Below are 64,025 nucleotides of genomic sequence, written 5' to 3' on the forward strand. Positions count from 1 at the left end.
TGGAAACTGCCCAGAAGTGTATAAAGTGCATGGTTCAGCCCATTTCCTCCTCCTCCTACTTAGTGAGCTATTAACCCCTAGGTGACCCTGGGCTGCCTACGTGTGTTCAGAGCGGGTCCGCACTCTGAACTGCCACGGTCCCGGGTGCCGCATGTAGCCCGGGGCCGCGGCTATTAGCGGGCACGGTCTGATCGATGTGCCCGCTAATAAGGTAATTGGATGCAGCTTTCCCGGAAGAGCGATCCACACGTCTGGCTCGGGCCAGGGTCTGCGTGGTAATGGCGCTGATTCCGGCTCGGCACTCTATTGCTTCCGGCTGCACAGCAGCCCCAGGGGGCTTCTGGTATAAGTGTAAAAGTAAAAAAAAAAAGTGTTAAAAAAAATTTATAAAAAAACCCTCCCCTAATAAAAGTTTTAATCAAAATTTTGAAAAGTTTGAATAAAAATAAATAAACATATATGTTTGGTATCGGCCCCCCCACTATATGTTACTTGTCGGTTAGGGGACAGGTTAGTTTTGCCTGGACAACCTGTTGAAGCTTCTGAAGCCGTCTCTGCAGTGACAGGTTGCTCATCTAATCACTGATCAAGATGGGACAGCACCATTGCCAGTGATTGGCTAAGTGGCCTGTCACTTCAGAGATGTATCGGGGAGGAGGATATCAGGGGAGCCTGGAGAGGTAAGTATATACTTTATTATCCGTTGGACATGCTGCCTAGTATATGTAGCTATGTGCGGCCATTGATTTTAGAACAAACTAAAAGACTGATCAGCCGATCGAGTAAGGCAAAACTGTATGGTTCTTTGTCATTCATATACAATCCCCTCTGGATGCTAGAATTATGCTAGATTACTCCCATAGGTTCCCCGCACCCCAATATCTCACACAACTATTCGCTGTCACCACTGATACTTATCATTCAATAGGGGCCTATTATAGATATCTCACTTTATCCTAACACCTAAACTAATCCCAATATAACACATTCTCTCCCTTCCGAAGTATAAGTTCTATAAGACGACAAGGAAGGACTTTTTAATTTTTTTATTTAATACCAAAGATTACAAAAATACATACATACATGTAATGCAAACTGATAAAAATAAAATGGGGAAAAATTTACGTCCTGGTTCGTTAAACCCTTAAACGCCAAAATCGCGGCATTTAAGTGTAAGTGACAGGAGCCGCTCCTGTCACTTACCGATCGGGACCCCCGCAGTCGCTTTCATGGACCGCCAGAGGTCTCTTACCTCCCTCCGTGCGGTCCGATCGGCACTCTGCTGATTGAGTCTGCCACAGGCAGGCTCAATCAGCAAAACACCTATAACACTGATCAATGCTATGCCTATGGCACAGCAATGATCTGTGTATGTATTCCAATAATTGTATGTAAAAGTAAAAAGTTTTTTTTACAATACCCCAAAGCCCCTCCCCCAATAAAAGCTATCCCATTTGATAAATAAAACATATAAAAATAATTAAATAAATAAACAAACATATTATTTATTGTAGCATGCGTAATTGTCCGATCTAATAAAATATAACAATCGTCAAAATTTAATAGAAAGTGATCAAAACATCTGATCTACACCAATAGAGTATTAATAAAAAGAAGAGATCATGGCACAAAAAACGACGCCCCATACAGCCCTGTAGGTCAAAAACTAAAACAGTTATCGGAGTCACAAAAGGACCATTTTCTTATAACTAATTGCAAAAAAAAAGATTTCAATAAAAAAAAAATAATCAGAAACTCTGAGTAAACCCGCAGATGGTTGTGTTCAGATTGACCTATAAAATAGAGAGAACACCCACCACTGACAAATGGTCACCTTGTCAAGGGCAGGAAAACAACAGCATCTCCTGAGTAGTATAGGAGAAAGGAGACACTGTTGTTTCATCTCTCTCTTTCTATAATCTATATCTATGTAGATGAAAAGATAGAAAGATAGTGGGCAGATAAGACAGGCAGTTGACTCTGAGGTGCAATGCATGCTGGGAGATGTAGTCCTAGCCGGGTGCCATGATGTAAAACTAGAGTCATTAAATCTTAAATCTGCAAAGGCTGTTACACAGCAAATCAACACAATTTGGAGTGGCGAATCCAATGCATCTGTGAAATAACCCTAAGGCTATGTTCACACAGCGTGAGAGACCGACCGTTACGTGACCCCGGCCGGGTCACGGAACAGCCGATCTCTGCCCGGATCATCGCGGCCGGAGCCGCTCGCTTCATAGTGTGAACTGACAGGGTTTCCTACGGCCGCAATTCATTGAATTGCGGCCGCAGAAAACTGACACGTCAGTTATTTGCGGGGCCGCACGGGATCCCGGCTGGAGCGTATACAATGTGTATAAGCTCCGGCTGGGATCCCATTGAAACTAGGGCATTGTTCCACCCCGCAAAAACTACGGCCGTTGTTGCCATGGTAGTGTGAACGTATTGTGAACATAGCCTAATAGTGTGGACCTGCACCAAATATCTGTGACTTTCCATTCATCCATGCACCTGCTACAGAAACAGCTCCACTCACATGTCTGCAACAAATTTGAAAATGTGTGGTCACCTGTAAAGTGTCGCTGTCGTTTAAATCTTTTTTGCAGAAATCAATAGTACAGGCAATTTTATTAAACTTTGTAATTGGGTTTATTAGCTGAAAAATGTATTTTTATAATGAAAAGGCAGTTTGAAGCTCTCCCCCCCTGTCTTCAGGATTGTCTATGGAGAGTGGAGGGGTTGAGGGAGATGAGGCAACAAAACAGGACAACAAAGAGTTAATTTACAGCGACATCACAGGGCTATCTCCTCTGAGTCAGCCCTGACCTCTCTGACCTCTGAATACCAGCTTCACACAACTCCCTGCTGTGTAATCCTTTGTTCTCTGCTGAGGACTAATCTCCCTCCTCCCCCTCCCCTCTCCATAGAACAGACAGGGCCCCACTGATGTAAAAGAATTGAGATTTCCTAGTAATAAGCAGTAGATGAGAGAAGAGGGGGCTAAGGAAAGTCTTTTTAAATGTAGATAATGGCATATTTGCCTAATAAACCCAATTACAATGTTTCTTAAAATCGTCTTGTACTATTGATTTCTGCAAAAGAAAAAACGAAACAGTGACACTTTAAGGCTTTGAGTGTTCCCAGCTTGGTATGCTCACAGTTTGCTCTCCCGGACACGCTCTTGGTTAAGATGTTTGTGGAAGAAGGCCTGAATTCTTTTCCAGGAGTCCACTTGTGCATGTGCATGAGCCTTTGGTTCCCCTCCCCAAATCACAGGATGGCCAATAACCTTGTGCATAGAAGCTTTACACAAGGGGAAATATGGTGGCTCAAAGCAATGTCCAGCGTTTGGATAATACACCACCTCTGGCTTCTCTTTCCCTTCTTCCGTCAGTAGCTGGCAAGCTATTTGGGCATGGAAGTCGCTCTTCCAGTTCTTGTCATCTTCTCCCACAATAAACAGAAACTTGCAATCCGCTTTTCCCACAGGGATGAGGCTCCTCCGGTTCGCTTCCTCTAGTGGGTTACATAATACGTCAATGATATCTCCCACTCCTGGCTGCGGGTATCTCATCTTTGTACGATCTAAGCTAATGGGGGGCAGAGTGATGTCCTTATAGTGAAGGGCGGCTGCCACATTAGCCACTGAGCCATTCACAACAGCTGAGGCAGCTATGCCTTTAAGGAAGGAGGACATAGAAAGAACCAGCTCTCCACCTTTAGAATGTCCGAGGAGACCGATTCCCGGACCCTTCACCTGAAAAAGAGAAAACTGTAAACTGCTCTGCCCGTATCCTGTACATATGAACATACCATATAATACTTTTACCTTAATTTTCCCTCCTCACCTTCTAAAACCCATAAGTCTTCTATCTTTCTACATACACAGCCATATGAGGTCTTGTTATTTATTTATTTATTTGCGTGACTAATAATACTTTCTCATAATGTCTAGAGTTAAAGAGGGGTTGTGACCGCATTCAGTTTGATAGTGTGATACTACATGTACTGCTGTGTGTGTCTGGTATCTCCTCTCTACAGTATAGTTTGATATTACATGTCCTGTACTACTGTGTGTGCCTAGTATCTCCTCTCTACAGTACAGTGTGATACTACATGTCCTGTACTGCTGTGTGTCTAGTATCTCCTCTTACAGTATAGTGTGATAGTACATGTCCTGTACTGCTGTGTGTGTCTAGTATCTCCTCTCTACAGTACAGTGTGATACTACATGTCCTGTACTGCTGTATGTGTCTAGTATCTCCTCTCTACAGTATAGTGTGATACTTCATGTCCTGTACTGCTGTGTGTGTCTAGTATTTCCACTCTATAGTACAGTGTGATACTACATGTCCTGTACTGCTGTGTGTCTAGTATCTCCTCTCTACAGTATAGTGTGATACTACATGTCCTGTACTGCTGTATGTGTCTAGTATTTCCACTCTATAGTACAGTGTGATACTACATGTCCTGTACTGCTGTGTGTCTAGTATCTCCTGTCTACAGTATAGATTGATATTACATGTCCTGTACTGCTGTTTGTGTTTAGTATCCTCTCCCTACAGTATAGTGTGATACTTCATGTCCTGTACTGCTGTATGTGTCTAGTATATCCCCTACAGTACAGTGTGATACTACATGTCCTGTACTGCTGTGTGTCTAGTATCTCCTCTCTACAGTATAGATTGATATTACATGTCCTGTACTGCTGTTTGTGTCTAGTATCCTCTCCCTACAGTACAGTGTGATACTTCATGTCCTGTACTGCTGTATGTGTCTAGGATCTCCTCTTTACAGTACAGTGTGATACTACATGACCTGTACCTGGGCCAGGATGAGTCGCTCCTTTGGGCACCAGATGAGGGCGGCTTTACTTTATTTTTCTGGGACCCTATGTGATCTGTACAGGACCCTGAAACGCTCCAGTCCTCTACATAGAAAGAAATTTAAAGTCTCTTCTAGCTCTTTCTGACTGTTGTATGTAAGGACTTGCTGTATCCATATTAGTTAGTGGCTTATTTTGCTTTAAATTTTCCTTTTTTTCTCATTTTGGTTGATTTACAGCCAATTTCCATAGAGTTTTGGTCTCAACATACAATGGTTTCAACATACAATGGTCGTCCTGGAACCAAATAATATCGCATGTTGAGGGACCACTGTACTGTAGTTAACCTAAGTTAATTGCCCTCAGGTAATTTACAACCTGCATGATAGACAGGTATTTTTCCTTATGTGAGCGTGCAAAGGACAGGGATTTCTTGTGTTTGGTCTTTATTTTGAACAGAGAAAAGACCAAATATCGGCACAGAGGGAGCATGGAGCACAGTTTGGCAGGAAGGGAGACACCTAGTGGCCATATGTATAACGTTGCGTTAAACTGACATAAGACCCCACCTGAGGATGCCGCAGCATGAAGTTTACCGCTTCTTCAAAATATTCCAGCCGCAAGTCCTTCATCTCTTTAGGTAGATCCTCATAGTTATAATAAGCTAATGCCAGGGTGGCAAATCCTTTATCAGCCAGCAGGCACGCCTTGTAATCCAGGAGTCCTCCGCCCGTACCTTGTACCTCTATAACTCCTGGAAATGGACCGGGGCCTGTACAGATAATAAATAGTTATAACAACTGAAGACACTGAAGAGGCAGTACAGTCTATGTATGTGGCAGTATAAGTCACTATCTTTTCTGACCACCCTATAGCAAAACTGTGATGTGAAAAAAGGGTCCCTGATACTCTGGGTGACAGCTACAATGGCTGCCAGTTTGTATTGAGGTTGTTGCCCACCTTCAGCCGAGTGCCAGTCCGACACTGCAGGGGAAGAGAGGAGAAGAGAGCTGCGACTGGGGAGCGAGTTATTAGGTGACTTGTGTTTTTTTTTTTTTTATCGGTTTTGCAAAGAGGGGCTATCTACAAGGGGGACTACTCGTGGCTGGGAGAAGTTCTCATAATGGTCCAGGGCAGATGAAGAAGAAAATAAAAACGGAACAACTCTGATAAGAGAAGACATCCCCTGTGAGTCACTTGATGTAACTGCACTGTAATTTATATGGTGTGTAGAACCTGTGTAGAGCTGAGTCTACTTCTATATAACTGTATGAGTTAATATTGATCTTTGTACAGTGGATGTTATTCAGTAGCAGCGGTGGTGTTAGTCAGTGTGTGGTGGTATTATTTGTTACTTGTAAAGTGGTACTGTGTTTTATTGGAATTAGTAAACTGGATTTGGTCATTAACAATATGGTGGTGATGGTAGTGGTTGTGATGTGACGGTAATATTTACCCCTTGTATATTGGTAACATTGGTCTCAGTACACAGGATTTGGTCAGTAACAATATGGTGGTGTTGGTAGTGGTTGTGGTGGGTAATAGTTCCCCCTTGTATATTGGTCTTAGTATACAGGATTTGGTCAGTAACGGTATGGTGGTAATATGTATGGTGATGATGTGGTGACCTGGTAAGGGCCCCTAAGTCTTTATTGCACCTGAGTAAGGTAGCTCCCTTGGGTTCACACAAGTGGAATGAAGTGTCCACTGCAGTTAGTGTTTTTACCATTAGGTGTCACTAAAGTGTCTGTTATCGTCTATGCACGGCTGAAGGAGGCTAAGGGTTAACTGTTATGTGTCGTTCTTTGTCCACTCACAGGTTCAGGTGGTTTCCCTCCTTTTTTTATCCTATCCTTTGCTCTCTCTCCCTCCTCACACACAGCCCCCCACCAGGCCCGGACTGGTAATCTGGCAGGGCGGGCAAATGCCCGCTGGGCTGGCCAGATTACCAGTCCGTGGGCCGCCCGGGCTGGATAATGAAAAAAAAAAAAAAAAAAGATCACCGCTGCGGCCCGCTCACCTCGGCCCGGCTTGCCCGCCCCTGCCCGCTACTGACGTGCTCCTCCAATCTAATCAACGTGGGGCCGATGCGGCCGGCCGCAGCGGCCCCTCGTTAGTTGAAGGAGCACGTCAGGAGCGGGCAGGGGCGGGCAAGCCGGGCCGAGGTGAGAGGACTGTGATGGCGGGAGGGGGCTGCGGTGGTGTGTCTCCGCCCCTCCTGATCCCCCCCCGATGCCTAGGCCGCAGACGTGCCGCGCGCGCAGGCACGTCTGCAGGCACCTACATCACCAGGCCCCCAGCGGCTGACGTCACTTCCCTGACGCGCCGCTGAGGACCTGGAGGACAGAGAGGAGAGGGGTCGCTGCCGCCGCCACCGCAAGATGAAACAGCAGCAGTGGACGTGGACCAAAGATCCAAGCTGAGGAAGAAGCTGCTGGGGAGCGAGGTGAGGTGAGAATGTTTTTTTTTTTCTTTAACCCCTTCACATGTGGCCACACAGCGGGAGGGGGGAGGCACGCAGGGGGGGCTATTCTATGGGGGTGTGTGTGCAGGGGGGCTATTCTATTGAGGGGGGAGGGGGCTATTCTATTTAGGGGGGTGCAGGGGGGCTATTCTATTTAGGGGGGAGGGGGGCTATTCTATTTAGGGGGTGTGCAGGGGGTCTATTCTATTTAGGGTGTGTGTGCAGGGGGTCTATTCTATTTAGGGGGGGAAGGGGGCTATTCTATTTAGGGGGGTGCAGGGGGGCTATTCTATTTAGGGGGGTGCAGGGGGGCTATTCTATTTAGGGGGGTGCAGGGGGGGTATTCTATTTAGGGGGGTGCAGGGGGGCTATTCTATTTAGGGGGTGTGCAGGGGGGCTATTCTATTTAGGGGGTGTGCAGGGGGGCTATTCTATTTAGGGGGTGTGTGCAGGGGGGCTATTCTATTTAGGGGGTGTGCAGGGGGTCTATTCTATTTAGGGTGTGTGTGCAGGGGGCTATTCTATTTAGGGGGTGTGCAGGGGGTCTATTCTATTTAGGGGGTGTGCAGGGGGTCTATTCTATTTAGGGGGTGTGCAGGGGGTCTATTCTATTTAGGGGGTGTGCAGGGGGTCTATTCTATTTAGGGGGTGTGCAGGGGGTCTATTCTATTTAGGGGGTGTGCAGGGGGTCTATTCTATTTAGGGGGGTGCTTGGGGGCTATTCTATTGAGGGGTGCGTGTGCAGGGGGCTATTCTATTGAGGGGGGTGCTTGGGGGCTATTCTATTGAGGGGTGTGTGTGCAGGGGGGCTATTCTATTTAGGGGGGTGCAGGGGGGCTATTCTATTGAGGGGTGTGTGCGCAGGGGGCTATTCTATTGAGGGGGATGTGCAGGGGGGCTATTCTATTGAGGGGTGTGTGTGCAGGGGGGCTATTCTATTGAGGGGGGGTGCAGGGGGGCTATTCTATATGGGGGGGATGTGGGGGCTATTCTATATGGGGGGATGTACAGCGGGGGGGGCTATTCTATATGGGGGGATGTACAGCGGGGGGGGGGGGCTATTCTATATGGGGGGATGTACAGCGGGGGGGGGGGGCTATTCTATATGGGGTTATGCAGGGGGAGCTATTCTATATGGAGGGATGTATAGATGAGGATGTTGCTGGAGCATGAAGCCTAAAATGTCTGTCTGACAGATCCCGTGGAGAGGCGTCATGGCCAGAGAAGCCTTCATGATGGCCGGAGCCAGATGGAGAAGAAAAGGAAAAGTGGACGTCTGGTCATGCAGAGAAGACGCCTACTGTGAGTGACAGGATGTAACTGCACTATAATCACTTATAATGTCTGCAAAACCTTTACACAGCTGGGATCTACCTCAGTATCAGGGGTGTCACACTTCGGCCCTCCAGGTGTTGCAAAACTACAATTCCCGTCATGCTTTAGCTGTCCAGGCATGATGGGGATTGTAGTTTTGTAACAGCTGGAGGGACGAAGTGTGACACCTGTGTTCTATGGTCACTGCTTTGGGAGAATATTGGTGTTTATATGATGGCTGTTATTTGGTGACAGTATAGTGGTATTATCCAGTCACTGTATGGTAAGAGTAGTGGGCATGTTGTGATGGTATAGTGGTATTATCCAGTCACCGTGGGCATGGTTTGATGGTATTACTCGTCCTGTGTATTCTGGTATTATTGGTAATATTAGTGTTGTATATAGTGGATTGTATTCAGTCACAGTGTAGCGGTATTAGTCACTATGTGGTGATAATGGCCGTGCTCATGGTGTGGTGATATTATTTGTTACTTATATACTGGTAGTATAGGAAATATTGGTGGGTTTGCTTAGTAACAGTATGGCAGTAATGTGTACAGTATGGGGATAATATTTGCTTACTTATGTTAATACCTATGACAGTATTATCATGCACAGAAAATTCTTACCTATGTTACCCTTATATATCCTAAAATTTGTCCTGGGACCCTACTTATAGATAGATAGATAGATAGGAGATAGATAGATAGGAGATAGATAGATAGATAGATAGGAGATAGAGATAGATAGATAGATAGATAGATAGGAGATAGATAGATAGGAGATAGATAGATAGATAGGAGATAGATAGATAGATAGATAGATATCCAGTAGGAAATATCTATCTAGCACCTCATTACGTATCTTTGATTACACATGAGATCACAACCAGCAGACACATTTTAATAATTAAAACCTTACTACTTATACCGCCATTATATGGAGTGCAGATATAGTCAGGATAAAAGGGATTTAAAAAATATAGTAACTTTTGTCCAAAATCAGCACCACCCTGTCCTCAGACTGTGTATGGTTATTACAACTTGGCTCCATTCACTTCAATGGAACTGAGCTGCAATACCTCACACAAACTGAAGAAGAGTGTGGCGCTGTTTCTGGAAGAAGGTGGCCATGTTTTTCCCCTTTAATGGAAAACTGTGAGGTCCGTACCAGGTCTAGGGCTGTAGATCTCAGCAGACAGGTGTGAGGGAGATATCACTGACAGGATCTTTAGTCCAGTGTAAACTTATATAATTGTCCTTTTCATTTCCAACTAAAGTCCATCAGTCAGAGCAGGAAGGGACGGGGGCAGAAGGTGCTGCTGTGGCTTCACCTCTGTGACACTTCAGGGGTAATGAAAAGAATGGTTACAGAGGTTTACACTAGACTAAAGATCCAATCCCTGACCTGTACGCTGGGTTCTACAGCCGTGTACCTGGTATAGATACCACAGGTTCCCTTTAAGGGCACGTTCATACCTAATCAAATGCGGATTTGATGCTTCTGATTTAATCAGTTGAAATAAATGCATAAATATGCCGCATCAAATCCGCAGCAGATTATGTTATAGGATTATTTTTAGGTGCTGATGGTGGGGTTCACATGCTTAAGGGAGTAGTGGGGACACAGCTAAATGAAGCAGAATTTGCTACAGCGCGTATTTTACACCGCTATCCATGATATATAGGGAAGGATATGGTATGTGGGCTGCTGGGGTTTGATTGCCAGGGCTGACTTAAAGTCCCAGTCCGGCCCTGCCCCCCACCAATCACTGGCAGGTTTAGACAGACCCCTGTAGGAAGGAGTAATGGTGCATTTACAGAGACAGATTTATCTGGCAGATTTTTGAAGCCAAATCCAGAAATGGATCCGAAAAGAGGAGAAATCTCTGTTTTTCCTTTATGACCTGTTCCCTGTTTATAGTCTGTTCCTGGCTTTGGCTTCATAGATTTGTCATATAAATCTGTCTGTGTAAACACACCATTAGTTCCTGGTGGGAGGAATGTCTGTTAGCTGTCTGGCGTTAGTGTGAGACAAAGCAACACAGACAAGTCTCTGCTGAAGCCAGCGCCGGGACAAAGGGTAGGCAGGGGTAGGCGATGGCCTAGGGCGCCATCTGGTGGTGAATGATAGGGGGCGCAGTAAGTGTCCACACAGTGAGTGGCCTTGCATTATATTAAAGGAGGGGGACTACAGGGGGACACAGCAGAAGAACTACAGTGATATTATGAGGACACAGCAGGGGGACTACAGGGGGATTATGAGGACAGAGGAGGGGGGGCACAGCAGGGGAACAATAGGGGGATTATGAGGACAGAGGAGGGGGACACAGCAGGGGAACTACAGGGGGATTATAAGGACAGAAGAGGGGACACAGCAGGGGAACTACAGGGGGATTATAAGGACAGAAGAGGGTACACAGCAGGGGAACTACAGGAGGATTATGAGGGCACAGGAGGGGAACTACAGGAGGGATTATGACTACACGAGGACCCTGGATGAGGCATTATGACAACCACTTGGCACAGGAGGCCAGGAGACTACATGGGGGCACAGGATGGGGGGATTATGACTACATGAGACAAGATGGGGATAATGACTACATGGGGGCACAGGATGGGGGGATTATGACTACATGAGACAAAATGGGGATTATGACTACATGGGGGCACAGGATGGGGGGATTATGACTACATGGGGGCACAGGATGGGGGATTATGACTACATGGGGGCACAGGATGGGGGGATTATGTCTACATGGGGGCACAGGATGGGGGATTATGAATACATGGGGGCACAGGATGGGGGGACTATGACTACACGAGACAAGATGGGGATTATGACTTCATGGGGGCACAGGATGGGGGATTATGACTACATGGGGGCACAGGATGGGGGGATTATGACTACATGGGGGCACAGGATGGGGGGATTATGACTACATGGGGGCACAGGATGGGGGGATTATGACTACATGGGGGCACAGGATGGGGGGATTATGACTACATGAGTAGACAAAAAACGGGGGGATTATAATAGTGTGGAGGTGCAGAGGGGATATCATTAAGTGTCAGGGCAAAATGGAAGTATTTACAGCATGGAGGAAGACAAGGGGCTAGTTGGATCCGGATCCAAATGGAGAAGAAAAGAGAAAGTCAACGACTCTGATGAGAGAAGACGTCACCTGTGAGTCACTGCACCCTGATCACTATATGGTCACTGTGTGGGGGGTAATGCTGGACTCTATACAGTTGTTTTTATTTAGTAGCAGTACTGGTATTGCTTAGTCATTAGGCAGCGCTAGTGTGTTCAAGATGTGGTGGTATTACTGTGGGCTATACACTATGTGTGTGTGTGTGGGGGGGGGGGGGGGGGGGATGCCATTTGCTATCTATGCCTAGGGCACCAAAAATCCTTGTCCCGGCCCTGGCTGAAGCTAAGCCAGGGCCTTGCTTAGACCAGGTCCTCTGACAGGGACACAAGCAAACATGCCATGGATTCTTCCTTATGATCAACACAACCATTATGCATGAAGGATCACCTTGTCCACACCAGGAACCTATCTAGAAGTGCAGGGTATGTTACCTCAGCAGTCACAGGAACTGACCCCAGTGTAACAAAGTTACAGAAAGTCTAGGTATTCCACTGCGCAGTGCAGGACGACTGGAAAGTCTTGGGAGTTTGCTTAGCCCAGACAACTAGGCCTGGGGCTCGTACTTTCCTGGCAGGACAAGCAGCTCACAACTGTAGGGCAGTAGGTGGTTAGACTGAAGTCTATACATGAGTACCAGTGTTCTCTATATCTCTACTACTCACCTCTAACTGTTCGAGACAGAGTACACTACTACATTGGACAAGGCCCTCCAGGCACCCCCTCTCCTCTGCTCTTCCTCTTCTGCAACACTCTATTCAATAGCACCTGATCTCTATCTTAACTGCAAGATTGTTTCTCTGTATTGCACTGAACTGTATTCCTGCAAAGTTCTATTGTATTTCAGGAACTATTTTTATTCTAAGCATTGGGATGTGGCCTATTCTTGCGCACTCGTACCCACTCACGTTCACAATTGGGTTAATTTTTCGTGTAGACGGAGCACCAAGCTGTCCGGGTGGGTCCTATACCACTCCAGGCTACTGTGACAAGTGCCCAAGTGACCCTAGACCCACTCAGCTACCACACCATTGTACTTGGCAGTATACCAACACCACCGGTGCCCTCACCCCAATGATATTTCCATCCTATGTACTGGTTTTATTGATAAAATCAGACTTGGTATATAATATATGCAGTATAGGAGGAGGATATGATACTGGATCTTGTGCACTCACCGAGCGGCAGGAAGAGGCTCCCCCGCACCCGTCCATCCCGCACCGGCTCCCGGGTCACCCCTTCCCCCATGAAGCTCCTCTCCTGGGCGGCCTCAGCCAGCAGAGCCCTGGGCGGCCGGTGGGCCTGGTGCAGGGAGAAGCGCAGCTGGAAGGGGCTCTGCACATCCTTCTTGATCAGCCTCCTGAGGGGAGTCCGGGGCTCCAGGGACCACAGGGGCCCCTCCGGCTCCACTCCGGTGTAGCTGCCGCCTTCCAGGGCCGGGCTCCGGGACAGCTCCAGCTCCCCGCCGCCGTCCGCCTGGTACAGGGCCACGGAGGTGAACAGCTCCCCGGCCTCATCGTTCAGAGCGGTGCGGAGAGTGACCGGCTGCCCGGGGCTCAGCCCGCGGACCTGGAGCTGCAGAGGCCGGTCATAGAGGCAGCGGCCCGGGGACACCTGCATACACACCCCGGACATAGCGCGACCGCATCGGGGAACTCCGGGGAAACTTCTGCGGAGCAGGGAGAGCATAGTGCGAATGAGGCAGCCGCCCGGGTTATGTGCTCACAGTTGGTGGAAAGTCATCTCCGGAGTAGTGTGGGCACAGTGCCCATATGCCAGCAGCAGCCAGAGTGCTTACTTAAGAAGAACATACATAAGAAGTACTTACATAAGAAGTGTCTATATACCAGGGGCAGCCTGAGTGTCTATATGCCAGGGGCACCCAGAGTGTCTATATACCAGGGGCAGCCAGAGTGTCTATATACCAGGGGCAGCCAGAGTGTCTATATATCAGGGGCAGCCAGAGAGTCTATATACCAGGGGCAGCCAGAGTGTCTATATACCGGGGGCAGCCAGAATGTGTCTATATACCAGGGGCAGCCAGAGTGTCTATATACCAGGGGCAGCCAGAGTGTCTATATACCAGGGGCAGCCAGAGTGCCTATATACCAGGGGCAGCCAGAGTGTCTATATACCAGGGGCGGCCAAAGTGTCTATATACCAGGGGTGGCCAGAGGGTCTATATACCAGGGGCGGCCAGAGGGTCTATATACCAGGAATATAAAAATGAACAGTGCTCCATAGTGTAGAAATCAGGCAAAAGGGCATCAGGAAAAAGAGAAAAAGGAGATTCTCACCTGATGGTGTTGTGCAAATACAAGGCACAACACTCGACCACAGCAGGTATATGAACCGCAGCCACTCCCAGGCAACCACAATGGGATAGTAACAGCAACAAAATCCTCCACTCCACAACTGGGTCCAACGGGCGCAGGTCCAGGTAAAAAAGCAAGGCAAAATTAAAGCCTAAAAATTTATTAAGAAGCGACTCTATATACCAGGGGCAGCCAGAGTGTATATATAAACCAGGGGCAGCCAGAGTATCTATATTCCAGGGGCAGGCAGAGTGTCTATATGCCAGGGGCAGCCAGAGTGTCTATATACCAGGGGCAGCCAGAGTGCCTATATACCAGGGGCAGCCAAAGTGTTTATTTACCAGGGGCAGCCAGAGTGTATATATAAACCAGGGGCAGCCAAAGTGTTTATTTACCAGGGGCAGCCAGAGTGTATATATAAACCAGGGGCAGCCAAAGTGTCTATATCCCAGGGGCAGGCAGAGTGTCTATATCCCAGGGGCAGCCAGAGTGCCTATATACCAGGGGCAGCCAGAGTGCCTATATACCAGGGGCAGCCAGAGTGCCTATATACCAGGGGAAGCCAGAGTGCCTATATACCAGGGGAAGCCAGAGTGCCTATATACCAGGGGCGGCCAGAGTGTCTATATACCAGGGGCATCCAGAGTGTCTATATACCAGGGGCAGCCAGAGTGTCTATATACTGGGAGTGGCCAGATTTCCTATATACCAGGGGCGGCCAGAGTGTCTATATACCGGGAGTGGCCAGATTTCCTATATACCAGGGACAGGGTGCTCAGGGTCATCCAGAACACCCAGATAAGGCCTCACCCACATCATGAATATCAAACACTCTCATAGACCACACATTTGCATTATACAAACTATAGCACCGGCCGCCATCATACATGTAAAAAGAAAAAGCTTAAAGTGACTGTACCACCAGGCCCAGGCTGAAGCACTGGAGGTGGCCGACTTCACCCACAGTGAAACCAATGGTAGGTTGGGATAAATGGGTGAAACTGATTTCTGTTTTCAGAGGCAAAAAAAAAAAAGATGCATTTTTTCACCTCAAAAACAACGTCCCTGGTTTATAGAAGGACAATGCAGAATGAGAGACATTCCCGAACAGGTTGCCTAGCACCGCTGTACACACCACCGCTCTGGCCGTCACCTCGCAGGAGCTGAGTGACTACAGTCTCACCACTGGGGAGTGAGTTGTCTTTTACTTTATATTATTTATTTGCTCTTTTTGCTTCTTTGGAGAACGTTTCTCGTGCAGTGTTACCGATGGAGATGTTAGCTGTAGGCGCAATATAAAACCTGACAAAATCATTCAGTGTTTGACCTTTTAGCTCCACTATCTTAGTTCTTCACGCAGGAAGCTGAGATATGAGGCACTGTATTTAGCAAGTCAAACAGGTTGTAGCATGGACACTGTCATTTCATAGAAACACTATGAGAGTTACAGAGTCAGCCAAGCAGCAGTGCTTTATAGTACATCAGTGGTGCCACTGGTACAGGGCCACGGAGGTGAACAGTTGCCCGGCCTCATCGGTCAGAGCGATATGAGTCCCCCCTAGAACACATACGCTGAGACAGATGAACCCCAGATGAGCAAAACATGGTTGCTACCTTACAAATACAGGGGGAGATTTCTCAAACATGGTGTAAAGTGAAACTGGCTCAGTTGCCCCTAGCAACCAATCAGATTCCACCTTTCATTTTCCAAAGAGTCTGTGAGGAATGAAAGGTGGAATCTGATTGGTTGCTAGGGGCAACTGAGCCTGTTTCACTTTACACTATGTTTAATAAATCTCCCCCTGTACAGTGTCACACCTGGTCATAGGTTGCATAAAGTATTGCAGCCTAACTTCAGTCACTTCAGTGTCTCTGAGCTGCAATACCAGACACAACCCATGTACAGATATGGCGCTGTTACTGGAAGTAGTCAGAGGCTGTAACCCCCTGTTAGTAGGTGGACGCAGGGTGCGACCTATAGTATTCTAGGCACTAGGAAGTGATTTATACTATTGAGCCTATCAATTACCACATCAATTCATATATAATCCCCTCTGGATGATAGAATTATTCTAAATTACTCCCATAGGTTCCCCGCACCCCGCATTTGTCCTGTTCAGCAGGTGATGCAGTTATTGTCGTGAAAAACAACTTTTAAAATTGCAGCCCTGTCTCAAAGCGGCATGGCCTAGAGTGTGTGTGTCCTAGGCCTGCACCGCCTGTCCGACCCTCCTCCTCGCTGGAGACAAGAGTGGTGCTGTCTCTGGAACAAAGTGGCCATGTTTTTGTAGCACTGGATAACCCCTTTAAGTGTAAGTGATAGGGGGAGTCCCCTGTCACTTACCGATCGGGACCCCTGCAGTGTGACTGTGGGGGTCCCGATCGTTGTAATGGACCGCCGGAGGTCTTTCACCTGCCTCCATGCAATCCAATCGGCGATCTGCTCACTGAGCAGATCGCCTATCACACTGATCAATACTATGCCTATGGCATAGCATTGTACAGTAAATGCAATCAAAGTATTGTATGCAAAAGCCCCCCAGGGGGACTTAAAATGTGTTGAAAAAAAAAGTTTAAATCATTATTACACTACCCCAAAGCCCCTCCCCCAATACAAGTTTAAATCACCCCCCTTTCCCATTATATGAATAAAACAAATAAATAAACCTATAATATACCATAGCGTGCGTAATTGTCCGATCTATTAAAATATAACAAGCGTCATTGTGAACGGCGTAAACGAAAAGAGGGATTTTATTTTACATTATATATAGAAAAAAGTTAATAAAAAGTGATCAAAACGTCCGATCTTCACAAATAGGGTATTAATGAAAAAACTAAAGATCATGGCGGAAAAAATTATGCCCCGTAGGTGAAAAAATAAAACTGTTATAAGCGTCACAATATTCCCATTTTAGTAATAATTAATTGCCAAAAAAAAAAAGGATTTCATAAAATAAAAATATACTGTATATATATATACAGGGCTCCAGACTAAAAAATTTACCTGGGAGCCATTGGCTCCTAACCTGAAAAATTTAGGCGCCAAATAGAATATTTGGTCGCCAACATTTTAAACCATGTAAAATTAATGTTATGTTAAATGGGACTTACTGTGTGCAGAGGCCACGGCAGCATCCTCCTCCTTTAGATTCTTTCTTTTCTTAGTTTGAAAACGTTCAACATGGAAACTTGCAACTTGACAACCATATACAGTCTGACTCAGTACTTCAGCTTCACTTGGCTAGCCTTTTAATGAGGCTTACTCTTCTGAACTTGAACTTAAAGGGAACCTGTCGACCCCCGTGCCAGGGTAACAGGCTCCCAACCCCCCTATACTCACCTCATCGCGCCGAGTCCCGCTTCTGAAGATGGTCGGGTCACGGAGAGCTCAGCCGCTGCAGCCCGGCGTGCACACTGAGAGATGAGTCCAACGCTCATAGAGAATGACGGGAGAGTCCAGCGCTCCGTCATTCTCTATGAGCGTTGGACTCATCTCTCAGTGTGCGCGCCGGGCTGCAGCGGCTGAGATCTCCGTGACCCGACCATCTTCAGAAGCGGGACCCGGCGCGATGAGGTGAGTATAGGGGGTTCTAACGGGGGGTTGGGAGCCTGTCACCTCGTCACCGGGGGTGACAGGTTCCCTTTAAAAGCTTGCAACAGTCTATACATACTGAGCTAGACTTATGACTGCAGCCATAGTGACCCCCCACAAGATGTGTATATAGATAGATATATCTCTCACCTAGTGACTAATGCAAGTGACCCCCTACAATACAGACACCTGAGGGGCCCTGATAATAATAATTGTGCATATATCTATCTCCCAGTGTCTGCAGCCAGTTTGCCCTACACTTATAGATGGCCCCCTCCCCTTATAGATGACCCCCTCTACCCCCATTATAGATGCCCCCTCCTCCCCCCATTATAGATGCCCCCTCCTCCCCCCCATTATAGATGCCCCCTCCTCCCCCCCATTATAGATGCCCCCTCTCCCCCCCATTATAGATGGCCCCTCTTCTCCCCCCCCCTTATAGATACCCCCTCCCCTTATAGATGACCCCCTCTACCCCGATTATAGATGCCCCCTCTCCCCCCCCCATTATAGATGCCCCCCCCTTTCCTCTATGCTAAGCAGTATTTAGAAAAAACAAACACACAAACTCACCTGACAACCCGCTCCCCCGGCGATCCTCTTCTTCTTCAGGCGCTGTCCCCGGCTGATGCGCGGCTGTCGGGGGTGTCTCGTCCTATCCCCGGCAGCGCGGCGCGTCAGTGAGCTCCCTGTACGCCGGGGCTGTGACTTCTGACACAGGAAGCGTCTCTGACGTGCGCTTCCTGTGCCGGAAGTCAGGGCCCCAGGCAACTCACTGATGCGCCGCGCTGCCGGGGATAGGACGGGGCCAGTCGCAAATGGCCATTGCAAAATGTCAGTCGCATTGGCGACCATTTTGGTCGCCATCTGGAGCTCTGATATATATATATAACTTTAGAGAATCTGTGTAAACCTGCATATGGTTGTGTTTGGACTGACCTATAGAATAATGGTATTGCAGTGTCCCAGAACATGCAGACTACTACTCCTATTATGGCCATTTCTCTTGCTGTGTCAATGCCTGTTCTGGTAAGTGTTTGCACTGCAACTGCTGCTGGTTTTCCCCTAGTATTCTCTAGTAATGTGCATTCTCATGTGTATTCTCATGTGTTCCTGTGTATTATTGCATTGTACAGTGGTATGCAAGGCTGTTGATCACGTGACCTGTAACCATGGTTCCTCCAATGGCCGACTAGCTCTGGCCAGGAGCAACCATGTGACCTCCCACTTCCTGCTGACAAGTCAGTTCAGCCCCTGTTTTCAAGCAAGGAGGTTGTGTTGTTCTGTCCTCTCCCTCAGAAGAGTGACTGAGTCTGCTGCTGTATTCAAGTCTTCGGCTGTATCTGCCTGCTCAAGTGACCGGATTCTTCTCTCTCATCTGGGTGTCATTCCGTTATCTCTCCTCATCGCTGCAAGGATTCACAGCAAGTATTATTCTCAAGCTAATCCACCCAGCAATGCTATTTCTCTCATACTCCTACTCCCATCATCCGGCACGTATTCTCACAGCCTATGCAGCACCACTCCTGCTTTATTTGTCAAAGCCTGCTATATACCCGGTTGCATCCGGACAGAACTGTTGCTACTAGTTACCTCATCTATAATAAAACCGCTGTTACTGAACCCTGGCATTGGTGTCCACTAACTAATGCCCTGACTAGGTGCAGCGAAGAATCGCATGCCCGTCATCACCTGCAGATTCCACAGACCGGCCCTACAGCTGTGCTGCCCTCAGGCCTATACCGTGACAAGTATAACCCCTGCAGCTACCCCGGTCATTGCCCGCTCATAACACCAGCACTGCGGAAGTGGCCCCCAGGGGCCAGGGCATTGCAGTATCACGTCGCTTTTACCATATAGTGCATTACATAGACACAGGAACCCCCCAAATGTTACCATATTGCATTCTTTTTTACGATTTCACCTATTTATATCTTCATAAATGATATTTTTGGGGTTCCATCATACATGTTATGGTAGAATGAAAGACGCCATTACAAAGGACATCTATTCCTGTAAAAAATAACAAGCCCTTACACGGCCCTGTAGATAGAAAACTGAGAGTGCTAGAGCTCATAGAAGGGGAGGAGGGAAAAACGAAAACACAAAAATCTAAATTTGCGCAATCCACTGGGTCATTTTGGCCTTGGTCCTCAAAGGGTTAAAAGTTGCTTTTTAGGACAATAACTGCATCACCTGCTGAATGACATGATTTTGATATACTGTATTTATGGCGGTGACTTTCCCCAATTATAAGTACTGAGTTTGGTCGTTCCAAATATGAATTATGATGGGTTTCCTTTGATATAATATTTTCCTTTGAACTCTCTGTGTTCTATCTTATTCCAGTCATAGTTAGTTCAGGTGTGAATCTTTGTCCTTCGTGTAGGTGCAAATATTATCTGTGTCACACAGTGTTTACAAGAGAGGAGCCCCATGTAAAGATTTGGGTTAAGGGCTTTTGTCCACGTTCTGTATGGAGGCTACAGACAGGGAAGCCCTGTAATGGAGTGTTTCCGCGCCCCGGCTAGATGTATCAGTATCATGGCGGGAGTGGAGAAACTGTTTGAATCTCTGCAGCACCGTAGTGGCAGAGCTGCGCGTACCAGCAACATTTTAAGAATTTTTGTTCTTGCACTATGTTTATTTAGGCCCAAACCTAAATTCATCGGTCAGCCACCGCACATCGCTTCGTGGAATAGCGGTGCGCGGCAGGCGACCGAAGATTTAAGAAGCCCCATACATTACCTAGCAGGGCTTCTCCTCCGCTCCGTCTTCCTCCCCGGGGCCCACGGCGCAGCATCAGCTTCGCTGCGGCCTGATTGAGCTGTCAGACTGCTCAGCCAATCACTGGCCGGGACCGCCATGGCCAGTGATTGGCTGAGCTGTCTGACAGCTCAGTCAGGCTGCACCGAAGCTGATGCTGCGCCACGGGACATGGGGAGGAAGACGGAGAGAAGGAGAAGCCCTGCTAGGTAAAGTGTGCTGCAAGGGCTGCAAGGACATCGGTAACGATGTCCCTGCAGCCCTCACTAAATGATCATCCGGCCGTGGAATAGGCCCAGTAAACGAGCGCCAATCTAGCAGATCGGCGCTCGTTTACACTGTTGATCAGGCCCGCAGAATAGGGCCCTAGGGAAGAACATAAAACCTATCCACATAACTGTTGAAAACTTTTCTATAATCTTCCTCTATGTAGATGAATAGATAGAAAGATAGATGGTGGGCAGATAAGACAGGCAGTTGGCGCTGAGGTGCAATGCATGCTGGGAGATGGAGTCCTAGCCGGGTGCCATGATGTAAAACTGTAATCATTTGAATCTGGGGCTAGGAGCAACAAAGTGGGTGTCAAACAGTCAGTGGGGGATCATGCACCTGCTACAGTAACAGCTCCACTCACATGTCTGCAACAAATCTGCAAATGTGTGAAGTCACCCTTAAGGCTTTCTATGTTCCCAGCTTGGTATGCTCACAGTTTGCTCTCCCGGACACGCTCATAGTTAAGATGTTTGTGGAAGAAGTCCTGAATTCTTTTCCAGGAGTCCACTTGTGCATGTGCATGAGCCTTTGGTTCCCCTCCCCAAATCACAGGATGGCCAATAACCTTGTGCATAGAAGCTTTACACAAGGGGAAATATGGCGGCTCAATGTAATGTCCAGCGTTCGGATAATACACCACCTCCGGCTTCTCTTTCCCTTCTTCCGCCAGTAGCTGGCAAGCTATTTGGGCATGGAAGTCGCTTTTCCAGTTCTTGTCATCTTCTCCCACAATAAAAAGAAACTTGCAATCTGCTTTTCCCACAGGGATGAGGCTCCTCCGGTTCGCTTCCTCTAGTGGGTTACATACTACGTCAATCATATCTCCCACTCCTGGCTGCGGGTATCTCATCTTCGTACGATCTAAGCTGATGGGGGGCAGAGTGATGTCCTTATAGTGAAGGGCGGCTACAACATTAGCCACTGCGCCATTCACAACAGCTGTGGCAGCTATGCCTTTAAGGAAGGAGGACATAGAAAGAACTAGGTCTCCACCTTTAGAATGTCCGAGGAGCCCGATTCCTGAACCCTTCACCTGAAAAAGAGAAAACTGTAAACTCCTCTGCCCGTATCCTGTACATATGAACATACCATATAATACTTTTACCTTATTAAAGAGGGGTTGTGATCGCATGCAGTTTTGCAATATACTTTTTTCTATGTTTAAATCAACATTATACATATGGCCACTAGGTGTCTCCCTTCCTGGCAAACTGTGGTCCATGTTCCCTCTGTGACTACATTTGGTCTTTTCTCTGTTTAAGAAAAAGAGACCAAACACAGGAAGTCCAGTCCTTTGCTCGCTCACAGACGTGGCTTAGTATTGATTGACGGTCATTCCTGAGGGCACACAGAGCAGGACAAGTCTTTACTGCAAATAAGTTTGGCTGCTGCACGTCCACATTCAGTAGCAGAAAATCCTGCGGGCGCTCGCATTGTATGGTCAACTCTCCTGTCACACAACACCAAAACCTCTGTGACCACACAGTGACATTATACTGACTAAATTGTTGGATAATGTAAGAAATGGACCTTAGGAAATATATATATCTTATAGTCGGCCATCTTGGGTATATTTTATAAGGTATCTATTTATTGGAAACAAGATGGAGGACTACAGACGTAGCCAGGGTTGACCTGATCACAACAATTGTATCAGAGAGCTATGTTTAGTTTAGTTAAACGCGTCATTGTGATCAGGTTGGCACAGGCTACATCTGTATATGGTTGTATTTTTCCCCAAACATGCATGCTAAATACCCATTGTAGGCCGAGATTCTCGTATCAGATAGTCACTTGGTGTCACAGGTATAGTGTTTACAGATGCAAGATAACACTGTGATACCAATTGGCAAATTGTCTCTGTAGTGATCAAAGGGTTTTGGGCCAACGAGGTGGAGACAACACGTCTGTGAGAATAGGGACAAAACAATGGAGGATGTGACATAAAAACAGGGCTCAGGAGGGAAGGAGGACAGGAAGGAGAGGAGCAGGACAGGAAGGGGAGGTCACAGGAAGTGGAGACCAGACCTGAAGGAGATGGAGACCTGTGTGGTTAAAGGCTGATAGTGTGTGGTAACTATGCTTGAAATTGTTGTTGTTGGAATTGATGTAATATTTAGTTTTCTGTAGTGTAATGGTTATTCCTTATTGGTTATATTGTATTTGTATTGTAGTTTCGTAATTCTTATCTTTCTGCTCTTTTATATGACTGTACAACTTTTATAACAAATATAAAATCAGTATTCCACTCTGACAATATGTGATTTACTTTACACTCGCTATTTCTTACAGATAACAAAGAGCATTGTCTCCTGGTAAGCTGCAGAGCTGATAATAGAGTTGGCAAAAGTTAATACACTGATTCCTAAACTTACAATGGCCTCAAGATACAATATTTTCAACATACAATGTTCCTTTCTGGGCTATCGTAACTTGAGACCAGACTCAACATACAACATACAATGCTACAGACAGTCCAGTTCTACGGATCGTGTAAAAAAAACTAACTGATCGACCAATGAAAGTAGCCATTTGAAAGGTGCCTGCACTGATTGGCTGTCTGGTATCTCCTCTCTACAGTATAGTGTGATACTACATGTCATGTACTGCTAAGTGCCTAGTATCTCCTCTCTACAGTACAGTGTGATACTACATGTCCTGTACTGCTGTGTGTGTCTGGTATCTCCTCTCTACAGTACAGTGTGATACTACATGTCCTGTACTGCTGTGTGTGTCTGGTATCTCCTCTCTACAGTACAGTGTGATACTACATGTCCTGTACTGCTGTGTGTGTCTGGTATCTCCTCTCTACAGTATAGTGAGATACTACATGTCCTGTACTGCTGTGTGTGCCTGGTATCTCCTCTCTACAGTATAGTGTGATACTACATACTGAAAGGGCAGACTAGATGGACCCAGTGGTCTTCTTCTGCAGACATTCTTCTATGTTTCTACATGTCCTGTACTGCTGTGTGTGTCTAGTATCTCCTTTCTATAGTACAGTGTGATACTACATGTCCTGTACTGCTGTGTGTGTCTGGTATCTCCTCTACAGTATAGTGTGCTACTACATGTCCTGTGCTGCTGTGTGTCAAGTATCTCCTCTCTACAGTAAAATGTGATACTACATGTCCTGTACTGCTGTATGTGTCTAGTATCTCCTCTCTACAGTAAAATGTGATACTACATGACCTGTACTGCTGTATGTGTCTAGTATCTCCTCTCTACAGTAAAATGTGATACTACATGTCCTGTACTGCTGTGTCTAGTATCTCCTCTCTACAGTACAGTGTGATATTACATGTCCTGTACTGCTGTGTGTCTAGTATCTCCTCTTTACAGTATAGATTGATATTACATGTCCTGTACCTGGGCCAGGATGAGTTGCTCCTTTGGGCACCAGGTGAAAGCAGCTTCATTTTATGGTTCTGGGACCCAGTGTGATCTGTACAAAACCCTAAAAACGCTCTAGTCCTCTACATAGGAAGAAATTTAAAGTCTCTTGTAGCTCTTTCTGACTGTTGTATGCAAGCTATTTTTCCTTATGTGAGCATGCAAAGGACTGGGATTTCTTGTGTTTGGTCTCTATTTTGAACAGAGAAAAGACCAAATATCGGCACGGAGGGAGCATTGAGCGCAGTTTGGCAGGAAGGGAGACACCTAGTGGGCATATTTATAACGTTGCGTTAAACTGACATAAGACCCCACCTGAGGATGCCGCAGCATGAAGTTTACCGCTTCTTCAAAATATTCCAGCTGCAGGTCCTTCATCTCTTTAGGTAGATCCTCATAGTTATAATAAGCTAATGCCAGGGTGGCAAATCCTTTATCAGCCAGCAGGCATGCCTTGTAATCCAGGAGTCCTCCACCCATACCTTGTATCTCTATAACTCCTGGAAATGGACCGGGACCTGTACAAAAAACATAAAGTTATAATAACTGAAGAGTCAGTACAGTGTATGTATGTGGCGGTATAAGTCATCATCTTTTCTGACCACCCTATAGTGAAACTGTGATGTGAAAATGGGTCCCTGAACTCAGATTAAAGAAGACATCCCCTGTGAGTCACTTGATATAACTGCACTGTAATGTATATGGTGTACAGAACCTTGGTAGAGCTGGGTCTACTTCTATGTGACTGTATGACTTAATATTAATCTTTGTACATTGGATGTTATTCAGTAGCAGTGGTGGTATTAGGCAGTATGTGGTGGTGTTAGTCACTATGTGGTGGTATTATTTGTTACTTGTACTGTGGTACTGTGTTTTATTGGATTTAGTAAACTGGATTTGGTCAGTAACAATATGTTGGTGGTGGTAGTGGTTGTGGTGGGTAATATTTTCCCCCTGTATATTGGTAATATTGGTCTTAGTATACAGGATTTGGTCAGTAACAGTATGGTTGTAATATGTATGGTGATGATGTGGTGACCTGGTACGGGCCCCTTAGTCTTTATTGCACCTGAGTAAGGTAGCTCCCTTGGGTTCACACGAGTGGGATGAAGTGTCCACTGCAGTTAGTGTTTTTACCATTAGGTGTCACTAAAGTGTATGTTATCTTCTATGCACGGATGAAGGAGGCTGTTTCTTTTTTTTTTTTTTTCAGAAATCAATTGTACAGGTGATTTTAAGAAACTTTGTAATTGGGTTTATTAGCCAAAAAATGCATTTTTTTAATCATGAAAAAACAGTTTGAGTTTAGAGAGATGAGGCACCAAAACAGGACAAGAAAGAGTTAATCTACCGTTAATCACCGCACTGGGCTATCTCCTCTGACAGTTAGCACTGACCTCTCTGACCTCTGAATAAGCTGTCTCCCCCTCCCCTCTCTATAGAACAGACATGGTTGTGTCTGATGCAACAAGTCACAATTTCCTGATATTTTGCAGTGAATGGAAGAGAGGGGGGGGGCCTGGGAAAAGTCTTTTTGAATGCAGATAATGGCAGATTTGCCTAATAAACCCAATTACAAAGTTTCTTAAAAATCGCCTGGACTATTGATTTCTGCAAAAAAATAAAATAATAATAATGATGCGACAGTGACTCTTTAACTGTTATGTGTCACATGTCGTTCTTTGTCCACTCATAGGTGGAGATGCTTTCCCTCCTTTTTCTTTCCCTCCTTGGCTGAGCGCTCCGTCAGCTGACAGGCCATTCTGAAGCTAGAGCGTGCGGGCCCCGGGGTGGAAGATGGACCGGAGGAGAAGCCCTGCAGGTAATGTATGCTGCTTTTCAAATCGTCGGTCACCCGCCGCGCACCGCTATTCCACCATAGCGATGTGCGGTGGGGGAACGATGATTTTAGGTCTGGCCCTAAATGAACGATCAGCCGATGACACGATCATCGGCTGATCGTTCTCTGTATTTCACCGAGCGATAATCGGCCGAATTGGGCCGAATGGGACCGATTCGTCTGATTATCGTTCCTGTGGAATAGGGCCCTTAGTGTGAGACAAAACAACACATACAAGTCTCTGCTGAAGCTATGCCAGAGCCTGGCTTAGACCAGGTCCTTTGACAGGGACACAAGCAAGCAAGCCATGGATTCTTCCTTATGAGCAACACAACCATTATGCATGAAGGATCACTTTGTACACGCCAGGAACCTATCTAGAAATGCAGGGCATGTTACCTCTGCAGTCACAGGAACTGACCCCAGTGGAACAAAGTTACGGAAAGTCTAGGTATTCCACTGTGCAGTGCAGGACGACTGGGAAGTCTCAGGAGTTTGCTTAGCCCAGACAACCAGGCCTGGGGCTCGTACTACCCTGGCAGGACAAAGCTGAAAATGATGAATGGAGGTGCACGAGCTCCTGGGAGTGGGCTGGGCGCCTCGATGCAGGAAAAAGCTTAAAATGGTAGGTGGGGCAGCCAGCAACAGAGGACGTGAACTGTTAAAATATAACTTTTATTCATGCATTAAAAACTATGCTACATAACAGGACCTAAGCGTTTCGTGCCAGTGCGCTTAAGGCTATGTTCACACTACGTAAGTCTCCGGACGTAGTGCGTTCCGTGAATAAGCGGCCGGAGACTTACATAGTTTGCATACAATGGAAAGTATACGATGTAAAAAATGAACCAGACCATTGTTTGAGGACGAAAATGCCGTAACTTACGCCCATAGCGTTACATGTGGTCCCGTACGTAGTGGTGATTTCTTCATTTTGCCAGCTTTTTGTGCCAATCCAAAAGGTTCTGTGGGGTGTCCAGGGCTAGGCGAAGATTTCCAAGTAAAAAAACGCTGTCAGATCGCTACGTAGGGCGCTCGGGAAGCGTAAGTAGACTTCGGGCGTAAGTTCGCGCTCCGTACGTAGCCGGCCGCAAGTAGCGTAAATCCCCGGCCAGAGTTTACCGCGTATATGTCGGCCGGACATATACGCAGTGTGAACATAGCCTCATCATGTATGCGCAGACCATAATTAAGTGCATTGGCGCGAAACGCGTAGGTCCTATTATGGAGCATAGTTTTTAATGCACGAATAAAAGTTATATTTTAACAGTTCGTATTCTCTGGTGCTGGCTCCACCACCTACCATTTTCAGCTTTTTCCTGCAACGAGGCGCCCAGCCGACGCCCAGGAGCTCGTGCACCTCCATTCATTATTGACTGCTGCTGTGAACACACTACTTTGGGTGAGCTGTATTTTTTTCCTTTCCCCACTTTTTCGCCCCTGACAGGACGAGTAGCTCGGAACTGTAGGGCAGAAAGTGGTCAGAATGAAGTCTATGGGCGAATACCAGTTTTCTCTATATCTCTTCTACACACCTCTAACTGTTCCAGGCAGAGTACACTACTACATTGGACAAGGCCCTCCAGGCACCCCCTCTCCTCTGCTCTTCCTCTTCTGCAACACTCTATTCAATAGCACCTGATCTCTACCTCAACTGCAAGATTGTTTCTCTGTATTGCACTGAACTGTATTCCTGCAAAGTTCTATTGTATTGCACAAGTAAACTGTTCTATTTTTATTCTAAACATTGGACTCTGGCCTATTCTTGCGCACCCGTACCCAAATACATTCACAATTGGGTTAATTTTTTGTGTAGGCGGAACACCAAACTGTCTGGGGTGGGTCCTACAACACTCCAGGCTACTTTGACAAGTGCCCAAGTGACCCTAGACCACTCAGCTAACACACCATCGTACCAGCTGACCCGGAAGTATACCAACACCACCGGTGACCTCACCCCTTTCACCGCAATGGTATATAATATATATGCAGTATAGGAGGAGGATATGATACTGTATCTTGTGCACTCACCGGGCGGCAGGAAGAGGCTCCCCCGCACCCGTCCATCCCGCACCGGCTCCCGGGTCACCCCTTCCCCCATGAAGCTCCTCTCCTGGGCGGCCTCAGCCAGCAGAGCCCCGGGCGGCCGGTGGGCCTGGTGCAGGGAGAAGCGCAGCTGGAAGGGGCTCTGCACGTCCTTCTTGATCAGCCTCCTGAGGGGAGTCCGGGGCTCCAGGGACCACAGGGGCCCCTCCGGCTCCACTCCGGTGTAGCTGCCGCCTTCCAGGGCCGGGCTCCGGGACAGCTCCAGCTCCCCGCCGCCGTCCGCCTGGTACAGGGCCACGGAGGTGAACAGCTCCCCGGCCTCATCGTTCAGAGCGGTGCGGAGAGTGACCGGCTGCCCGGGGCTCAGCCCGCGGACCCGGAGCTGCAGAGGCCGGTCATAGAGGCAGCGGCCCGGGGACACCTGCATACACACCCCGGACATAGCGCGACCGCATCGGGGAACTCCGGGGAAACTTCTGCGGAGCACGGAGAGCATAGTGCAGCTGATATGGCGGAAAGTCAAATTCAGAGTAGTGTGGGCACAGTGCCTGTATGCCAGCAGCAGCCAGAGTACTTACATAAGAAGAACATACATAATTAGCACTTACATAAGAAGAACATACATAATGAGTAGTTACATAAGAAGAACATACATAATGAGTAGTTACATAAGAAGTGCCTGTATACCAGAAGCAGCCAGAGTGCCTATATACTGGGGGCAGCCAGAGTGTATATATATATATATAATATATATATATATATATATACTGGGGGCAGCCAGAGTGCCTATATACCAGAAGCAGCCAGAGTGTCTATATACCAGGGGCAGCCAGAGTGCCTATATACCAGGGGCAGCCAGAGTGTGTATATAACAGGGGCAGCCAGAGTGCCTATATACCAGGGGCAGGGTGCTCAGGGTCATCCAGAACACCCAGATAAGGCCTCACTCACATCATGAATATCAAACACTGTCATAGACCACACATTTGCATTATACAAAGTATATATATATACATATATAGCACCGGCTGCCATCATACATGAAAAAAAGCTTAAATAAACTCAATCTAATTTCAGCACTACATAAAAAATTATGTTTCAGAGGCAAAAAAAAAAGGGGAAATGATACATTTTTCACCTCAAAAACAATGTCCCTGGTCTATTCTATGAAATAGAAGGACAATGCAGAATGAGAGACATTCCCGGACAGGTTGCCTAGCACCGCTGTACACACCACCGCTCTGGCCGTCACCTCGCAGGAGCTGAGTGACTACAGTCTCACCACTGGGGAGTGAGTTGTCTTTTACTTTATATTATTTATTTGCTCTTTTTGCTTCTTTGGAGAACGTTTCTCGTGCAGTGTTACCGATGGAGATGTTAGCTGTAGGCGCAATATGAAAACTGAAAAAATCATTCACTGTTTGAGCTTTTAGCTCCACTATTTTAGTTCTTCACGCAGGAAGCTGAGATATGAGGCACTGTATTTAGCAAGTCGAACAGGTTGTAGCATGGACACTCATTTCATAGAAACACAATGAGAGTTACAGAGTCAGCCAAACAGCAGGGCTTCATACTACATATCAGTGGTGCCATTAGTGGGGTCTATTGGATAAGTGATCAAAGGGGTTATAGGGAAGCTGTCACCAAGATAACGCTATCTAATCTAATTCCATCATGTTATAGAGCAGGAAGAGCTGAGCAGATTGATATATATCTTTGTGGGAAAAGATTCTGTATAACTTGTAACATGTTGATTAAAATCCCTGCTCATTCTGTGTTATGGAGTCCAGTGGGCGGTGTCACTCAATGGACTGGACTCTGTAGCATGGAAACATCAGATATTTTAATCAGTAATTTACAATTTATACTGAATCTTTTCCCATAGTGATATATATCAATCCACTCAGCTCATCAGCTCCTTCTGCTCTATAACATGATGCCGATAGATTAGGTATCAATTTCATGGTGGGATTCCCTTTAAAAAATAACAAACTTCTTTCAAAAACAGCACCATCCCTGTCCTTAGGTAGTGTATGGTATTACAGTTTGTCTCTATTCACTTAAATGGAACTGAGCTGCAATACCACACGCAAATGAAGGACAAAAGTGTCGCTGTTTCTGGAATGATGCAACTATGGGGAAGATATATCAAACATGGTGTAAAGTGAAACTGGCTCAGTTGCCCCTAGCAACCAATCAGATTCCACCTTTTATTTTCCAAAGAGTCTGTGAGAAATGAAAGGTGGAATCTGATTGGTTGCTAGGGGCAACTGAGCCAGTTTCACTTTACACCATGTTTGATAAATCTCCCCCTATGTTTTTCTAATTTTGAAAGTAGTCAGATGCTGTAACCCCGTTAGTACGTGGATGAAAGGTGCGACCTTAGGTATCACTTTGTAAATTACATATAATGTTATTGCTTTTTTTTTTGTTAATTTTTACTGAAAGGATACTGAATACTAGCGATGGAACGTCCTACACTTTATTATGAGAAGAACGTATTCTGTCTTGAACCGCTGACAAAAAAAGGCAAATTCAACATATACGGCGCACTACCCCAAAAACTTCATCTCTCCGCCTCTACCGTTACCGAGCTCCACCCATCCAATCCACATTCATTAAAATGTCGGGAAATCTACATTCAGAATGTAGCCGGTGACCTTCACTTTTCCAAAGAGGTGATAAAGAACAGAGGGCTGGCCAGTTTGTCTTACGGGGAGTGGGACGCCAGAGAGGTGTACGACCCCTCGAATGTCATTCCACAAAAAGGAATACGGCATAGGCTAGAAGCGGCACATCTTCACGGGGGTCGTGTACAAACATCTGGTCTCTACAAAAAGTTTAAAACAAAAAGTTGCATAGGCTTCGGAAATAGTCTAGGGAGGAAACCTGATGAAGATGAAGATGGAGGCTCGTCCTATCTGACAATGGAGAGGCCAAAAATATTTCTAACAGAGGAAGCCGCATCAACGCCACGCGCCATGTCCGATGACTCTACTGGTGGGATCCTGAAGAAGATGCCAAAACCAACAGCCCAGTGGATTGTGGGTCATCATATAGAAGGCAAGGATGACAAGGAAAGGATCTCCAGACTGACCAATGATGGGCACATGACTGAAGAAGACTTCACAACCGTAAAAGAACTAGAAACGTATAAACCAAAGGATCAAAGAGAAGAGAGTAAAGCCGAGACACTGCTTCCAGTCTTTTATAAGTAAGATGGTCAACATGTAGCAAAACTACAACTCCCATCATGCCTGGACAGCCGTTGGCTGTCCAGGCATGATGGGAATTGTAGTTTTGCAACAGCTGGAAGGCCGAAGGTTCCCTATCCCTGCTCTAATGGTTACTTTGTCCTGTAGGATTCCAGGTTATTTATTGCCCCAAAAACAAGTGCAAGAGGTTGGTGTCAAAAACAAGACGGCGGAGTCTTTAGCCATCAAGCACTTTGAATTGCCCCCGCCTTTGAGACTTCAGGATCTGATGAATGCCAAGGCTGGAAAATATGTCTACGCCACAGAAAATGATTTTGAGAGAGAGCTTTACTCAGGTAAGCAAACAGAGCTTGGAACATATACTGGGTAAAACACGTTGGGAGGCTGTCTGGTTGTTAAAGGGGTACTCCAGCGGAAATCTTTTTCTTTTCAATCAGCTGGTTTCAGAAAGTTATATAGATTTGTAATTTACTTCTATTTAAAAATGTCAAGTCTTCCCATACTTATCAGCTGCTGTATGTCCTGCAGGAAGTGGTGTATTCTTTCCAGTCTGACACAGTGCTCTCTGCTGCCACCTGTGTCCAGGGAAATTATGAAATCAAATCCCTAAGTCAAAAGTCACACAGCTCTATGTATTTAGTGAGAATTTAGTAAGGTGCCATACCATCAAGGTTGGTACACTTGCCCAAACACTGTGTTGCGATCTTGCGATCCCTGATTCAGGTTCCGCTGCAGCTAATGTATATAAATGGGGTCACCTTGGGTCTGGGTTACAGCCACTTCCCATTGTGACCTCAATAACTTACATCAGCTGGGATGCAGCACAATTCAGGGAGCGCTCTTCCAAAGCCAACACCTAACCCTAGTGCAATTTTTTTTCCCTTTTTTTTGCCTGATAGGAGTGGGTAAAATTATACACCAGAGGGACCCAAAACCAAAGAATTGCATTGTGATGGAAAACAGTAGCACATATGAAAAGCATGTACAGCCATCAGTGCCCAGGTCTTATAAAGAGTGGATCACTTCTGATGGACACACAGGTACGTGTATTATTAGCGGTTGTAATGAATTTACTATTGACTTTTTTTCTGGAAATGTTGTACCACATCTAAACCCCCAGTAAGATGCCCTTAGTATGCCCCCACCCCAATGCTGAGTCCCTGGTATAGCACCACTTCTCATTCCTGCCCTCAGTATGCCCCCACACCAATGCTGAGTCCCTGGTATAGCACCACCTCTCATTCCTGCCCTCAGTATGCCCCCACCCCAATGCTGAGTCCCTGGCATAGCACCACCTCTCATTCCTGCCCTCAGTATGCCCCCTTCTAATGCTCAGTCCCTGGTGTATAGCACCACCTCTCATTCCTGCCCTCAGTATGCCCCCTTCTAATGCTCAGTCCCTGGTATAGCACCACCTCTCATTCCTGCCCTCAGTATGCCCCCCCCCCCAATGCTCAGTCCCTGGAATAGCACCACCTCTCATTCCTGCCCTCAGTATGCCGCCACCCCAATGCTTAGTCCCTGGCATAGCACCACCTTTCGTTCCTGCCCACAGTATGCCCCCCCCCCCCCAATGCTCAGTCCCTGGCATAGCACCACCTCTCATTCCTGCTCTCAGTATGCCCCCACCCCAATGCTCAGTCCCTGGCAAAGCACCACCTCTCATTCCTGCCCTCAGTATGCCCCCACCCCAATGCTCAGTCCCTGGCATAGCACCACCTCTCATTCCTACCCTCAGTATGCCCCCACACCAATGCTGAGTCCCTGGTATAGCACCACCTCTCATTCCTGCCCTTAGTATGCCCCCCCCCCCCCAATGCTTAGTCACTGGCATAGCACCACCTCTCATTCCTGCCCTTAGTATGCCCCCTTCTAATGCTCAGTCCCTGGCATAGCACCACCTCTCATTCCTGCCCTTAGTATGCCCCCTTCTAATGCTCAGTCCCTGGCATAGCACCACCTCTCATTTCTGCCCTCAGTATGCCCCCCCCCCCAATGCTCAGTCCCTTGCATAACACCACCTCTCATTCCTGCCCTCAGTATGCCCTCTTCTAATGCTCAGTCCCTGGCATAGCACCACCTCTCATTCCTGCCCTCAGTATGCCCCCCCCCCCATGCTCAGTCCCTTGCATAACACCACCTCTCATTCCTGCCCTCAGCATGCCCCCCCCCCCCCCCCCAATGCTCAGTCCCTTCCATAACACCACCTCTCATTCCTGCCCTCAGTATGCCCTCTTCTAATGCTCAGTCCCTGGCATAGCACCACCTCTCATTCCTGCCCTCAGTATGCCCCCTTCTAATGCTCAGTCCCTGGTATAGCACCACCTCTCATTCCTGCCCTCAGTATGCCCTCTTCTAATGCTCAGTCCCTGGCATAGCACCACCTCTCATTCCTGCCCTCAGTATGCCCTCTTCTAATGCTTAGTCCCTGGCATAGCACCACCTCTCATTCCTGAGTTTAATGTGGTTCCCCCTCATCCCTAGTCCCAAACATGGCTCCCTCTTTGTTATCCCCCAGGATAGCTTCTTTTTCTAAATGGGCTGCACCTTTCCCTTTTCTGAAAGTCTCTCCCCTCCTTGCTTCTGTCCAATGACTTTTAAGGTCTCCATACACCTTCTACTATAGTCGGCCATGTCCGCAGGTTTGGACGTTGGTGTGAGGTCTATGGAGGGGGTCTCCTAAACATCCACTAAAAGATTATGTCCGTGGAGATAGGGGTTGGGCGTGATGGAAAATCACAGTCATGCCCCTTTGTTCTGGGAGAGGTAATCTGCAGCCAAAGCTCTCTCACTGTGGCTTAACCTCCCTAACCGATTTATTTTTTTTCACTTAAATTTTATATATTGTAGCTATGTCTGTCGTATTATATTTTTTTATTAGATGTTGAGCGGCCTTTGAGACCTAAAAGAGGAGCCCTTCGTTGGGTAGCCCTTCCAACAGTGGTTGCGGATAAGATGAAACAAAGCCCCCAGAATGAGACATCGACAAATGTACTTAGTGACAGGAATACAAAACCTAAGGAAATCCAAGGTCCAATAAATAAGAAGCAGGTTCTGCAGAATATTGTCACTCAATGGAGAAGTGCCTGGTTGTTGAGTAAGTACACTATATAATCAGTGGCGTAGCTACCATGGAGGCAGACCACACAGCTGCTCTGGGGCCCCCCTGGAAGAACTTGGCCTGCCTCCATGGTACGGCTCTCACGGCGATCAAGAACTCCCTTCTGAGGCGCTGAGAGCTGCTTTCACAGCACAACTGCATCCTGTAAGAGCCGCTCTGTGCGTCATCCCAGGGGGAAGGGTTTTGTTTAATTGCTGTTCCGATGCTGTGACAACCGTTCCGAAGACCTGCACTGTCCCCGGGGGGGAGTGGGAGGGAGGGCTATAGCCCCTTTGTGGATCCGGAGCGGGTGCGTGGGAGCTGGTGCTGTGAGAGCCCCTCTGAGGAGCCGCACTGTCTAGGGAGGGGAGCGCATACACAGTTCCCTAGACATTAGGATTCATGGGGCCCATACTGTTTTGCTATGGGACCCCATGAATCCTAGTTATGCCCCTAACTCTTGTGAAACTGTTTTGTATATAATGTAAGATTTATACTGGAATTTGTATTGGTGTACTTAAAGGGGTACTCCAGAGAAACAAAAATTTTAATCAACTGATCCCAGAAAGTTATAGAGATTTGCCAAGGTGGCATCAAGCTTTTCATGATAGACCTTTCAAAATTCCAGGTTTCTCTTCAAATATCCTAGACTTGAAGCTTCAAATCCTCAATGAGAGGATGTACTAAAAAAACAAAAGAGCATGCATACATGGAAATGTAGACTAAGAAAGCTGATTGGGCACAGCTTGAGAGGGGAGAAACCTATAGAAATGTGTTTATTTGAGCTTCATGGGGCCAGTAGGATAGATGTCCTCATAGAGGTGCTCCCCTTTTCTGGAGTGCGGCTTTGTGTTCACCATTTGGGTCCAATAGAGAGAGAAGCACTGAGATGTTTATACCGCGACCGATTATCCCTAGGACATGTGGAAAATTTAAAGTTACAGGTACACTTTAAAAATTACACCACAATTCCAGTACTTGTCTACAGGAGTTCACCAGCACAGTCATTTTATTACACCTTTGTGATTTTGTTGGTTCATGATTAAAGGGGTACTCCTGCTCGGCTGTATTTTTCAGATCTGGCCGGGGAGGGGGTGGTTATGGGCATCGGAGGTCACTTACCTCCCCATACCCCGGTCCCGCAGCCGCTCCCTGGTCTTAGCTGCCGCACGGGACTTGACGTCTCAAGGCAGCTCAGCCATTCGGCGGCCGTAGCGGAGTCCCGCCTCAGACGTTACACCTCGTGTGGCAGCTCAGACCCGGAAGCGGCAGCTTTACGGGAGAATGGGGGCGCCGCGATTCTGGGCCGGTGCTGGAATCGGGGAGGTAAGTGACCTCCGACGCCCATAACCACCCCCTCCCCGGCCACATAAAAAACATAAAAATATGTTAAATGACAGTCAAATAAAATAAATCCCCTTTTATCATACAGTATCTGTTATTGATATATAGTGATGTCATAAGGTAGGTGTGGAAACTGCAAATAAAAACAAACATTATTTTAAAAATGTGATATTCTTATATTTTATGTGATTTCAGGTGTACACTGGAAAGACACCACCCTTGAGCAGCTTACAAGAGATCTTGGCAATATACACAATAGCCAGAAAATCTCGGCTCTCATAACTATGGCGTCTTCTGCCATTGAAGCTTTTCAGCCGATCGGTGAGTACAGAGATTGCGCTGAACATGTTGCTGCCCATGGTGAGACTAACAATTCCTTCCATACTTGTTATTATCTATTCAGTTTTCTCCTTCCCCCAGGTCAGACCTGCTGCTTTCTGCTGAAAAGAAAAGAAAAAAAAACTGAGTTTTTCTCTTTATCTCCCCCTTCCTTCTGAAATTGCTGATGTAAGTCCCTGGCAGGCTTTATCTGCAACTTTGTAGCTCCTTTGTAATGCTGGGAGGGTTAATTCAAGGTCAAGTTGCTAATGAACTCTGTTGCAGATAGGGACTTGTTTACATCAGTCGTTTTAGAAGGAAGGGGGAGGAGGAGACGGACATAACAGCTCAAACACAGTTTTTTGTGTCTTCAGCAGAAAGCAGCAGCTCAGAACTGGGAGAAGTAGACTGAATAATAACAAGTATGGAAGGAATTGTTAAGTTTTAGCATGGGCAGCAACAAATGAAAAGTTATGTTTGAGTGGAATACCCCTTTAAGCCCTGAAATGTGTCATATGTTGGTGATGCTGTTAATGAAAATAAGATGGGGAATCAGTACAATACTTCCTAGCTGCAACCCTGTTTGGCAATTTTGGTACACATTTTTTCTCTGCTGCCCACTGTGCCCAACAAAGTAGTAGGTCATGTGATTACCCCAATAACATCTTCTATGTATCATAGCAGATCAACTTGCTATGGGACTGTTCTATTTCAGAATGTCCATCTAATGTGTTTGGTGTTGGTGGTCACACATGCTCACATGCTCCCGCCTCTTAGATCTCCTAGTACATAGGTAGCAATTTTTTTTCCGCTATTGTGCAGCCCAGCCAGTAATAATTATTGCACTAAAAGAGGCGGCTTCTTATACCACATCAGTATTTTTACAAATAATTCTGATTTGAAAAATTGTTCTGTTTTGTGTGATGTATCAGAAATATAATACAGTGGTGCCTTGGATTACGAGCATAATTTGTTTTGTAATTCGCGCTTGTAATCCAAATCCACTCTTAAACCAAAGCATATCATAGAAATGCAGACAATTGCTTTCACACCCCAAAACTAATGATTTATTATTCTGAATAACATATAAAACAGATGAAACAAACATTCAGAAACAGCAGAATATGTGATATTATAAGTTACTGTACAGTAATGGAGATGATGGGAAACACAAGGGCTGACAGAGACTGCAGGGAGCAGGAAGCAATGAGCAGGACAGATGTGGGCACATACATGCAGCGCTCTATGTCCGGGGAGAGAGGGGTTACAGCTATGGAGAGATTACCTCCACAGTCCTGTCCTCTGATGCAAGCCCCAGCCTGAAGTGGATCTGCTATGATTTGGAAGGTGAGGGAGACTTCCTGGGTCAGAGTACAGGGCTGTAGACCCCGCTATGCCCCTCCTCCACTCCCCTCCCACCCAGTACAGAGAGCTCTTAAACCAAAGTCACAATTTTGAAAAACTGTGAGCTCTTAAACCAAAATGCTCTTAAACCAAGTTACTCTTAAACCAAGGTACCACTGTATTTCATGAGTCATTGTCTATGTCAGTGTTTCCTGCAGAGATACTAAGGCTAGTCTGTAGTGCACTGCGAGAGGAGGATGGTCTGGTCAGGATGGCAGCTGCCCTGTGTCAGTATCTGATCCAGGAAGTAAGTGAAGAAGCCAGGAAGATCATGTTCAATTCCCTGCAAAACGGTATTGTACTTTTTTTTTTTTTGTTCCTCTTGATTTTATTTATAGTGGAATATATATACTCAGCATAGAATGAATGAATGGCAAATGTTTTTCTGTATTCAGGTGACAGAAAATTTTGTTGGTGCCCTAGGCCAGGAATGGGTAAACCATCGGCCCCCCATCTGTGGCAAAACTACAATTCCCATCATGGGAATGATGGTAATTTTAGTTTTGCAACAGCCGGAGGGCCGAAGGTTCCCCATCCCTGCCCTAGGTGGTGGTTTCTGGTGTACAGTCACCATAGACCTCTATAGGTTTTTTTTTTTTTTACCTGTTACAGGTATATATTAGAAATCATCGAACTTAGGAGTTTGGCAAAACCCGAACCTGATTGCTCAGCCATTGAATCCTGTAAAGATAGATGCAGGCCTAGAGATGCATCCATCTTTTCCAGGCAGCAGGATTCAACTGACAAGCATCCAGGTTTGGTCAAACTTATTATTTAAAGGGGGAGTTCACCAATTTTTGTTTTTCATTTTAAAACAACTGGTGCCAGAGATTTGTAATGTACCTCTATTAAAAAATATTTTCTTCCAGTACTTATCAGCTACAGGAAGAGGTGGCAGGACTGAGCACTGTGTCAAACTGGAAAAAATATACACTACTTCCTGCAGGACATACAGCAGCTGAGAAGTACATGAGAATTTTTAAATTCCCTGGCACTTTCTGGGACTAGTTGATTTGAAAGATTTTTTTTTGTGAACTACCCCTTTAAGCTTTATATAATATTGTTCATTACTGTGTGTATACATGATATCCTATGGGTAAATACTGACATTTCTGTGTCCAGGGACGGATGCAGATAGCTGGGCCGCGGCTCAGTGTCTAGCTTTAGAAGCCAACCACAGCTATCTTGTAATAAAGCGGATCCTCGAGCAAATGTTCGCAGCTACCAACAAAGAAACTGAGGAGCAGGCACTTTACTTGCTGCGCAAACTTAGTAAACATACAGTGAGTAATACGCTTCAAAGATAAGAAAAAACACATTGGGGGAGATTTATTAAACATGGTGTAAAGTGAAACTGGCTCAGTTGCCCCTAGCAACCAATCAGATTCCACCTTTCATTCCTCACAGACTCTTTGGAAAATGAAAGCTGGAATCTGATTGGTTGCTAGGGGCAACTGAGCCAGTTTCACTTTATGCCATGTTTGATAAATCTCCCCAATTTAGCGTACAATCACACATAATGTATCCGCAGCGGATTTCTCGCTGCGAATTTGCAGCGAAATCCGCTGCGGATACTTGGCCATTCACTTCAATGGGCTGACATACTCGCAGCAGGATGACACTCAGCGCCATTAACCCCCACGGCCCGGGAATATACTGTACTGGGTCCCCGCTCTGGCTTGCTTCGGGGGCTCCCGGCACTCAGCCAATGAGTGTTCTGCGGTGGTGCCCCAGGAGCCCCTGAAACAAGCTGTAGCGGGAACCCAGTACAGTATGTTCCCAGGCTGCAGGGGTTAATGGTGCTGAGTGTGGCAGGATGACAATCCAGCTGCGAGTATATCAGCCCATTGAAGTGAATGGGCAAGTATCGGCAGTGGATTTCGCTGCAGTTCGTAGTGAGAAATCTGCTGCGGATACGTTATGTGTTTGTACCCTAAGGGTATGTTTACATTGAGCAAATACGGCAGAATTCCGTAGCGGCACTCTCCGCCGTGGAATCCCGCCATGTTTAGTGTCCTGTAGTGATTAAATGGGAGGGCTCACGTGCGTTCACCTCTTCCCCTCTCACATGCCACTTCTTCGAGCAGAGAGCGGCAGCGGAGGAGCGCGCGCTCTCCCGTAGAGATGCTATGACACACTGAGGCAGGCAGAATTCCGCCTATTTCACTCAGTGTGAACATACCCTAAAGGGGTTTTCCAGGCAAAATAGACGCGGTGCCGACACCTGATTAGCTGTTCGGTCAGAATTTGTCTCCGATCATTGTGAAGTCCTGGCAGTCTGTAAGTGCAGCTTAGCCCTCGAACAGGACCTGAGCTGCCGCTACACGTACGATTGTTGGCTCAATTGCACTAGGTGATATTAGCCTGTTCAGCCGAGAATCGCCCCATGTAATAAAGTCCTTACTTTTTATAGTGACTCTAAGGGCCCTATTGTGATATCAGGCAGTTTCGTCAGATTATTATTGCTCCGTGTAAAAAAGACAACGATCATCCGATGAAACAATCGTCGGCTGATTGTTGTAGTTTATTCCAGCCTATAAATCATCGGCCACCAAGCGTTACGTGTAATATTGTTGCATGGCTGATGGCTGTGTAAAAAAATAAGAAACTTTATACATATCTGTACATGGTCCCTTGTTTTCTTCTCGGTTGTGCCCTCTGCCGCTGGAACTTCTGAGCCGGTCCTTGCAGTGACAGGCCGCTCAGCCAATCACTGGCCGTGGCGCTGTCCTGTCTGGGCCAGTGATTGGCTGAGCGGCCTGTCACTTCAGAGATCGGCTCAGACGTTTCGGCGGCCGCAGAGGACAGAAGCGACAACAATGGGGAGTGTGGACAGGTATGTATAATGTTTATTATTTTACACTAGGGCGAGGGCTGCACGGACATTACTTGCGATATATACAGCCCTTACTGCACAATTATCGAGTTGTATAATAGACTTAGTAAGTGAGCAGCGATCTAGCAGATCAGTGCTCACTTACATAAGTGATCAGGCCATGTAAAACGGTCCCTACTGAGAGACTAAGTAATGGAGGTTATTAGGGGTATTCCCTGTCTATAGGACCCCCCACTAATCCAGAGAATGGAGTGTATAATGTTTAACTCTTGGTATGTCCAGACATATTCATAGATCTGTATGTGGTTTTCTGCTTTTATCCATTAGAACCTGGTCCACGCCATGTTGGGAGAGGCACTAAATAGCGGCAACTGGGGAGAAAGGATTATGTCCTGCAAAGCACTGTCCATCCTACATGGGACCATAAGCCAAGTAAGCCTCCGTAGCTGATTCCGGCCAGGATTGATTGCACTCCAGTATGTTCTATGGGCCCACAAGCCAAAGCTAAAGTATAACTAAATCATTCAACATAGTTCACAAAGTTCATTCCAATGTTATACTAGTTTGCAATAATATTACTTCACCAAGACTTTTAGGGTAATATAATTACTTCTATTAAAAAAATCTCAAACCTTCCAGTACTTATTAGCTGCTGTATGCCCTGCATGAAGTGGTGTATTCTTTCCAGTCTGACACAGTCCTCTCTGCTGCCACCTCTGTCCATTACAGAGTAGTAGCAAATACCCATAGAAAACCTCTACTGCTCTGGACAATACCGGACATGGACAGAGGTGACAGCAGAGAGCACTGTGTCAGACTAGAAATAAAACACCACTTACTGCAGGACATACAGTAGCTGATAAGTACTAGAAGACTTAAGATATATAAAAATATAATTACTTTACAAATCTATATAACTCTGAAACTGGTTGATTTGAATTTTTTTCCATTGGAGTACCCCTTTAAAACAGCAATTTACTGTGAGGCTATTAAAGAGAACCTGACATCAATTACATGCTGCCTAAATCACTGGGTTAGCCCCAGCGGCATCTCTTCAACTCATCTCATGTTCATCAATGATGCACACATACCCAATGCTTACAGACTGTAGGTGCAGTACATGGTTAAAAGTTACTTCCGATGCCGTCACCACTGATATTGATGCTTCTTTCTCTATGTAGGGAGTGAAAAGCAAGCTAAGCCATCTCATGTGGAATGACTGGAGCAATGCTGTCCGAGGGGCAGCTGCCAAGGCACTGGGCAAACTGGATCAGGGGAAGGAAGTACATGACCAGATAAGGTGGGAACTTTGCTTGTACCAATCTGGAAGTCTAGAAAATATCTTGTTGCATTTTTGCTATTTTCTTTAGTATTCCTTTAGTTTTAGTATTTCTCCTCCATGGTGCAGATGTTACAGGACCTGTGGTGACATCATAATCACATGATTAGGTCCTTCAGTATGTTCTCTAATGTTACTGAATTTGTCTCCTGGTTGCGGCTTTGCTTGATTTGTGCAAAATCTCTGGTGATTTTTTGGGAAATTATTGCAAAACTGTAGCCAGGAGACAATACACGACTGAAAGTATGAGTCTGTTTGGGTGGCCATGGGCCCCGGGCTATCACCCGAAACGGACCTATTATAATCCGATACTTTCATGCAGCAGGATTCAGATGCTGATCGTTTGGTTTATTGCGAACCCGATCTTTTGGCAAGTTTGTTCATCTCTAGTTAGGAACAAAAGAACAAGAAGACTTATCTAAAGTCATTCATTTGACCCAGCATCTTACTATTAAAGGCCCTTTACAAGGCACGCTAAATCATGCAGCCAGGCTGCACAACCAAGGAGTAGCAGCAGCAAATCCCCATGGAAAACCTCTGCTGCTCTGACAGTTTCCTACAGAGGTGGCAGCAGAGAGCACTTTGTCAGACTGGAAAGAATACACATCTTCCTGCAGGACATACAGCAGCTGATAAGTACTGGAAGACTTAAGATTTTTAAATAGAAGTAAATTACAAATCTGTATAACTTTCTGATACCAGTTGATTCAAAAACATTTTTTTTTCTTTACAGTACTCCTTTAATTTTAGATTTCTACACATAGCTGTTATATTCTAAGATATGAGATTATTAATTATTACAAATAGTTAACGTGGATACACAGGGCTATAGAAATGTATAACTATGATTATTATAATATCATTATTTCTCCTAGGATGCACTTGGAAAGTGATAGCTGGAAGGACAAGGTAGAGGCGTTAACTCTTATTGGGTTCCTGCACATTATGACGGCTCAGCTGCTCCCAGGGTTCCTGGACTGCTTTATCAATGACTTCATAGCTGTTCGCAGACAGGCGTGTCGGACTGCTGGGTTACTTCGAATAAAAGATGACATGGTGAGTATACAGGGATATAATGACAATTGTTATAGATACACAATAGAAAATGCTGCAAGATAACTACAATGTGTGAGATGAAATCATTATTACTTTGCAGCTTTTTAACTAAAAGGGGTACTCCAGAGAAATCAAATCAACTGGTGTCAGAAAGTTATATAGATTTGTAAGTTATAAAAAAAAATAAAAATCAAGTCTTCCAGTACTTATCAGCTGCTGTATGTCCTGCAGGAAGTGGTGTATTCTTTCCAGTCTGACACAGTGCTCTCTGCTGCCACCTCTGTCCATGTCAGGAACTATTCTGAGCGGGAGAGGTTTTTTTTATGGTGATTTGCTCCTACACTACTTCCTGCAGGACATACAGCAACTGTTAAGTATTGGAAGGCTTCAGGGTTTGTTTTATGTTGTTTTTTTTTTTTTTTAACTTACAAATCTGTATAACCTCTCTGGAGATTTTTCTCCGAAGTACCCCTTTAACATGTCTCATTGCATATTCCCAGGTCATGGATTGTCTCTATCAACTAGTTCAGAATGACCCAGTATGGAAAATCAAAGCACATGGAATCAAAGGTTGGTAGGACCAGAGAGGGGTTCCCTCCATGTGTTGGTTCGGCCCCCAAGAGACGATGTTGGGGTCTTGTTGCTTAGCATTTAGCTCTACCACTATAAACTATGGGGGGAGATTTATCAAACATGGTGTAAAGTGAGACTGGCTCAGTTGCCCCTAGCAACCAATCAGATTCCACCTTTTATTTTCCAAAGAGTCTGTGAGGAATGAAAGATGGAATCTGATTGGTTGCTAGGGGCAACTGAGACAGTTTCACTTTACACCGTGTTTGATAAATCTCCCCCTATGTTAACTTATTGTGTGGACCTATTTATTTGAATTCACCGTAAAACAAAGACTCTATGTGCGGTTTATGATATTTAGTCACTATTCTGTGTATTTCTGTGTATGGTTATTCTACTTGCTTTCTAGCTTTAGGTAAAATCGGGTATATAACACCACGGGTGAAGGAACTTATGTTGCGAGCTATGCGGGTTGACGAACCAGGGGTACGTATAGAAGCCTATCGCTGTATTGCAACACTGAATCTGTGTGACGGTGACATTCAACATGCACTTCAAGATAGAATGGCTCTGGAGTCCAATGAGCTTGCTAGTAGGTGAGATATTTGGCTTAAAAAAAAAAAAAACTAAAGTAATGCTATTCATTTATTTTTGTTAAAATATAGTATCTTCCTGCCTTATAGGGAGGTGAAACAGACGCTGACTGCATTAAATGTGGCACCTAAAGGGAACCAGGAGATGATGGCACAAGTCAAGCATCAGGTACTTGCTATGGTTAAAGGGGTCCTACCTCTTCTGCTCTCCAGCGCTCAACTTCCTCCGTCTGCATGTCTCTGCTTATACTTTCTTCCTCAGTCAAACTCGGCCTCTGGACAAGAGTGGCACTGTTTATGGCCACTCATACGACTCGTGAACTTTCTTATATATTAGTTGTTGTTTTTTTATGTACATATAATCTAGTGTGGTTGATAATATTGTAGATAATAGGTCTTGTTGATAACAGTATCCATATTTTTTTAATGGTTTCGTAGTTATCAAAGCTGTGTCAGAAGGAAGTGTTATTTCCTAAAGTACTTAAGGTGGATGAAGATGAAGCGTCAGGAAAAACAGAGCCGGACCAAACATTGCCTAACTCTCCCAAATGGAAGCACAGGATACAAGAGCAAGAGCCGTGTTGGGATAATGTGGGCAAGGCACTGTCAGGTAACATACACTGCCTTTCCTTACAGGGTTTAGAAAAACATGGCCGCTTTCCTCCACAAACAGCACCACTCCTGTCCTCCGTTTGGGTGTAGGTTTTGCAGGTCAGTTCTATTAAAGTGAATGGAGCTGAATTGCAGTACCACATACAACCTGAGGAAAGGTGTGGAGCTGTTTTTGCAAGTAGCTGTGCTTTTTCTAATCCTGGCTAAAGACAATGGGGGAGATTTATTAAACATGGTGTAAAGTGAAACTGTCTGTTTCCCCTAGCAACCAATCAGATTCCACCTTTCATTCCTCACAGACTCTTTGGAAAATGGAAGGTGGAATCTGATTGGTTGCTAGGGGCAACTGAGCCAGTTTCACTTTACGCCATGTGTGATAAATCTCCTCCATGAGCCCTAAATGTGTCATCTATAAACCACTGCAGACAACCACCACAAAGAACATTTTTTGTTCTATTAGACTTTGCATTGTAGTCAGTGGCGTAGCTACCATAGAGGCAGGGAAGGCGGTTGCTATGGGGCCGTGGAGGGAGGGGGCCCAGGGAAGATGAGAGCCTACTGTGTCCTTTTGCTTAACCCTTTATTTACTGCACAGTGTAAGTGACCCAGTGTTCTCTAACATGCTCCAAAACAAAAAAAAAAGGGTTAATACAGAAGACAATTAGCTCTCTGCCTGACTACTCTGATAACCTCTGCTCTCTGAGTTCCTGCAGAGGTCAGGGGGTTATCAGTGCAGAAGTAGCAAAGGAGAGAGCTAATTGTCTTGTGTATTAACCCTTTTTTTGTGTTGCAGTATGTAAGAGAACACTGGGTCACTTACACACTGCAGTAAATAAAGGGTTAAGCAAAAGGTAGTCTGCTCCTGCACCTATGCATATAACCATACGAATCTGCCTCTGGCCACAAGAGAATTTTTTTTGATCACATCACCGAGTATGTATGTATGTATGTATGTATGGAGGGGCGCAGGTTTCCCATCCCTGCAGTAAAGGGACCCCCAACAATCAGGTAGTCACTGACTAACCAAACACTTTCCTCTTCACCGTGAGCCAGCATGCAGTATATACTAATATACAGATGTGCACTTATTTATCCTTCCTTTCCTTATATCCTTTTTAATATTTCCAGGTCAGAGCTGTCCATCAGTAATGTCTGGTATGGAATATAACAGTACAGACTCCGAGCTGCAGGTACATTATAACATCTGGATATACGTTTATATTGTTTGAACAGTGACGCTTGTATTCCTCATGCACGGTATGGCTAGTGGATTAATGGTGTCAATGGGGACATCCTGAACAATAATAACTGAGAGCCCATTCTCACTGCATGCACACATATGAAAGGTGATACTCAGTGGTAGAACATAATCATTGGGCCTATAGCTTTCGGCTGGTGCCACATTGGTTAAAGAAGTCCAGCGAGGGCGGAAAAAACATTTAGGGTGGGGGGAGCATAATAAACATGATGACCCGGCTGAAGGATGCCCTGCTCAGTTTCTGGGGCGGGACACTGCTGCGCTGATCAGGCCAAATCCCACCCATTAGTGACATTGTAATTACTCAATAACTGGCAGGATACAGAAGCCTGGTGATGCCACGCATTGCGGGCACGAGGTCCGGTAAGCATACTTTCTTTTTTATGTACCCCCCATCAAATTTCTGATTTACAGATTTGGAGTCAGGGAGGATTTTTTTCTCTCTATAATTTAAAAAAATTATAGCTTCTACCTTTATGGGTTTTTATGTCTTCTTCTGGATCAACACTATATAGTTATAGGCTGAACTGATTGAATATTTGTCTTTATTCAGCCTCCCAAGATTCATATGTCACCTATTTCCACACTTACTTGAAAAGCAAGTGTCCCAGCGTCTGACAAAGGGAATCCCAAAGATCACCTGAAGAGGATCTATTGTATAGCTATATATATATATATATATATATATATATATATATATATATATATATATATATACACACACACACACACACACATAATGAGTAATACAGTATATACATGCAAGTGATGGTGTGAATGTCTTCCAGGTACTAATGGAGACTGACTCAAGGCCAGCGTCTCGTCAGACAGTGGACACTACACCTGTTACATCTGAACTATCATTTACTACAAGACCGAACACAGATATGTCCCAGTGTAACCAACAATCACCTTAGAGGGATTAATCCTCCACTGTTATATAGCTCCAAATTCCCTTTCTCCCCTGCATAGAGTCAAGTGGTCTTCTGGTTCATTAAAACTGATGGCCTAGGATTAGATCAGTGGTGTGCTGAGTTGGAGCAGTGGTGGCTACGTTTCAGCCACCTTCTATTCATTGTTAGGGTGCGTTCACACCTACCGCATCCGCAGCTTATTTTTCCGCGGAAATCCGCAGGTCTGGTAGTGCAGATTTCAACCTGCGAGAAATCCGCATATGTGTGCGTTTTGCGTTTTTTCTGCAGCAAGTTTATCGCAACTGAAATGTCAGTTTAAAATGTCTCTCATTCTAAACGGACATTTCAGTTGCGATAAACTTGCTGCAGAAAAACCGCAAAACGCACACATATGCGGATTTCTCGCAGGTTGAAATCTGCACTACCAGACCTGCGGATTTCCGCGGAAAAATAAGCTGCGGATGCGGTAGGTGTGAACGCACCCTTAAAGGGGTTGTCCAGCGAAAATCTTTTTCTTTCAAATCAACTGGTGTCAGAAAGTTATATAGATTTGTAATTTACTTCCATTAAAAAAATCTTCCCATACTTCACTGACATCTCTGGCCGAGACAGGAACTGTCCAGAGCAGGAGAGATTTTCTAAGGGGAGTCGTAGAAAACCGAGAGAGTTCCTGTCTCGGCCAGAGATGTCAGCAGAGAGAAGTGTCTCAGACTAAAAATAAAACAACATTTTCTGCAGGACATACAGCAGCTAATAAGTATGGGAAGACTTGAGATTTTTTTAATAGAAGTAAATTACAAATCTATATAACTTTCTGACACCAGTTGATTTGAAAATTTGAAAGAAAATGATTTTCACTGGATAACCCCTTTAACCAGGGTGCTGTATGGAGCATTGTAAACAATGGAGGCGACATCATTCCCGCAAGCCCCTTCAACCTATGGCTACAGGGGGGATTTTAAACTCTGTATCTGGGAAAACAAAGTTCTGGCCATTATTAACCTAATTGCACAGAATATTGGACCAAAGAAAAATGTTTTTTTGTGCATTTAAGTTTTTGTTCCTATTTTCAGCAAATAAAGCTAATTCTTTGTATACAATTTTCTAGAGTAATGTAATGGAAACATTATGCACTTGCAGAGGACATAAATCTATCCTGGCCATGTCAGATATACCCTGGTGCACGGCTAGCTGCCAGAGGTGATAGATTTACATGTAAACTGGTGGTGGAGAGAGGGAGATTGTACAAACACGTCTCAGTCTTCAGTATATATGCAAAGGTTCCATATTTAATGTATATACAATAATATAAAAGTCATTCAATATTTCACCCAGTCGGTGCAGTTCCAAGTGCAAGAGTTGTGCAATAGGGTTAGTGGCTTCCGAAACAGTCGCTGAAGTTTTAGGCATGACCCCAAATATATAGGTAGACCAGGGATGGGGAACCTTCGGCCCTTCAGCTGTAGCAAAACTACAATTTCCATCACGCTAAAGCTTTGGCTGTCCAGGCATGATGGGAATTGTAGTTTTGCAACAGCTGAAGGTTCCCCATCCCTGAGGTAGATCAATAACCTACTCACATACTATGTAGGCAGAATGTGGCCTTTTAATTAACATGGCTGATAAGCAGGATAAATTATAACTTTAAAGGGGTATTCCCATCAGGATGCATAGGATAGGGCATAATTAGGAGATTGAGGGGGGTGTCTCATCGCAGGGGCCCCCTGCAATCTTAAGAACGGGGACCCTGACACCCCTGCATTCATTCTCCATGGAGTTGCTGAAGACTCGAATGCAGATTTCAGCTCTCAACTCCATTCAGCAATGATTTTGCAGTCTCTCTTCTTTAAATTGTATGGTGGGGCCCCAGTGATGCTGTGCATCCCCGAACTACTGTCACAGAAATGTGACATCACAGACTGACTGATTACTGGCGGTGTAGGTTTTCAATAGATAAGTAAGAAGTTGTTTCTTTGATGCTGCTGGAACTCTCTTCTGCGTTGCCCTGGAAGTTTCCCTGCAGCAGCTTATTTTGTTTCTCTCTCCATGTCAAGATCTGTTCAGTCATCTGCTCAAGATCGGCCTCCAGAGCCTCCATTCTGACCAAAGCGTCGTCCTAAAAGAGACAGGTGGTGTGTTAAAGGGCGTCTCCACAATGGACATGCATACATACAGGATAGGAGATGTGTCTGAATGCTGAGGACCCCACTGCTGTGTAGAGAGAGCTTGTCAGGCTGGGTTCACACTACGTTTTTTTATCTTTTTCTTTTTGCAAAAAAACGGATGCGTGTGTTACCATTGAATTCCATTAAAAAAACGGATCAGTTTTTTTTTTAACGGACACAAAAATTAGGTCGACTACGTTTTTGTGTCAATTTTGATCCTTTTTTTTTTTTTAACGGATGTACACGCATGCATCCGTTTTTTTATCCTTTTTTTTGCAAAAAACGGATGGAAAAAAAAAAAAAAAAAAAAAAACGTAGTGTGAACCCAGTCTTACCCATACTATTTCTCCCCCCTGTGGATAGGTGATAAATATCCATTGTCGGACACAATCGGTTTTTCCTCACCATGTTTTTCGCCCGTTCTGGTATCTGGGGGATGGTGCGGATGTTTTGGATGTAGACTTCCAGCTTCTCAATGAAATTAACGGCGAGCGGTAAGAGTTCGGAGACAAACCTGGGCAGAAGAGAGGAAAGGTATTAGACTGAAGCTGTACATACATCCACACAGCAGCCTCACAGAGGGAGATAAGGAAGTGTCGCTGAACACAGGTATGAAGTAATGTTTTACTCTCCATAGATGTGGAGCTGAGCTGCAACATACCTTCCCCCTCCCCTACCATTATTTGATATACAAGGAACCGAACCCTGTACATCAATCATGCAAAGCAGAGAGGAGGCGTGCATGTTGCCACTCAGCAAGACTTCTGTGATGCCTGAGTTTTGAAGGAAAAACATATACAGATATAAAAAGATATACAGATTTGTAAATGACTTTCAAGTTTTCCAGTACTTAAACAGCTGCTGTATGTCCTGCAGGAAGTGGTGTAATTTATTCCAGTCTGACACAGTTGCTCTCTGCTGCCACCTCTGTCCATGTCAGGAACTGTCCAGAACAGCAGCGGTTTTCTATTGGGTTTGCTACTACTCTAGACAGAGGTGGCAGCAGAGAGCACTGTGTTAGGGTCTGTTCACATGGAGTAAAACATGTGGAGCTCCCCGACGTGGAATCCTACCTGCCTCAGTGTCACACAGTGTCTCTATGGGATGACTGCAGCGCCTCCACTTCTGTCAATTCTTTAAACGGAGAGTGGAGCGTGCGAGCCATCCCATAGAGATACTGAGGCAGAAGGGATTCCACAGTGGGGGGAGAGGCTCTGTGTGAACGAACCCTTAGACTGAAAAAAATAAACCACTTCCTGCAGGACATACAGCAGCTGATAAGTACTGGAAGGCTTGAGTTTATGTAGTTTTTTTTTTTTTTTTTAAATAGAAGTAATTTACAAATCTGAATATCTTTTTGACACCAGTTGAGTTTTTTTTTTCCCCTCTGGAGCACCCCCTTTAAATACTTACCTGTGGTAAGCCGCCTCAATCGGTAAATTCTCCTGGCACAACGGCTTAATCAGCCTCTGTCGCAGACTGCGTTTCTCTCTCAGTACCGCCTCCAAGTGGCTGTTTATCGCTTGTAGGGCCTCATATTTCTGGTCTGCAATTTTTAAAAGAGATGAGAACTGATCTATACCAGTAAAATAATAGTGTCTGTAAAGACAGATTTACTACACTGAAATTAGGAACTAAGGGGGCGATTTATAAAACATGGTGTAAAGTGAGACTGGCTCTGTTGCCCCTAGCAACCAATCAGATTCCACCTTTCATTCCTTACAGACTCTTTGGAAAATGAAAGGTGGAATCTGATTGGTTGCTAGGGGCAACTGAGCCAGTTTCACTTTACACCATGTTTGATAAATCTCCCCCAAAATGACTATAGAGGATTATACATTATGTATGACCAGGTGAAACACTTACTGAGGTAAAAGGAATGAGTGATGTCGGCCGTCTCCTTCTCAAGCTGCAGCATTTCTAATTCCAGGCTCTTCTGTAGGGAAAAAATATACAAGAACAATGAAGCCTTTCAAGGGGGTTTTACCAGTAAGCTGTTCGCACTTTATCCCCCTGCTGGGATCCCTAGAAAATTAGGCTGTTTAGTTTCTCAGCAGCGCCACCACAGGAAGAAATAAGTATTGCAATGTGCCCATTCAAATCAATGGGACAGGTCCTCCAAAGAGGTGTCCTATACCTAAACTGGAGGACCTCTACAAGGCATGTGTTCCTGGTTATAGTATAAGCAGATTATGTGTATAGAAGATTATGGAAATGTTCGCATTAAAGGGAAACTAATAGCAGGTTAGATATACTTAATCTGCTGTTATGCCTCTATAGCGAACAGGGCGCTGAGGATGAAGGTGAGTTTTTTACCTTGATCCTAAGGGACAGTAAATTTGTGCATGTACTCATTATGCAAATTAGGCAGTTTGCTGCAATGGGGCAGAGCGAGCACCCTCAGATCCACCAATATTTATTAGGAAGGAAGGGCCTGATTGGGTGGTAGCCCCGCCCCCAGTGCACCTAAGCTTCTCATTTGCATAGGGAGTCAAATGCAAATTTACTAAAACTTACTTTCATTCTCAGCGTTCCGAGCGCTATAGGGAGATCAGCAAGTTAGAGGTTTCAAGTAATTCCCATATGGACATATGGCATAAATTTCTGCTAAATGTAGGTCCCATGTGTGGGGTGGACACCTATCTTAAAATCAATCATTCACCCCATTTAAAACTTTAAAGGGATTATCCAACATTAAAAAAACATGGCTGCTTTCTTCCAAAAATAGCACCACGTCTGTCGTCAGGATGTGTGTGGTATTACAACTCGGCCCTATTCATGTCATTCAAACCGAGTTCCAATACCGCACCCAACCTGACATCAAGGTCATAGGCAAAGGCACAAAAGGGGGAAATTATCATGGTTAGTGTACTTAAAGGAATTTTGTGTCAAATGTCATGTGTACTCCCCTTTACCACATCCCTATTGTGTACAGTGTCTGTTACTGAAGAGGGACGACCTCCATACTCTGTTTCAGTGCATCAAGGGGTAAAGGACCACTCCCGTTGCAATGATAGACCTCTTTGCTAAAACACCAATTTCCCCTCTAAGCCTCTATTAGCAGGTTGGGATGCTCTAAACTGCCACACTCTTCCCTTTATGAACTTTGGAGTCATCCAGTATGAACGAGGGCTTTAAAGTATTTGCTTCCGTCACGCAATGATTTCCTGCAAGAGTCATAAGCGCCGCGCAGCTTCTTCTCGGATGCGACCGGAACCATTATTTTCCACTAGAATATGGAACAGAAAAACAAGAGGAGAGAGACGAGAGAGGTCACCTGGTTGATTTCAGCCTTCAGTGCAGAGATCTTCTCCAGCTCTTCTACACGACTAAAACACGGCGTCTCCTTCCATGTCTGGTCAAGGGCTTTCTAGGTAAAATAAAGCAGACTTTTTTATGTTCCATGCATAAGATTTTATTATAGACTAAATAATAGCACTGTTTGATTGAATCGTAATGAATATACTCATCCCCAGCCACACGAGGCCTCCGGGTATACACTGCCCGGGACTGGAGCTGACCCCATTCCCCTCTATAGGAGAGTTTCATGGGCGTGCTCTGTGACCTGTACAGAGGTCAGTCACCATAGAGAGGGAGGCTGAGCACTGATCATCGCCTATTGTGTTATCTGTATATACTGCTGGCTATGATGATAAGGAGGAGACTGCAGGAATCAGTGTCAGTATATATGAATATATCTATATATCTCTAAGGCTTCCGTACCTGAGACAGCACTCCAGCCCCCAGACATCTCTCTATCAGTAACGCAGCTGCCGTCGGCTGCACCGGATCCCAGGGATTAGTCGCCATTCCCGGTTCATACAACTTATATACACAACTGAAATGACAACTGCTCACATACAAAGCAAAAGAGAGCGCTAAGGGTGACGGCAGCCAATCAGAAGTTGCGTTGTGAAATGACCCTTTAGGAGACCCGTAGCGGCGCCGTAAATGCGGGTGGCGCGTGCGCGCTCCTGGCTCTGGCGCCATCTTGTGTATGGCAAACCGTCAGTGGCGCGAAAGGTGGTTGTAGAGATGGATGAAACGTCACCCGTCCATAGTTATCCCGTCTGTGTTCCGGGGGGTCATTAGCTTTGGGTAAGGGCTGTGACTTGGTTACTTTCTTGGGGGTGAGCTTGTGTGCTGTCTGTATGTGTAACCTTGTATTATTTATAGATGATGTGAGCTGACACTGCCCCCATGTGGCCCCTGTGTGCACTTACAGCTATTGGGGCTTTCAGGATTCTGTTTGGGGCATTGAAGAAGTTTTATGTAAGTTTATTTACAACATGCGTATGAGTTCACCATTGTCAGTATCACTGCTTGCTGTCAGTGGATGAAAACATCTGTATTAGTTGCTGAATATCAATGTAGGCCCCTGATCCTCAGCCTTTTACTCTCTGTCTGTCTCTAAACTACAGCCCCCAGCAAATCCCCTAATAAAGTGCTGGGGTGTATGCAGGTATCTCCGCCACCATCTGTAATGCCCTGACCGCAATACCTGTCATCCATTGAAACACCTGTGTGTAGTCTGATCGTTTTCTAATATATATATATTTTTTTCTTGTGCCTTATTGGGGGACACAGACACCATGGGTATAGGCTGCTGACACTAGGAGGCTGACACTAAGCAAGACCAAAGTAATTGCCCCCCCACCCTCAGCAGGCTATACCCGCCCACTGGCTCTGAGCTAATTCAGTTTAGCCTACGGTCAGCAGGAGGCAGATGCAGGTCTGGTTGCTCCAGATCCGTTCTGCGAATTTCTGTTCTATTAACCCTTTCTTTTTCCCTAACAGGTCAGGCACGGTGGTTAATATAGACTCACCCTGATCCCACATTTCATGCAATCAGGGAACAGACCCTAAATATAGAAGGGCTGTCTACCCTAGGTCGCCCCAGGCCAGACACAGACCAGCCTAGCTGTCTGTCTCCTTAATGCGGACTATGTTCCTCCAGCCCCTGCCCACTTGGCCTCCCAGAGTTGAGCAAGTCAGCGTGGTACAGTGGCGGCAGAAGATAAGAAGACATCAGATAGTGAGTATATACTCCTCCCCCATCCTACCTCTCACTCTCTGCCCGGTCTCTCTCGCTCCCTCCATGTGCCCCCTCCCTGCATGTACACTTAAAGTGACTGTACCACCAGGCCCAGGCTGAAGCACTGGAGGCGGCCGACCCACCCTTAGTGGGAGGAAACCCTAGCCCCTCTATGATAGGGTTCCATTGATTCTAATGGAGTTACATCATGGAGGGGCTGGGGTTTCTTCCCACTGGGGGTGGGTCGGCCCGCCTCCAGTGCTTCAGCCTGAGCCTGGTGGTACAGTCACTTTAAAGTGACTCTGTACCCACAATCTGATCCCCCCCAAACCACTTGTACCTTCGGATAGCTGCTTTTAATCCAAGATCTGTCCTGAGGTCCGTTTGGCAGGTGATGCAGTTATGGTCCTAAAAAAACAACTTTTAAACTTGCAGCCCGTGCCAAACTGGAGTATCCCCACCCTCTTCATCATAAGAATGCTCCAGGCAGATTGCCTCCTATTCGTCAGCTGTGTCAGCACGGCACATGGGCTGGATCGTTAAGACACCTGTGCAATGTTCAGACAGGAGAAAATGTTCCAGTGGCATTCCTAATGATGAAGAGGGCGGGGAGGAGGGACGGAGGGGTGGTGCAAAGTTAGGGCACAGATACTCCCGTAGGGCACGGGGCTGCAAGTTTAAAAGTTGTTTTTAGCACAATAACTGCATCACCTGCCAAACTGACCCCAGGACAGATCTTGGATTAAAAGCAGCTATCTGAAGGTACAAGTGGTTTTTTTTTTTTTGGGGGGGGGGGGGGGGAAGGGATCAGATTGTGGGTACAGAGTCGCTTTAAGTGTCCTGGTGTGGGGTACTTCCTTGGGCTTCATGTTGGCCCCAGCACGATTCCCCACCTCTTGCCCCACTCCACCACGACAGGCTTCAGTTTGGCTTGGGGTACTGTGGGGTGCCTAGTTCTTGAGTTTCATTACCGTCCTCTTCAGCTCTTCCACCTGTCCAGGGCTGTGGAGTCGGTAAGCCGCAGCTCCTTCTCCAACTCCGACTCCTGAATTTTTTCAGGACCGACTCCTGATCCTGGGGCGATTTCTGAGGGAATAAGGAAAGATATAAAGCAGCTTCTCCTGTGTGTGCAGTGGATGCAGCCAGTCTCCAGCCTCCATGTCCTGAACTGCTCACAACTAAACTGGATGGAGCAGGTGATCTTTTCCTGCTGACAGTTATCTATGTTTCTAACTAAATATTAACCATACACACAGAAACACTGCTAACAATGCCAGATCCCTGTAATATAGAGGTCAGCCATAGTGATATAGAGGGGTCACTGTGGGTGTTGGGGCATGCCATAGCACACACAGCCTGCTGCAGCCATAGCACGCGCACACACAGCCTGCTGCAGCCATAGAACACTGAAGAAAAACACCACACTGAGGACAGAGGTTACAGCTACACTACTTAGGTCTTCTCCTCCTCCTCTATATTACACAGGATATCTTCATATTACACTGCTGCTCATATACAGTCATCCAGTATCCATCCAGGAAGAGAACAGCACAGATCTCCCCCCACACAATGGACTCTTCCAGCTCAGAAACAAACTGCCAAATAGTGACGACAACTTTTCCTCGACCCCCCCCCCCCCCTTATCTAATAGAGCCAGTGTCCTATTAGAATGTTGCTCATAATATATATTGATGAGCAAAACTTATAAAATTTACATCAAAACTCAATTCTAAATTGTTCTAAGATTTTTTTTTTTTTTAAGCTAAAACGAATTCCGACTACATGACTCAGACTCCACTGCCCTGCTCCTGTCACAGTGGGACAGGTCCTCCTTACCAATATCCAGTTCCCTCCTGGGATCTGAACCTCGTCTGGGATGCTCTTCCGTCTTTACCATTTGAACGCCTTCGGGATGTGCCCCTGTCCACTCTGTCATGCAAAGTGTTTTTTTTGTGGCTATCACCTCTGTTCGACGGGTCTCTGAGTTGGCCGCTCTTTCGTACCGTCCCCTTTTTCTGGTCTTGCATCAAGACAAGGCGGTGCTTCGGCCTGTGGCTTCTTTCCAGCCCAAAGTAGTTTCGCCTTTTCACCTCAATGAAGATATTGTCCTTCCCTCTTTCTGCCCTGCTCCCTCTTATCCGAGAGAGCATGCTCTCCACCATTTGGATGTAGTTCGCGCCTTGCGCATCTACCTCTCCAGGACAAAGTCGTTTAGAAGTTCAAACCTCATTATCATTCCAGAAGGTCCTCAAAGGGGATCACTGGCATCTAAGGCGACTCTTGCCCGCTGGGTTCGTTCTGCCATCACACAGGCTTACCGGAGTAAGGGTAAGATGCCCTATTCAGAGTCTTTGCTCACTCCACGCGTTTGGTGCGTGCTTCCTGGGCTATTCGGCACGGGGCTTCAGCCCTTCAGGTTTGCAAGGCCACCACATGGACTTCTCTGCACACCTTTTCGAGGTTTTACTGTATGGACACCCTTGCATCGGCTGATGTGAGCCGGGGCCGCAAGGTCTTGCAGGCGGCAGTGGCTCTTTCTACTTGGTTCCTCTCTCCTTTTTCTTCTTCCCGCCCAAGAGACTGCTTTTGAACGTCCCATGGTGTCTGTGTCCCCCAATAAGACGCACGAGAAAAATCTCTTTCTCGTAGTCTTTATTGGGGCACACAGCACTCACCCTCTTTTTTCTGTCTTTTTTTCTGTTTAATTCGGCTCCTCCTACAAATTTTTCACTACTGAATTAGTTCAGTGCCAGTGGGCGGGTATAGCCTGCTGGGAGGGGCCGACTTACTTAGTTTTTTTTCTCAGCCTCCTAGTGGCAGCAGCCTACACCCATGGTGTCTGTGTCCCCCAATGAAGACTACGAAAAAAATCCTTTTTTTTTTTTTAATTTTTTTTTTTTAATAGTGTTAATATGTATGTAAGAATATTTTGAAGTAAAAAAAAAAAAACCTTATAGGGGTTATCCAGTGCTACAAAACATGGCCACTTTCTTCCAGAGACAGCACCACTCTTGTCTCCAGTTTGGGTGGGGTTTTGCTACTCTGTGTCCATTGAAGTGAATGGAGCTTAAAGGGGAACTCCAGGTAAAGGTTAAAAAAATGAAACTTCTGCAGAAGCATATAGTATTACTTACCTATCTATCTCCGTTTTGAAACTACCAAAAATCCATTTTTTTTTATTTTTTTTTTTGGGGGGGGGATGTTCTATATTGTGTTTGTCTTTCCTGGTTGAGCAGTTCCCAGAATGCAATGCTTTCCCTCAGCTGATCATCACAGTCCTCCACCCATCACAATCAGTAAAATCCTTTCAGGGGTCAGTGAAGATGTAAGTATAAGTGTATGTCTCTCCGTCCGTGCCTGTGTGTGTGAATTGGTGATTTGTTCTTTTGCAAATTGTATGAATAAGAGTGAGTTGTAGTGTGTGTGCATGTTGAGAGAGTGAGCATTGTGTGGACCCATCATGCACACAATGCTCTCTCCCATCATGCACACTCTCATCATCTACACACTATTTAACTCTCTCTCATTTATACAATTTGCAAAAGAACAATCATTTCAATTCACAGACATGCATGGACGGACATACACTAAGGCTGCATTCACACGTTCAGTGTTCTGCGGGTAACACGGACGTGGAATGCGTGTTTCAACGGCTGTGATTTCCATGGAACTTACATAGTGCTGAAGGGATCCCGGCCGGAGTGTATACAGATAGTATACACTCCGGCCGGGATACCTAGCAGCGCCGGCCAGGATGATCTTTTCTGAGACTAGCCGGGTCATGGAATGGCTGGTCTCTTACAGCATGTGACCATAGCCTTATACTTACCCCCAGGAGGATTCTTGTCACTGTCAGGTGGGCCGGATGAAATGCGCATTCGTGGGACGCAGCCCGTCTCCAACGGGACATCTTCCCTGTGCTGGCGCTGTACATACAGCTCACTATGCATAAATGAATATGCATAGTGGGCGGGACAGGAGGGGCGGACTAGATTTTAGAACTAGATTTGCATAGGGGCAATTAGGGAATTAATAAACAATGTGGAGGAGAAGAAGAATAATGTAATTAATAGCAATCTACTCCTAATGTACTCAGCTTCTGCGGCATGTCAGCAGGTTCTCTGGGCAGAACCTGCTAATAGTGCCGCTTAAAAAAAGATTCCTTCTATTATGGTAATTCCATATGTTGGTTATAAGAGGGTAGTATAGAAATAGTATGAGATGATCTGAGTAACCAACCCAATACCACCCATTATAATTATACCTGGATCAACAGCCGAGTCTAGTCCTGTAACATTGAGCGGCAGCCATCGCTCACATAATGGTCAATTTATTAAAGAGAAATGCAGAGAAAAACAAATCAACACAGTTTATGAAACGATAAATTAAAAATTTTTACTCCCAAAAAAAAAAAAAAAATACAAAAACTATGCAACACTGACATATTACCCTCCCTTTAATGAATAGTTGATCCGGTGACTGTCAGGTAAGACCTGGTGGAGACCACAGAACGAGCCGCAGTCATTCCCACTCATCCCTAATATCCTGATCTGAGAACCACTGATCCAGAGGAGGGCGAAGTAGCTAGGATTCATGGGGCCCCATAGCAAAAAAACTGCACGCTCCCTTCCCTAAGCACAACACAAAGCGGTGTGTGTGTGTGTGTGTGTGTATATGTATATAATATATACATACACACACTCACACACTATGGCTTGGTGATGTGGCCAAAAAGGCGGGGGGGGGGGGCAGGCATTGTCCCTTGAAATTTTGCTGACTGAGCACAGACATTCCACGTGTGTCTGCTCCTCCGATTGAACAGATGGAGTACAGCTGATATCGGACGTCTCCTGTTGAAGTCGCTGCCTTCATGTGCACTGGGTGAAGTTTATTCATTGTATTTATGGACATGGAAAAGTTTACCTTGTGAATATTTTTGAAATTTACTAAAGTGCAAAGAGTTAAGAAAAAAAACAAATTGTGTGTATAAATCGGTGGACGGTGGTGCCTGCAGCCACGAGTGACTGGCAGAGCAGAAAGCCAATGGCTGCTTGCTCTGTCACTCCACTGTATTTTTGTAAAGAGTCCATTAGAAGTCCTTATGGAGCTGACTACCTTCTGCTTAACCCCTTATGTACTGCAGTTAAAGTTGGTTCAGTTACACACAGCAGTACATAAGGGGTTAGGCAGAAGCACACAGGACAGCTCTTATCTTCCCTGTGCATCCCGGGCTCTCTTGCAGCACAGGCCCCATAGCAGCTGCCTGGCCTGCCTTTATGGTAGCTACGCCACTGCTCTGATCTCCCAGGACCACAACTAGCCTGCTGTATATATGTATGAATTATATAGGATCAGGAGACATCACCCTGTAACTTAAAGTAGAAGTCCAGACAAGTGAGGGGGACTTCCTGGGTCAGAGTACAGGGCTGTAGACCCTGCTATGTAGACCATGTCACTCCCCCTTTTTACCCAGTATAGGGAGCTCTTAAACCAAAGCAATGCTCTTAAACCAAGTTACAATTTTGAAAAACTGTGAGCTCTTAAACGGAGTTACTCTTAAACCAAGGTACCACTGTACATGCGTGTGTATGTGTATATACATGTAAGGCCTGGGTCACCTGTGCGTAAAGTGTGACAATTTGTATTGTGCTCCCCAATGTATTGCTTGTAAATCTTGGTCAGTAAAGAGTGGCATAAGCTGCAAGATTGTGGCCAATCCAGGTTGTGGTCTGTGTTCTTTTTAGCAATAAGATTGAGGAAATGGGTATAGCAGGTTGACCCCTTATAGAAGCTTCTATAGAGGTAAGCTAGTGGTTAATAATAATAATATTTTATACTTCCCCCACTGGTTCTCAGTTAATATCTGTCCACAGCAACCTGCACCAGAATAAGGTTTGCTTTATTTCCATCTCCTAGCCAGAGCTATTGTCCCAGTGACTGGCAGACATTCTCCCCAGGATAACTACTGTTTGCTGTGTTGTGGTGAATATCTGTAAAGTGTTCACTCTTTAGGGCGATATCAATCTAATGCTAGTTGTCCATCTATACCAGGGATAGGGACCCTGCGGCCACCCTTGGAGGATAGGAATTGCAGTTATGCAACAGCTGGAGAGCCGAAGGTTCCTATTCCTGATCTATACTCAGAAATAATAGATCCCATAAAGGCTTTTGGTAATGTGGTGTGTGATTTGTTTGGACCAGACCAGTTATCCTGCACACAGCTCTGAGACTTGGACTTGACAAAGGTTCAGGAGGAATGAAATGTTGCCTACTAATGTATTTTTTTAATTTTTTTTTTTTTATCTGATTAGACTGTAAATCAGTTTATGTCTTCACAATAAAAATGAATCACTATTGCAGTTTTGAAGAGTGCCATGTTTTTTTTTTCTACTCTGTTCCCTAATGATGTGACCTCGATAAGGTGGAGCATTGCTGTCCATGAAGATGACATGACAAGACTGTGTTGTTAATGCAGAGGCATGATGATTGAATTCATGATGATATTGGGCTTGTCACTGTACCGTTCACGAAGTTTAGGGCAGTTCTGTATGGGCTAGACACACCTGCCCACACTGTAACATCACCACCAAAGGCAAGAGCGCTCTCCATCTACGCTGGATGAGGGATGAGAGGGCTCCAGTGCTGTTCACTAATGAAAGTCGATTTACGCTGAGCAGAAATGACAGCAGACAACCATGTTGGAGACATCAAGGAGAGTGCTACGCATCCGCCACTGTTGTCAGTAGACGAGCCTGGTGTTACTGTGTGCCTACTACCCACATTTCTGTGCTGCCCAGGGCCTTAAAGGACAACTCCCACGAATTTTTTTTTAGCTTATTTAACACACATTACAAAGTTATATAACTTTGTAATGTGGTTAAATACCCGGTCTGGCCCCCTTCCCCCACTTTCGGAATCCCGCCCCCCCCCCCCCCCGCCCGGAAGTTAAAAAATGTATACATTACCTATTACGATCGTCACGGTCCTCTTCTCCCGGGCGGCATCTGGTGACGACGACGTCAGAGCCGGGGGGCGGTCCGGGTCTTCTTCCTCCTCGGCGTCTTCATAGAGAGTGAATGGGACGGAAAAGGCTGCTGGTGCACATGCGCACCAGCAGCCTTTGCATTGGCTGGAGGGCATCACATGGCTTCCAGCCTGCTCAGCCCTGATTGGCTAAGGTTGCTGGAAGCCATGTGATGCGTTCCAGCCAATGACAAGGCTGCCGGTGCGCAAGCGCACTGGCAGCCTTTTCCATCCCCAGGACCCGGAAGTCAGAGACATCGCTGGACGGCGGTGACGGTGAGGCGGACGGCAGGCGAATGGAGTGGCGATCGTCACCGGAGGGATGGTGAGTATGGTGTCTGTGGGTTTTTTTTGGGGGGGGGTTCCGCCGGAGTTGTCCTTTAAAGGAGGAGGTTTTTTTTTTTTTTTTCAAAACTTGCCAGGGATGGGTGAAAAAAATAATGTGCACTTGCCTCCTTTGCTCCGATCCCTATCCGCTTGCTGGTGTGGAGAGGGGACCTGGGACATGGCGTATCAGGCCAACTCAACCAGTCAGCGGCAAAGGTGAGACATTATTACAGCCACTGACAGGATGAGCCTGGAATGTCTTGTCCCAGGTCTTATCTCTACACCAGGAAGCAGCTAGGGACAGGAGCGGTGGACAGCTGGCACCAGTGCTGGAGCTGGGGAGGTAAGTGCATGTTACTTTTTTTTCACTCCCTTCCTCCCCAGCAAGTTTTAAGAAAGCTGCATGGCCACCTTATGTCTAGGCTTGATTGAACAGCGGAAAAAGCTAGGTACGAATGAACTTGAACCTAGCCGCACCTTCCACATTTGATTGCTGAAGCCTTCACGGTCCGTGCGGAAGGAGGAGACATCCCGGGGACCACCTGAAATTCCGTGATTCAGCATAGGTAATAGGTTGAATTCCAGGCGGTTCCTGGGATGTCTCCTCCTTCCGCACGGACCGTGAAGGCTTCAGCAATCAAATGTGGAAGGTCCGATTAGGTTCGAGTTCGATTGAAACCTAACTTTTTCCACTGTTCTATCAAGCCTTCTTATGTCACTGCGATGATGCGTGATGGTTAACCAACATTTGTAATAGTTACTTTGTTTAGTGTAGGTCTCTCTTGCAAGCTAATAGGCTTGAGCTGCAATAAAAACTGGCCATATGTTTTAGTAAAGTAGCCTTGTTTTTTTTTTTAAATTCGGGCCATTAAGTCTCTAAAAATAATAATGGAGATAATACCTGGAAGGCTCTGAATGGCCTTGACGAAGAATGATTTTCACTAGAAGCCGTGACCAACCCTTGCTACAATGGAGGTATCACTGCCGCTTCCGGGGCTAGGACCAAGAAGAAATGGAAAGTTCCACCATGTTCAGTTCTTAAAGCTGGGGCCAAAAATAGTCCTGATGCAAGCTAAAGCCGGGACATATGTTATTAAAAGATACAGACTGTCTATCTGAGGGACATTGATGACAATGACGTCCTTAAAAAAAAAGAAAGTTATGTCAGAAAGTTATGCCGATTTCTAAATTCTATTAAAAAAATGTCCTGCAGGAAGTTGTGTATTTTTTTCAGCCTGACACAGTGCTCTCTACTGCCACCTCTGTCCATGTCAAGAACTGTCCACAGCAGACACATTGGCAGTGCCGGTGACTGGCTCTTCCCATTGTGGTCCGAACATTCAGACTCCGCCTGTTCCATTTTTTTTTTTTTTTTTTACAGCAGATAGGAGATTGCTGTGGCTTTGGCTGCATTTACACAGAGAGATTTATCTGACAGATTCTGGAAGCCAAAGCCAGGAATGGATTTGAAAAGAGGAGAAATCTCAGTCTTTCCTTCATGACCTGTTCCCTTCTTATAGTCTGTGTGTGGCTTTGGCTTCACAAATAAGTCAGATAAATCTCTCTGTGTAAACGCACCATTGCCCCCCCCCCCCTCCCCCAATGTGGTCCACGTGAAACATTCCTGTACAGTCTAAATGTCATGATTACCAAAGTGCATAGTCTATTAATGGGCAGCGTGATAGCTCAGGGGGTATCTGCTCTGCCTCTCATGCTGTAGACCCAGGTTCAAATCCCATAAGATCACTTTATCACTTGGATCTCGGCTGTAGAAAATCCCCTACAGCTGAGACTTCAAATGGTGAAAAAATGCCACATTTTTGCATAACCAGCTGCCCCACCAGACAGCTGTGCTATATGTATGTACAGTATACGGCGTCCCGACCCGACCCAACAGGGACATTGAGCTACTATTCCACGTAGCCAGCAGAGGGGATTGAACCAAGGACTCCAGCACCACTGCTGCTCAGCCTCCAGGCCCTTTACCCCCTGAGCCAGCTCCTGCTCTGAGATACAAGGGAAGGTTTGTCAATGTCATTATCGAGATGGAGGTGAACAGGCCCGAGGCTCCCGGCCCGAAAAAAATGGAAAAAATGGATTTCCTTGTAGCCGACATGGAAAAACTAGATGGTAAAGGCAGGATTAGAACCCTGGTCTCCTACACACACAGCATGTACACTAGCTGTTCATTGTACTGCACCACAGCCACAACCGGAAATAATGGTGATATTTCTCAATGTCATCCATCAAAAACACGAAAAAAGGGATCCAGAACAATGATCTGACCATCCAAGGGATAGACCCATCCATGGTGGGGAAAACTGAGAGAAATGAAAAATAAAGATAATACTAAGGTCCATCAGATGTCTTCAAGGATCTCCAACTCAGTCCATGGAGGACTGAGTCGGAGATCCTTGAAGACAACTGATGGAGCTCCTTGCAGAAACTTAGAGACCAACTGTCCTTCCTCAACGGCTGAGAAGCCGGTACTAAGTGTAACCCATTGACATTAACATTGAGTCTTATACATCTTACCCCCCAGCCATGGCTTAGTAGTCAACACTGTAAGAAATATGAATATTATTGCTGGGTGCGATTTCAGAAAAGGCAAAGGCTGGAATTAGAACCCACAGCCCTGGTGGTGAGGATGCTGGGACAAGGGGCTACAACCAGCACTTCAAGCCACAGCTATTTTGGATTGTTGCTTGTGTGTTACACACTGGTACAATCATACAAGTTCATAACATAAGAATAAAGAGATCACGGGATTAGAACCCCCATCTAAGATGATGATCAATGGCTGTGCGCAGACATTATATATGGAGTCCAAACCCAACCTTGAGCATTAGAACCCACAGACCTGGCGGTAAGGATGGGGGGGTCAGGGGCTAGAGCTAACTCTTTAAGCCACAACCACTTTGGATGGCTATTTGT

General features: G+C 45.8%; 4 protein-coding genes across 6 annotated transcripts; 1 reads left to right on the top strand and 3 right to left on the bottom strand.

Annotated features, from left to right (window-relative positions):
* Positions 1-3,053: 3,053 nt before the first annotated feature.
* On the bottom strand, positions 3,054-14,163 carry LOC138770244 (acyl-coenzyme A thioesterase 1-like). Of its 2 annotated transcripts, none has more exons than XM_069949157.1 (3): positions 14,052-14,163; positions 5,395-5,597; positions 3,054-3,757 (listed from the first exon to the last, which is right to left on the bottom strand). In XM_069949157.1, the coding sequence occupies exons 2-3, from the start codon at positions 5,455-5,457 to the stop codon at positions 3,155-3,157; spliced, it is 666 nt and encodes a 221-aa protein (XP_069805258.1). In that variant the 5' UTR covers positions 5,458-5,597; positions 14,052-14,163; the 3' UTR covers positions 3,054-3,154. The 2 variants fall into 2 exon arrangements, with proteins under 2 accessions (XP_069805258.1, XP_069805257.1); XM_069949156.1 differs by lacking the exon at positions 14,052-14,163 and adding an exon at positions 12,933-13,461.
* Positions 14,164-20,826: 6,663 nt separating this feature from the next.
* Positions 20,827-28,478, bottom strand: LOC138770814 (acyl-coenzyme A thioesterase 1-like). The gene is made up of 3 exons (XM_069950062.1): positions 27,968-28,478; positions 24,412-24,614; positions 20,827-21,736 (listed from the first exon to the last, which is right to left on the bottom strand). The coding sequence occupies exons 1-3, from the start codon at positions 28,476-28,478 to the stop codon at positions 21,134-21,136; spliced, it is 1,317 nt and encodes a 438-aa protein (XP_069806163.1). The 3' UTR covers positions 20,827-21,133.
* A 748-nt stretch (positions 28,479-29,226) lies between these two features.
* On the top strand, positions 29,227-46,701 carry HEATR4 (HEAT repeat containing 4). 2 transcript variants are annotated; one of them, XM_069949986.1, is made up of 17 exons: positions 29,227-29,273; positions 30,431-31,196; positions 31,345-31,532; positions 32,097-32,237; positions 34,079-34,294; positions 35,837-35,962; positions 37,510-37,656; positions 38,486-38,646; positions 40,527-40,631; positions 41,381-41,499; positions 42,414-42,594; positions 43,095-43,164; positions 43,574-43,760; positions 43,848-43,926; positions 44,196-44,367; positions 45,498-45,559; positions 46,416-46,701. In XM_069949986.1, exons 2-17 carry the CDS (start codon positions 30,448-30,450, stop codon positions 46,542-46,544), a joined length of 2,832 nt encoding a protein of 943 aa, XP_069806087.1. In that variant the 5' UTR covers positions 29,227-29,273; positions 30,431-30,447; the 3' UTR covers positions 46,545-46,701. The 2 variants fall into 2 exon arrangements, with proteins under 2 accessions (XP_069806087.1, XP_069806088.1); XM_069949987.1 differs by lacking the exon at positions 29,227-29,273 and having other exon boundaries at positions 30,325-31,196.
* Positions 46,702-47,810: 1,109 nt separating this feature from the next.
* On the bottom strand, positions 47,811-52,750 carry HAUS2 (HAUS augmin like complex subunit 2). Its single transcript, XM_069950751.1, has 6 exons — positions 52,430-52,750; positions 51,984-52,076; positions 50,573-50,642; positions 50,120-50,252; positions 49,112-49,220; positions 47,811-48,657 (listed from the first exon to the last, which is right to left on the bottom strand). The coding sequence occupies exons 1-6, from the start codon at positions 52,694-52,696 to the stop codon at positions 48,469-48,471; spliced, it is 861 nt and encodes a 286-aa protein (XP_069806852.1). The 5' UTR covers positions 52,697-52,750; the 3' UTR covers positions 47,811-48,468.
* Between the last annotated feature and the right edge of the window lie 11,275 nt (positions 52,751-64,025).

Source organism: Dendropsophus ebraccatus, chromosome 13, assembly GCF_027789765.1.
Source record: "Dendropsophus ebraccatus isolate aDenEbr1 chromosome 13, aDenEbr1.pat, whole genome shotgun sequence".
NCBI classification, from domain to species: Eukaryota; Metazoa; Chordata; class Amphibia; order Anura; family Hylidae; genus Dendropsophus; species Dendropsophus ebraccatus.

Bases quoted from the DNA above. Each gene is read 5' to 3' on its own strand.
- HEATR4 (XM_069949986.1), top strand. From the start codon at position 30,448: ATGGAACGTCCTACACTTTATTATGAGAAGAACGTATTCTGTCTTGAA. The intron at 40,632-41,380 runs GTAAGCCTCCGT...TTCTCTATGTAG, and splicing joins TACATGGGACCATAAGCCAA to GGAGTGAAAAGCAAGCTAAG. The intron at 44,368-45,497 runs GTAACATACACT...TAATATTTCCAG, and splicing joins TGTGGGCAAGGCACTGTCAG to GTCAGAGCTGTCCATCAGTA.
- LOC138770814 (XM_069950062.1), bottom strand. From the start codon at position 28,478: ATGCTCTCCGTGCTCCGCAGAAGTTTCCCCGGAGTTCCCCGATGCGGT. The intron at 24,615-27,967 runs GTGAGTGCACAA...TTTTTTGTACAG, and splicing joins GAGCCTCTTCCTGCCGCCCG to GTCCCGGTCCATTTCCAGGA. The intron at 21,737-24,411 runs GTGGGGTCTTAT...TCTCTTTTTCAG, and splicing joins TCATGCTGCGGCATCCTCAG to GTGAAGGGTTCAGGAATCGG.
- HAUS2 (XM_069950751.1), bottom strand. From the start codon at position 52,696: ATGGCGCCAGAGCCAGGAGCGCGCACGCGCCACCCGCATTTACGGCGC. The intron at 52,077-52,429 runs GTACGGAAGCCT...TATTTTACCTAG, and splicing joins GGGCTGGAGTGCTGTCTCAG to AAAGCCCTTGACCAGACATG. The intron at 50,643-51,983 runs GTGACCTCTCTC...TTTTCCCTACAG, and splicing joins TGAAGGCTGAAATCAACCAG to AAGAGCCTGGAATTAGAAAT.
- LOC138770244 (XM_069949156.1), bottom strand. From the start codon at position 13,443: ATGCTCTCCCTGCTCCGCAGAAGTTTCCCCGGAGTTCCCCGATGCGGT. The intron at 5,598-12,932 runs GTGAGTGCACAA...TTATCTGTACAG, and splicing joins GAGCCTCTTCCTGCCGCTCG to GCCCCGGTCCATTTCCAGGA. The intron at 3,758-5,394 runs GTGGGGTCTTAT...TCTCTTTTTCAG, and splicing joins TCATGCTGCGGCATCCTCAG to GTGAAGGGTCCGGGAATCGG.